This window comes from Pinus tabuliformis, chromosome X (assembly GCF_031772625.1).
Source record: "Pinus tabuliformis cultivar Carrire ecotype Pingquan chromosome X, CPIR1, whole genome shotgun sequence".
Taxonomy (NCBI): domain Eukaryota; kingdom Viridiplantae; phylum Streptophyta; class Pinopsida; order Pinales; family Pinaceae; genus Pinus; species Pinus tabuliformis.
Window position 1 is genome coordinate 790,814,628 of NC_142308.1, and position 72,089 is coordinate 790,886,716.

General features: G+C 38.1%; 1 long non-coding RNA gene across 1 annotated transcript; it reads right to left on the reverse strand.

Moving 5' to 3' along the window:
* Nucleotides 1–19,379: 19,379 nt before the first annotated feature.
* LOC149142203 (uncharacterized) lies at nt 19,380–20,585 on the reverse strand. Its single transcript, XR_016264221.1, has 2 exons — nt 19,753–20,585; nt 19,380–19,513 (listed from the first exon to the last, which is right to left on the reverse strand). It is a non-coding gene; the product is annotated as an uncharacterized LOC149142203 (long non-coding RNA).
* Nucleotides 20,586–72,089: the final 51,504 nt, after the last annotated feature.

The following is a 72,089-nucleotide window of genomic DNA, read 5'->3' on the forward strand; positions in this document are numbered from 1 at the left end:
AACAAAGCCATCGATACCATACAAACTGATTTGGTTCCACATATAAAATTGCAATACTTACCTTTTGTGTGTTCTGCACATTATGGAAATCGAACAATTGCTCCATTTGTAGTATCCATGTTGTGGGATCCTTGCCATCAAACTTCCTCATATTGATTTTTGGAATATGGTGATTCTTCGATCCAACGTTAGAGTCTATGAGATCATGATTAACCTTTATTTTGTTCTCATCATGAGTTTCCTTCACTACCATTTCACCATTAGTAAGCATTTTTTATAGAAACTTTTTCAAATCTGTCTTCAAATCTTCCATTCCTGTCTTCAAATCTATCTTCAAATCGTCCATCTTAGCTTCCACGTCATTCATATTATACGTCTTTCTTTAAACCATCCATCTTAGATTCTGTTACTTTTTGTGCGAGTGACATTTGTTGCACTTGGTCTTGTAATTTTGATATATCATGTTGCATTTCTTCCTCTTTTTCATGAGTCATGCTAGAGATTTCAGGTTGCTTACTAGGTGTTTGCATTTTCTTTCCTTGGGGCATCAGTTACCGATAATAGTGCTTTACTATGCCCTTTGAATTTCTTCAAACTAATTTTTCAAACCAAGCTTATGCAAAAGTTAAAAAATCTACACACCTTTTTTCACTTTGTGGGGGCTTGATATTGCATCTGATGTATCTCTGTAATTGTGAATCTTCCAGTTCTAAAATTGCGACTTGCAGTAGCCCTCTGCGTCCTCTTTCTAATGCCGCCAGTCTGATCGAATTTAAATTCTCCAAGAAAGAATTATGCACAATCTCTCAAGATTACCTGATTATATACCTTTTCAGAAGAGCGAACTTGTATGAAGTGCCACGTCACTGTTTTGACCTTAGGATCTAAAAAATATACACAAGAAACTACAGTCCGTCCTCTTTCTGTAACTTATGAAATTTCAATCTGATGCTCAAAACAAAAGTTATGACTATTTTCCCCAGGTCACCTGTTTGGAATTTAATTCGAGACTCTGCAAAAAGGTCAACTTCCTCAGATCATATCTCCACAAATATAGCGTGAAAAGCTTTGAATTTCAGACCCGAGGTTCAAAACGATTTCAACCCAAATGGGTTTTTGTTTTAGCATCTGAAACGTCGTAGAAAAAAAGGTATAGCGCAAATGAAATGATGACCTATTTGGAGCAGCAAAACCCTAGAATCCAAACCTCTAATACAAAATGTTATGAAACCAACTCACAAAAAGATAGAAAAGATAGATGAATGCCTTAGAATCCAGCCTCTTCAAGGGGGCAACATCCTTTACATTACATAAATGAACAATTATTTGTGATATAAATGACAAAACCTCATTTCTATATATAGGAGTATAAGGGGTCACAATATAACCAAGCCAACCTAACAATAATAATATAAAGGCACAAAAAAAATAATAGAGAGATTCTATGGGGCATAGTGATAACAATTTGGGGACAATAAGGGCACAACAATATTAATAAGGGGTGCAAATATAATAGTAATGGGATAATCACTAGTATTATAGGGACCTAACAAGTGGCAACATGTTTGAAAATAAAACGAGTTCAAGTTAATCTTCTCCAAACTCAAATTCAACTTTTTCAAGATGAACTTCAACAAAAGAATTTTGAAGGAATAATGGTTCATAACAACCCTCTTTTTAAAGAGGAAAATGATCATAAAGATGATGAAGATCATGATTCAACACCACTCAGTGATATAAGTCTAGAAGATGAAGTTTTACATAATCAAGTTTAGCCTCCTATTTCCAATCCAATTATTAAACAGTGGGAAGAAATCTAGTGCAACAAAATTTGACATGGGTTAGGATATGACAAAGATGACAAAAGCCTGTATATCCCAAATTATTCAAAACCAATCAAGTTTGTCAGTGCAAGTTTTTTGGATAAAAAAATGTCAACCAATAGTGAAGAGAAAGAAAGGTGCAAACATTGCAATTGCACTAGTCACATGGAAGATAATTGCTTTGATCTTCATTCTTGTCACCATTGTAACAAGAAGAATCATCCATCAGAGAAATGATCCAAAGCAATAAATGTGCAAGATTGAAAATTAACTATGAATAGATTGATATTTGGGAGTGGTCACCAACAATCAATATGGAGTAAAAATACATATTGCACCCATATAGCATGAATAAAATGGTACTCTCGTGCTAACAGGGGGAGTACATTGGAAAAACTCTCCTACACCTTGAATGCAAAGTTCAAAAATCAAATTCAAATGGCTAGTGGTCAAACAAAAACCATTTATTATATCTCCTTTCAATGGATAAAGGGGGGAATCGATGATAAAATTGAAGTTAGTTGTTAGACTAAAAGTTTCAAAATTTTCCAAATGAGCAAGCTTTGGAGGAAATATGATTCAATGTTTTGCAGCAAAATCATACACAAGATATAAGATTGAGATGTGTTATTTGAGAACAAAACTGTGGACATTTTTTATCACTTGCATGGTCTTTCGACCTAGCAAGAGATAGATGGATCCTTTTGAATTGTAGCTTGGCATTAGATTGAACTTTCAAGCTTTTTCAGTTATGTGTTAAGACTAGCAATTGATTGGCTTCTCTTGGTTCACTTTCTTAAAATTGGAGTCTTCCGCATCCGATTTTATCAATTTTTCAATTAGGGCTTCATTGAAGCCCAAAACAAAAAATTTAGCATAAATACTTGGAGATAGTACTAACATATGTTGCATTTCTAGTAATATTGCTCAAAGTTATGATGAAGGGGGGAATGTTAGCCTCTTTCTCATATACAATCATAAAGTCCTAATATACCACATTTATGCATTTCACATGTTGGGATATAATTTTTCTTCTGTGTGTGTTTCTAGATCCCATTTTGTCTCGTCCTACCTTATCTCTTTGTTAGATGTCAAGGTGAAAACAATTAAAATGATTTAATAATTATATTAATTATTCCATATCATTAAAGAGTGAATGTATAATGTGAAAATAAAGATTATAGCTTGAAGCCTTTGTGCCAAATATCATTATCTTTTGTATTATATTTTTTTCTATATTTTATCATTTAAATCATCTAAAGCAATGAAAAGTTTATTGTTACCATCATATTTATAAAAATAGAAATATAAAATACCTTTCAAACACATTAAATTTAATTTAATTAATTAAAAAAAACACCCGCCAACCCTTCAACCATCCAACATTTCAATCTCGCTCCACCCATCCTCCCTATACTAAACATCGTCACCAATAAAACCACTATCTATCCATCATTATAAGAATAAACAAAGTTTAATTAGAGTGTAGTTACATACAAGGTAAATAAACTGAATTACAATATATATATATATATATATAATTTTTTTTTGTAAACTACGGTAGTTCCTTTTTTTTCTATTTATAGAAGCAAGTTGTTCCATAAACAAAATTTTGGTGGCCTCAACTTGCCCACACGGGAAACCAAGTCTGTTGGCCACCTTAATCTGTTATAAGCTTTCCAGTAGCAAAATTTTATCAGTCTTTCAACCCAAGCTAAATACACTTCACATCTAGAAACATTGTTCAAGATCCGAACTAACATAAAAACACAGGAAAAGTAAATGCTATCCGCTAAAAACCCAATAAAAACTGGAAGGTAAAAAACTATTCCTTTCTATCATCTTTATCAGATTCCACGATAGCCGGTGCAGTAGCAGAGTCACCTGGCGCTAGAGACAGCTTCATCATTCATTGTTGGATCTCATCCAGCTTGTTATCTTGCATAAACATCATAATTTGCAGATTTTTCATGTCCTTTTTGAGGTTGGGCATGCCTTGTGCTATTTCCGCCATCTCCCCCGCCACCTGTTCCAGGGCTCTGGCCAACAAGCACTTCATGACCCATTATACGTGCAAGGTTTGTTTGAATAGTGTCATCCTGCCCCTGGTGTGCCCTGGGTCGGGCACTATATCCCCCCATTCTTCCATTTCTAGCTCAGATTCTTCTTCCATGATGTTGTCCTCCATCTCCTGGATCAGCAGACGAATGTTGGCATCCGTCCCTTCTCTATATGCGCGAGCTGCATCATTGACCGCCACCTTAATGGATTTCCTACCTCTTCTCGAACCTGCCAGTTTCGAATTTGTAGGATCTTTTTTAAACGTTTGGCTCTGGCACCATCTACCCCCACAACCCCGGCCTCTGCTAAGGCAAGCCATCACTTCTTTTACTGACTCGTGCTTATAATTATCAACAGAAAACATTAGCTTTCTAGGATCTTCGACCTTCCCGTCTTCTGGCATATCCTTGTTTCTAAGCATTCCCTCCCTCCTCCAGCCCTCCCCGTCTCTCTGGAGAGTCGTAGCTCTCTCCCCACCTGGGTGGCAGCCAAGTCGTCTACCATCCTATCCTTCTTAAGATTTTCATCCTTAGTTTCCCAGGGCCAACCCTTTGCCCTGAGAATACACTCCCCGGGCATGCCTATGCTCTGGCTACTGTTAATCAGCTGATCAGGGCCCTCTCTCCGCCTCTCATCTCTGTCCTTAGGCCTACCCTGACACAGCCCCTTCCCAACGTACCCCAGCTTACCCCCCTCCTTCAACATACTATTCTTATCAGAGCAAATTGTAGACATAGCCGAAATTGAGCTCGGCCACAGAAGACCCCGACGCTTGCGCTGCCCTGTTCCTGTCTTCCCTTCGCTGCATTCTAGCTCTCTCCCTGATCTTGCCACCCTCATGTATCCCTTCCCACCTACCCTACGTCCCATCCTACTACCGCTGCCGTTCCTGCCAACCTCTCTCCTCATACTCATGCCACTTTGCTCCCTTGAAATTCCCGCAATCATGCAGGACGCCACCACGTCCAGTTGTTCCAGCTTAAGGACAGTAGGCAGTCGTCCTGACCATCCTCTCACCTGCTCTATCTCCATGCTCTTACTCTCCCACTTCGTCACCCCGATCGGGTGCCACCTGTGTCTGCTATGTTGAGTTCGTGTCTTTATGGTAGTCATGGACAAGGATTGCTTTGAGGGGCTCCAATCTGGGCTCCTCAATTTGAGGTGCCCAGATACTGTCCAGGTTGCCTCCTTGCTCATTCCTTCCTCAATTAGCTATAAAAGCTGCTGCTCTATTGCCTTCCCTTCTTACATGATTTATGATCATATATTCAAACCGCTTTGTAAGGGCTTCCAGTTCTTGGACCAGGGTAGCCGTCCTCCAGCTTTTCGCGAATTTGTCCCAAGTCTTACCGTTATTAAGTTTCCTCATCATATCTATAACAAGTTGGGAGTCTCCTTCTACCTCCAAGGGGTTATATCCTATTCTTATCGTTGTTCTTAATCCTTGACAAACTGTCGTAAGCTCTGCTTCGTTGTTGCTCATGACACCACCATGGGCTAAGAATACCCATCTTGTTCTGCCCTGCTCGTCCTGGAAGATGCCTCCCAGCGCCGCTGGCCCCGAGTTGCCTTTGGAGGCTCCATCGAAATTTAGTTTTATGAAACCTCCAGTAGGGCGTGAAAAATGGAGAGGGCTTGTTCTGTTTGAGCCAGACGGTTTCCACATCTGGGGTGCTACCATTCATTGATCTAAATTTAGCTTGGCCAAGATCCGTTCTTCCTCGAGTGTTGTCTTCTAGTCCTCTTGGCTCCATGCTTCCACTAGAATGGTTTCTCTGATATGACTCAGGGTTCTTTTCCAAACCTGCTCTTGAGTCAGCGCTTTATTTTGGAAGATTTTACGGTTTCTTTCTTTCCATATCATCCACATGTTCAGACCGACAGCTAGACTCCAAGCTCTTCTCACCACTGGGCTCGTGAATTGACCTCACCCCCATTGTTTGATTATTTCTTTGATGTTTTGGGGGTCTCTGTTTATCCTTCCAAAGATCCCCCGAATGTCTTCCCATTGTCGCTGGGCAAAATAACAAGAATTCATACGGTGTTCAGACATTCCCTGGCCTTGTTTACAAAGACTACATCTGGGTGGACCCTGAATTCCGTGCTTTTGTAATTGATCCCATGTCAGAATTCGGCCCTTGCACATTGGCCAGAGGAAGTGGGTCACTTTTGGCCACCAATTTCCTTGCCAAATTTGTTTCCATAGGGGTTTCAGGTCGTCTTGTTCCTGCTCCATGATGAGATTGTAGGCTTCTTTGATTGTGAAAGTTCCTTTCGTTGAATGACCCCATCTCAGTATATCTGGACCTGCTCTGATAACTATTTTCCTTGTCTTCATTTCTTTTATATATAGCTCTCTTTGTTCCACATCTATAGTTCTATCCCATTCTTCCGGGTTTTTCCAAGTTCTATAGTACTCCTCTGTGTGTTCTTCTTTCCAGAACTCACTAACATAATTTAAACCATCCTCTTTAGCCATCTGGAAGGTATTTCCTAGCCCTTGTATATCGTTCAGCGTCTCTCTCTGTTGCCAAGCTTCTTCCCAAAATTTCGCTGATTTTCCATCCCTGATTTCCCAGAAGGCATGCTTGGATATTATGTCTCTATTCTGACTAGCCAGGTTCCAAATTGTAGAGCCTCTTGGGATTTTCCTGTGTCTTAATATTTCTTTTGTTTTAACTGACATGTTGTATTTTTTCGTCCAAATTCTTTTCCATAGGTCTCCTCCTCCCGCCATCCATCTCCACCAGAGCTTAGCCCCCATTACTTGGTTCAAAGTGTAGGTATCTCTTAATTGTAATCCCCCTTCGTCCCTACTCTTGATCAAGGCTTTCCAGGATATCAATGCCCATTTCCTCTATTGCTTTGATCCTCTCCAGAGGAATTTTTTGAAAATCTTCACCATTTTGGCACATGCTCGTTTAGGTGTTGCCGTTGCCGAGAGTTGGTAGATTGGAATTGCTTGTAAGACCGCCTTGACCAAGACTACTCTTCCCACTAGATTAAGGGTTCTAAAGGACCAATTTGCCAGTCTGCCAGTGGTTTTCTCAATGTTTTGTTGCCCATTTTCCATCTTTAGAGGATTCAGAGCTAGCGGGGTGCCAAGATTTTTGGTGGGGAAGTCGCCCGAGCGGAATCCCAAAATTCTTGTCAAATAAGTTTTGACATTTCTGGTTGTGTTGAAGTATGTACAAGATTTCTCCTTGTTGATTTGAGTACCGGATGCTTCCATGAAGAGGTCCAGGATACCTTTCATTCTTTTTACTTCCCTGAGTGATACTGCGCATAACAGCGTAATGTCGTCAACAAATTGCTAATGTGTGATCCGCAAGTCATTCCCCCAAATCCGGAGCCCTTTGATTTTCCTTTCCTGCAATTCTTTTTTAATATATCTCCCTAGCCCTTCCGTCACAATGATGAAAAGGAAGGGAGATAAAGGGTCCCCCTGCCTTAATCCTCTAGAGGCGTTGCAGGTGGTGATTGACAAACCGTTTAAGAGAATGGAAAAATTTGGGGTGGAGATCATATCCAAGACCCAAGCAATCCATCTGTTGCAAAAACCAAAGGCGGTGAGCACCGATGTAAGGTATGTCCAATTCAGACGATCATAAGCCTTAGAAAGGTCCAAATAAAAAAAATATAATTATAGTGAGTTAAATATTGTAAATAATCATAAAATAATTATAATGAATATTAATAAAAATAGTATATAATATAAAATTTATATTATTATTTTAAATCAATTTTAAATTCAAATTCACTGCAAACTTCAAGCATTAAATTTATAATTATTTATTTAGTTTATATAATTATTTTATTATCAATTTAAATCTATCTTAACTTCAAATTTACTAAATGCTTAAATTATAAAGAGATTTTATTTCTCTTGATGTTTGGTGCTTGCGCGCGCATACACGTGACTTTTTCCATAAAAATAATATAGATAAAATTATGGGTTAACAATAAATTAATTATGGCCCGCAGAGGTTTGGTCTCGTGGCCAACGGACAATCTGTTAAGTCGTTCGTGCCGCTGTGCAGGTCACGAGTTCAAGTCTCGTCTTACCCGAGGGCCATTCTTGCGGGTTGGGTGGTTCCTCCTAGAGGTTATAGTGGCAGCTGGTGGGATTCGACACCGTGTAACGCGAGTACGATACCACCCCGTTGCCGATTCCGCTAGTCAACAAAATAATAAAACAATAAATTAATTATGAGTCTCCTGGAGGCAATCGATGGTGGTGTGATGGAAACTCGATGCAGTAGAGTTTCATGGTGGTAATTGTGGAGGTTTGGTATGTTATGAGGAGTGCCCATCCCGCTAATAGTCAAGGCGTATTTGAGGCTTCACTGCATAATACATTTTTAAGGGGTGGCTGACACATTTGACAGGGGTTACAGTTTCATGTGATTGGTCCAAGCATTTTCTTGGTTGTGGCATTTCTTTGGTGTTTTACTTGAGGTTCGCGAATTATCTAAGATTTTGTGGTCATTTTCGTTGGTGGATTGTTGCACTGAAAGGCGTGGTGTGGATAAACATGGTTTACATGGATGCGGTCGATTATGATTTGATGAGCCCCAACAAGGGCTCCATATTTGTCTCATCTAGTGAAGGCATTACCTCTGGTGGTTTTTTCTCACAAAGTTCAGGGTTTCCTAATGGGGGTTTGAACCCCATTGGTGCGTTTTCTTTGAACCCTTCCCGTAGGGTTCTGGGGAATCTTTCTTCCTCTACCATCTATCTAAGTTTCACGTTGATGGCTCCTCATACAAGCATTTTCCCCTCGGTGGATTTTTCACAGCCAATAGGTTTTTTTATGGGGGGTTTGAACCCGACTGGTGGGTTTTCTTAAAACCCTTCTCGTGGGGTTTTGGGGAATCTTTCTTCCTCTGCCATATATATGAGTTTCACTTCGATGGCTTCCTCGTACAAGTGTTTTCCCCTCTATGGATTTTTCACAGCCAACATCGATGGGTGGGTTTCCTCCTATAGTCCCTTCCTTTTCAGACGAGGGTTTTTTTAATTTTTATAGTCTGGGGGTTTTTTCTAGTGTTGGTTTTCATTTAGTTCTCAACTTTCCTAGTTTCCCAACGTGTGAATCGTTCGCCTCAAGGTGCAAGGCCTATTCCTATAGTGCCCACTATTCCTGTAATAAATCCTCCAGTTGTGGGTTCGAGTCCTCAAGTTTTGTTTAATCAAGTGGCGCATATGTCAAGTCCGCATAAAGGTTATAGTCCAGAGGATTCGGTGAATGATGCTTCAAATCAAGGGTTACACAAGGAGGGGGTTGGTTTTCCTTCTCATATCAATGAGAAGAAGCTGCGGATTCTAAAAGGTGATGTCTCTCCTGCAACATATAGCTTATGCCTAGGGGATGATGTGGAGATGGCGAATGCGATTGATTTGGTTGAGAAATCCTTGGTAAGAAGATCTAGAGAGCAAAAATTTGTATTAGCGACCATTTTGGCTTGGTGGACCAATATATCTTCCCTGTGGTCTTGAATGTTCCTGAGGTCTTTCTTTTGGCTAAGGGGTGGATTTAGCACTCCTTTAAATCAAAGGAAGATGTGGCTAGAATTGTAAAGTAATTTTGGGCTGTCGACTCCACCATTGTCATCTTTAAATTCTGGACACCCTGGAAGGAGCGTATGGATGAAATCCTTATATGGGTTTGGTTTCGTAGACATCCCTCAAATATATGGAATCCCCAAAACTTTACAAATATGGGGAATAGTTTGGGGTGTTTCTTGGAAGCGGATTACTCTTTCCACGAGACGTGTGACAAATCAATAGAAAAGGTGTTGGTTTCCCTGGACCTCAAAAAAAACTACTTGCTACCATGAACACTAGCAAGGGTATTATGAATCTTAAGGACTTGGACTATGAGAGGCTCCCTTTTCACTACAAAAGATGCCATAAATATGGACTCTTGGTGAGAAATTGCAACCTTCCTTTTAAGGTCTTTTAAAATGATGGGAAATCTTCCAAAGACGCAAAATACGAGGGGGAGGAGGTTTCATGGGACGGTCCATAGGATATGGCAAAAACACTGGTTAGGCGATGAACCTAATGATATCTATTTCAATAATTCCAAGTTCAATGATGGTTTCTTAAATGGGGTTGCTTCATCGGCTCCAACACAACGAGTGATTGGTCTCTTGAGGATACATCGGTTCCCGATAATTCGGATACCCTCTATTTTGCAAATTTACATATTGGTCCATGTTCTAATTCTCTAAATATTCGGTTCCATATATGTTCGAGTGTGAGTGCTAGGAAACCTCCTGTGCCATATATTTTTCCTCCCTCTATGAACGCTCCTTGTCCCATGCCATCTAAGTCTTCTAATTACTCTTCCCTAAGGGCCTCTGCTCTGTCAGGAAGCTCTAGTGATTTGGAGGAAAGTGACGTACTACATAATTTGAGGTCTCGTTTAGTGATTTCAGGTGATTAGTACTTGTGGAACATGCATATGTAGTTTTTCTACAAGAAACCCTTGAGTAGGGAGATAACATGACAAAGCTTTTAGAATCCACTCTCTTCTTGGCGATTTATCATTATTGATGTTTGTGGTCAATTCAAAGGATGGCAATTAGTTGGGATGTTCGTAATATTCAAGTTCAAAACTTTTGGAGTTTTACACTGGCTTGGCTATGGTGGGTTTCTCGTCAGAGTTGCACCAAATTATTACATTCAATATATATGGGCCTCATGAAGATATAGTTTCCTTCTGGCATTTTTTCTTTGAGAAATCTTATCTGAGGTTTGAGAACCTATTAATCAATGATTCCTTGGGCGCCATAGAAGCTTGGGGATCTCATGCAAGGGTCAAAGCACTTACATATTTTTTATGCACAAATTTTCTAGTAACCACTTGATAGGCATTACCATAATGCTCCTGAAACCTATTTTGGAGCGACCAAAGGGTGGGGGATGATCATGTGGCAAAGATGCTTGATCGTTTCCTTGTCAATTCTATGATGCAAAATTTTCCCTTCTTCACCAATGCGTTGGCTCTGGTGGGATCTCGAATCATTCTCCTATTTTCATGGAGATAAGAGGAAAGTTTCATAACCCTGCATGCCCCTTCAAAATGAATGCAAGTTGGATTAAAGAAGAAGGCTTTACTGTCTTCGTTAGGGACAACTAGCACCTCTTTGATGCAAGTCTCAAGAGATCTATGGCTAGTCAATTTGAACAAGTTCTCAAACATATCAAATCTTTGGTCAAAGAATGGGCTAGTGAAGTGCGCAAAAGGGAGGAGTTGGTGGTAGTGGAACAAATGATCAAAGATTTCATTGATTTTGGGTTTGATGGATTTTGATCTCAAGAGTCTCGGGAGAAAATACATAGACTTGTTGCCATGGGGAAAGAGATCTTGCAAAAAATGAAGATTCATGGAAACTACAAGGCAAGGCACCATGGTTGGATAGTGAGGATGAGAATACAAAAAATTTCCATGCCTATGCAAACGAAAAGAAAATAAATAACACTTTATGGAACATGGCAAATGAAGAGGAGCGCACGAGGTTTCAAATTTTGATGGATTTGCTTATGTTGGTCAAGAACATTTCCAAAATATCTTTAAGGAACCTCTAAAAGTCAATGTAGCTAAGATCAATCGAGCATGCTCAAATCTTCCCATATTTTGTGGAGAATATTGAGAATTATAAGCTAATGGAGGATGTTTATGAAGGGGATTTAAAAGAAGCTCTCTCCAATTTTCAAAAAGACAAGTCCAAACCCTAATGGTTGGGCTGTTGAATTCTTCATTGGTTTTTTTGATCATATTGGCAACACTTTGTTACAAATTATGAATGATTCTCGTAGAGAAGATCAGATTATTTGTGCTTTCAACTCAACATTCATTTCCCTCATTTCTCAGATTGATAATCCTACCTCATTTTAGGACTTTCTTCCTCTCCCTCTATGCAATTGTGTTTATAAGGTCATATCAAAGGTTATTACCTATAGAATCAAACCTATTCTTTCAAAGTGAATCTCGCAAGAACTATGTGGGTTTCTTGTCGAGAGACAAACACATGAGGCCATCCAAGTGGCTTAAGAAATGGTTCAACTTCACATTTCTTCCAAACTCAATGGGGGTTACGACAAGGTTTCCCCTTGAGCCCACTCTTTTTCCTCCTCGTTGTCAAAAGCATTAGTCTCTTGTTAAAAGATGATAGAAGATGAGGTTTTCATTATGTTGTGTTTACAAAGACATTGTCAATCACACATTTGTTATTTGTGGATTATATACTTATATTCCGCAATTGGCTTGGCAAGAGATTTTTGGGTAAATTCTCAGAGATTCTAGGCTTATTTGAGTCAACAAGAAGGATGGTGATCATCTGGCTCGGCAAGAGAATTTTGGGTAAATTCTCAGAGATTCTAGGCTTATTTGAGTCAATGACAAGGATGGTGATCAACGAAAATAAATCTTCCCTCATTCTCGACAATTTGAAACAACTAGAGATCAAATATATTGGTATTATTTTTCCCTTCCAGACTTCAAAGTTGGATTCAAGACTTAAATATTCAGATTTTTTGCTATAAAAACAATAACTAGATGTAGATGTTGTTGTTGATTAAACTGGAAAAAGGAATAATACTATTTTTCCCTTGGATTCAAGTCTTTATTTGGGTTTTCACTTGAAACCAAATTTGCTATACGAAAAAACCTGACTAGATGTGGTTGTTGACTAAAACAGGAAAAAAGACCATCGCGTTAGAGCTTCAAGTTGTTATGTTAATAGACAAGTACTAGTTAAATCTGTCCTTGAAGCCAATAAACATTTATGTGGTTTGGCACACAATTTTAAACTCTTTTGATTTGGTGGCATCAAGCTTATAGCATGGAAGATCAAGGATGGGTCTAATTTTCGTCTTGGATATGATCCATGGCCACGAATCAAGATCAATGATTGTCTTCCCCAAGAACTTAATGATTATCTGCATGATAAGGGCATCATTTGGTTGGCCCATATAACTTTTCCTACTCGTCCATCCGTCTAGCAACAAGGTTAGATGAATGCACCTGATTTTAACGTCCTAGTTATCTTCAAGGTGGAGTGGTCTCATTTCCTTAATTCTTTGTGTTTTGCGCACATCAAATTGATAGATAGAGAAGACGATCTGGTATGGGCATTCACTCTACATGGATGCTACACTCTTAAGATGGGTTATCTCCACCTCAATGTTGGTGTTCAAAATGTGAATATGGATTGTTGGATGCTACACTCCTAAAGATGGGTCATCTCCATCTCAATGTTGGTGTTCAAAATGTGAATATGGATTGTTGGTGGTGGGAATCTAAAGTGGTAGGTTGCATCATGACAATAAAAAAACCCTCATGGGACATTATTTATGTGGCGTAGATTTAAAATTGGGCTAAGATGTTGTTCATTGTGCAAGCATAGTAGGAATCTATAGATCACTTATTTGTTCTCTTAGTATCCTTTCACTAAGCTGATTCAGAACATATGTTTTTCTTTGGGATGGTATTTCTTTTGAAAACATCTGGAAACAAAGGATTGAGAAAAAGTCAACAAAATCATTTCTTGCTCATTTTGCTTTGGGTATTTGGCTTGAATAAAATATAGAAATTTTCTTAAATTCTCCATCCTATACAGAAAAGGTGGGGCTACCAAAGGATTAGCAATTCTATGTTCATCAAATTTTCAGATTTCTCCAATCCTTGGGCTTATTTCTATGGGTATTCACATTCCTATTTGCCCGGTGGCTTTGTTTTGTAGAGAATAATTTATCTCATGTTAAAATGGGTTCAAGTAAGGAACAAATAATTAGGTTGACGTTAATGATTGTGGATCTTTTATTTCTTTTGCTGATGAAAAAATATGTGTTTATCTTCATTGATTTGGTAATTTTGTTACTAGTCAATTAAGTTAACATGGCTCAAAGTTACAGAAATATCATGCTTGTTTATATTGAGGAAGACATTTAAAGAATAAAACACTCCCCTCTTTTACATGTTGCCAAATATGTTTGGGGAGGACATTCAAAGAATAAAAAACTTACCTCTTAAATAGGCTGCCATGTATACAAGGAGAGGAACAACGCTGATAATAGTCTTTTTCTAAGAAAAGTCCACTCTTGGATCTGGGATTATGGGTGGTCACTAAGTATCCAAGTGCAACATTTCTAGGTTTTTCACAAACATATATGGATTGGTCTCCTTTTGCTGATATTTTTAAATGTGTCTTTATCTTTTCCTTGTAACATTGTTCTGCTACAAATTTTGTATGTTTTAAATATATACACCTGAATTTTGTAAGAACATTATTGTTATAATGTTTTGAACATAGACTATGTTTCATGGATATTTTTTGATCAAATAACTCAAAATTAAAGGTCATCTATACAATTAGCAGATTTTTTTGTAGTTTTTGCCACAAATTCTAGCAAATCAAATCTTTGACAGATACACCTATAATATGTGTATATACACAAAGAAACAAAAAATATATATAGCGGATGAAAAAAAAAATCAAAAATTCTATAAAATAAAAATACATGTTTCTTAAGTTTTTTTCTCAAAAATTAAAAACAGACAAAACCCCAAAACATAAAAATAAAAACTTAACAAACAAAAAAATACAAACAGTAAATTATCTACTATAACTCAATTTTATTTTAATTTATTAATTTTTTTTTTAAGTTAGATGTATTAGTACATGACATTACAACCTCTCCTCCTCTATACTAACTCTTTACTAGCTCTTTTACACCTCTCCATACTAGGCTCTTTTAATACAAGACATCACATAACATACTAGTCTTTTTATAGGGCCTAAAAACCTATCATAACTCGATTGTCAATTAATAGCTCTTTTACACCTCTCTCTATACTAGGCTCTTTTAATACAAGACATCACATAACATACTAGGTTTTTGTTTATAGGGTGGGAAAACCTATCATAACTTAGTGGTCAAACTCTAGTTGCTATCAAAGAATGACACCATATAAATACACAACTTTATTTTAATTACTAATTTTATTTAATTTTTTCAGGGTGTAGAAGGACATGACACAAAATACACATATAATACGTGTAAGTACAAAATATATTTTCCTTTATATCTATAAAATGAAAATAATGAAAATACAAGTTTCTTAAGATTCTTTTTTCAAGAGCTAAAAACAAACAAACTCACAAAAATAAAAAATAAAAACCTAAAACAAACTAAAAAATTACTAGCTCTTTTACACCTTTCCATACTAGGCTCTTTTAATACAAGACATCACATAACATATTAGGTTTTAGGTAAACCCATCATAACTCAATGGAAAGATAGCTAATCAGAGAATGACACCATATAAATACACAATTTTATTTTAATTAATAATTTTATTTTAATTTGATAATTTTATTTAATTTTTTCAAGGTGTAGAAAGACATAACACGAAATACACATAAGTGTATGTACAAAATATATTTTCTTTTATATCTATAAAATGAAAATAATGAAAATACAAGTTTCTTGATATTCTTTTTTCAAGAATTAAAAACAAACAACTTTAAGCAAACCAAAAAATCAAAACATTAAATTATTTATATAATTCAATTTTGTTTTAATTTATTTTATTTTTTTCAAACAAACCCAGGAAAAATAAAAAATAAAAATAAAAACTTATAACAAACAAAATAACTTTATTTTAATTTATTAATTTTATTTAACTTTTCTAAAAATAATAAATAAAAATGATAAATATTAAAAGAAAAAGAGAAAAAAAAGCTTACAATAAACCCAAAAAATAAAACAACTATAAATTATCTTATTTCAATTAATAAATTTACTTTAATTTATTCATTTTATTTTGTTTTAATTAATAATTTCATATTAATTTATTAATTTTATTTAATTTTTTTTGGACAAAAGTGAAATATCTACTCTAATTCAATTTAATTTCAATTAATAATATTATTTTAATTTATTAATTTTATTTTATTTTAATTAATAATTTAATTTTAATTTATTTAATTTTTTTATCAAATATAAAAAGACATGACATTCCAACCTCTCCTCCATACTAACTAACTTTTTACTGTAAGAGGTGACATGACATCACAACCTCTCCATATTAGACTCTTTTTCCTCCCTACTAACTTTTTACTAACTCTTATATTATGAGAGGCAACATGACATTACAACCTCCCCATATTAGACTCCATACTAACTCTTTTACTATGAGAGGCAACATGACATTACAACCTCTCCATATTAGGCTCTTTCTCCTCCATACTAACTCTTTTAGTATGAGAGGCTACATGACATTACAACCTCTAACCTCTCCATATTAGGCTCGCTCTTCTCCATACTAACTTTTTACTAACTCTACTAACTCTTTTACTATGAGAGGGGACATGACATTACAACCTCTCCATATTAGGCTCTTCTCCTCCATACTAACTCTTTTACTATGAAAGGAGACATGACATTACAACCTCTCCATATTAGACTCTTTTAACATAAGACATCACACATAACATCCCTAAGTTTGTTCTTTTCAAGACTAGACATGACATGAAGATACAACCTCTCCATATTAGACTCTTTTAGTATAAGACATCACACATAACATCTCCAAGTTTGTTCTTTTTAAGACGAGACATGACATGAAGATATGAAGATATGACACAACATCTTTTCCAATTAGAAGACATAGTGGACACTCAAGGATATCAAATAAGAGGATAAAATTTAACAGGCAATTTGCCCCCTCAAATGTTTAAAATTTTAGCCTTCTTTACAATTCTTAACACACAAGGACGAAATCAATGGAATCAAAGTTTAAAATTTATAAAACCATCTTTGAAACTGTAAAATATAATTTAAAATTTTATAAAACAATGAAGAAATTTCTTTGAAACTAATGTTAACCGTGAAGAAACTTCTTTGAAACTATAATGTTCAAAACTGTGAAGATCTTTGAAACTATAATGTTCAAAACTGTGAAGAAGACGAGTTGGGGCTACGAAATTAATGTTCAAAACTGTGAAGATCTTTGAAACTATAATGTTCAAAACTGTGAAGAAGACGAGTTGGGGCTACGAAATTATGATGTTCAAAACTGTTGAGGTGTAAAACCCAATAAATTTGATTACATAAACGTGTGAAACCCATGAAATTGGATTATATTTCAAATATAATTTAATTAATTTATCAATAATTTAAAATAAATTTATATTTTATATTTCAGAAATTTGTTATTTTATTATTTTGTTACTAATTATAAATAAATCTTAAATTTATATTCTATATAATCTATCCTAGAGTCATTTTACCAATTTATAACCTTAACCTAATTGTAATATAACCTTAACCTAATTGTCATTTCCATCGTTTCTTTCCTTCAAGATTCCTTCTCCATCAAGAAGGATTTTGTTACAGGCTGTTTTCCCAACAAAATCCAAGATTCCTTCTCCATCAAGAAGAACAAAATCCAAGATTCCTTCTCCATCAAGAAGAAAATTACAAGCTGTTTTCCCAACAAAATCCACTTACTTTCGTTTCTGAATCATGTGTACTTTTTCCTGAAGTATGTGTATGAACAAATTCTCAAGCCACTCGGTTTCACACTTCGTCAACCACTCTGCAGATGAAAACATAAAAGAAATGTCAAGTAGATGATGTGAAAGTCAAAGAAAAGGCTTCAATCTTACGAATATAAGAAATGAGTAGGTGGATTATCTTCTAAGACTTGCTGCATCTACCATGTTAATAAAATGCTTAAACCAGACAAAATAAAATAATAATAAAAATGAACAATTATAATAACGAATAAGGATCACATAAAATAATAATAATAATAAATAAATAAATAATACCAAGTTGGTGAACATGAGGGATTGCCTTTTTTTTGCAATTCACATGACATACGAAACCCATGTTTCAACCAACCCGTCCGAATATCGTTTCACCTTCTTCAGAGGTCCTTTTCTCAACCCATAAAAGACACGCAAAGCCTAGAAATACGAACTCTCGCGAATAATTTTGTCCTTTTCTCAACCCATAAAATACACGCAAAGCCTAGAAATATGAACTCTCGCGAATAATTTTTTTATTGAATCCCTCTACAACCCTGCATATAGAAATTTTTTTTATGAATAGTTCGTTCAGACATTATCATTTTATATGCAAATAAATCACCTATTCTTAAAAGGAAATTTGTAGATTATAAATGGAATACGAACCAAAAGATGAAATCAATTTACGCTTTTAATTAAATATTACTTTTGAATGCCACAAATTTAAAAGTAAGTAAGAGTGAGTGAGATAACTTCCTTGTGTGAAACGTATAATGAAATTTCTTTAGGAAGAACGTTTCTTTATGTGAAACGTATAATGAAATTACTTTAGAAAGAACGTTTACAGGTTAAAAGGCATGTAAGAGTTTCACAGCCCTCTTTTTTACCTGATATGTATTATTTTAACAAATTGCTACTCATATTTACGAATAACCTTGCAAGATTATATAAAATTGTTTGCATTAAGTATTTTCAAGTAGAGCAAAAACAGATGGCCATATCTTCATATCAAGGGTTTCATTAAATATTTTTTCAAGAGAATAATTCCAGGCCTGCCTTAAATTTTAAGGGGGTCGAGGGCTTTGATTTTAGTAATAACATGATTCTGAATTGCAGCCAGTATTTCTTAAAAAACCCAGGGCATCGGAGGCTCTACATATATTCATATAAACCACTGATCACCGAGAATCATGTCGAATATACTCAAATAATAGAGTAGTCCATTGTTTATGATTGAAAGCAATAGCAATGTTAATGATCTGAGGTTTCAAATGCTTTACAGTAATGACCTCAAATGCTTTACAGTAATATTCATTAACAGACGCTTTACAAGCCCATTGACATATAGACTATCCATAGAAGTAACTCAATCCAGGATATAGAGTATACGCCTACAAACAAGAACGCCTATAAATAATAATAACAGTCTCAACATATAACATTATCTTAGCACTTTCTAGTACAAGATAGCATTAGCATTTTGCTTTGGAACCTACAGGCAACCGAACATTAGTACATGCAAAATAGGGTAAAGAATAGCAATACCTGAAACTTTGCAAGCATTTCATGTAATTTGTGGATAAAACCATACTATATTTACACAAAATTGACAAAAAGATTACTACTGCTGTGCTTTGCTGTGCTGCGGAATGGCTTTGCATACTTTTAGGAAGCGGTAGGAGATGAAGGAAAAGGCTGCTATAAAAGTAACATGATGCTGCTTCTCTCCAGAGATTCACTGCGCCTCTACCGTCCTGGAAGTCGTAGCAGCCATTGATGACTGCGCAGCGGGAGGATGGGGATGAGAAGGATTCTGTGGAGGCGGCGGCGGTGGATGGACGTGTGTGGAAGAAAAGGAATCCGAATTTCTATGCAATCGACAACGGAAGGACCCCGCATGGGTTGTTGGAGAGCAAACACAAGTCTTTCCTCCACCTCCGATCGAGTCTGTCGAGGGAGATCTCTTCATTGAAGGCCATGAATTTACATCCTTCTGAGGAGCTAGAGGATGAGACACATGTTCATGCCCTGATGAACAGTTATGAAGATGCGATGAACTCATGGCTTCTCCTGATAAACGATCTGAGACATCACACAATATACAAAATTAGGGGTGACGTTACAATATTTGGGTCAAAGACACAGAAGATGCACCAAGCATGGTCATATACACGCAAAACATAACGCGCAAACAGTGCGTTACAGATCTGGTTAGCCCCGTCAAAGCAAAAGCAGCAGCAGGTTAACAAAACGGATTGTGTTGAGCATTACAACAAAAGAAAGAGAGTGATTCAGGTATAACCGTAAGAACAAATGCTCACCTGACAATCCACAAGAAACGGAACGGTCAACTGAACGGATCTCACAAAAACCGCCGGCAAATTAAAAATACTCCCACAACTACAACTACAACGATTAAGAAGGCTAAGCGAAGAGGAAAAAAGGGAAGGAACCACAGCGCCAAGAAGCTTCCAGACACGGAGCGGCAAACTGCATTACACTGGTAGGCTCTGCTATTTATAGATCGGGATCAAGATGGAGCGGAGGGTTTTGGGGAGGGAGCGGAGGGTTTCGGGGGAGGCGGTGGAGGAGGCGTTGGCATCCTGACCGAACCGGGGGACCTACTGCCCGCCTTAACGGCCGGCAGAAGCCACTTGATTCTCCGTTCCTCACAAACCAAACCAAGTCAATACAATTGTTAGGTGCCCTAAAAATTAACTTAACTTGACGTGACGTGACGCGATGCAGAGGAAATGGTCCTAGTCCTAGGGTTAGGGTTTACAGTCCTTACAAATTGATATTTTCTAAAATGCCGTATATATGTACAGCCCCGTGGTAAAAGCATCGTCCGAGGTGCAATGTTCGAATCCCTTCCCCATTCAGGATATACTTACATACTCAGATTTCCAAAAATATCACATGCAACAGCGCGTGGTAAGAACTTCGTCGGAGGTGCAAGGTTCGAATCCCACCTGACTCGCTGCCAGGCTCAGAGTCTTCTCGAGTTTCATAGGTTAGGATAGAAATGAATGGGGATTAAAAGTGAAATTGGCATCTGTAAAAGGTTACACCCACCAAAAACTATAATTAAGTTGGGAAACGTGCAGGGATGAGAAGCGTGAGGGGACAATGGCTATGGTTTTCATTATTTTATTATTAGTTATTGTGATAATTAATGAGCGAACATGGGTGAATGTGTTAATGCTTTGCAGAAGAAAAGCAGTTTGTCGATGGGGTCATCATCTTCACTGCTCTCTGAAGTCATTATCCAATTAAATGTTTACACCTGTAAGGTGGCACATGGTACGCGCTTTACTAAATTCCTGGAAACGCGTGTAGACCTTCAAAAAAAAATACCATGCTTGACCCGCAAGGTATTTAATAGGTTCATCAATTATTGAACCTAAATAATTCATGTCCATGTCCTTGTCCTTGTCCTCGCACACAAGGAACCTGTAATAGTCGACTCTATTCTTTCTCATCAAGCTTTCCAAGTTTGCTTACTGGCTATGCATTAACTAAATTCATCTTCATCTTTTATCTATAGACTTTCTACATTTATCTAAAGGATTGCAAACTTGTAATTTATAAGAAAAATTCCCAAAAAAAGCATAACCTGTAATTTATAAGAAAATTTCCCTAAAAAAGGCATTACTTGTAATTTATAAGAAAATTGCCCTTAAAAAAGCATTATGAAAATTTTGAAGGTAACTCTTAATTTTATAATAATTATTTAAGATAAACTTAAATATCAAATTAAAAATTATTAATAATTATCATCGAAACTAGATAATGGTTGGTAAAGTAATTTATTATTATTATTTAAATTTTAACTTTAATCTATCAGTTACTTTAGTATTTGATGTTTAAATTTTATTTTATTTTTAATTCGTAAAGAAGTTAAAATTATTGGGAAATGTTTAATCAAATTTTAGATCAAATTAATTGGAAAATATTTAATTTTTTTTAGTAAAATTAATTGGAAATAATGGTGGATAAAGTAATTTGTTATTATTATTTAAATTGTAACTTTAATCTATTTGTTATTTTCATATCTGATGTTTAAATTTTAACTTTTTCTAATATGTAAGGAAGTTAAAATTAATTGGAAATGTTTAATCAAATTTTAGATCAAATTAATCGGAAGACATTTAATCAAATTTTCAACAAAATTTATAAAAAATAAAAATATTCAAATTATTCATGTTTTACACATGATATTTGAAGAGATAAAGATTAAAAAATTTCTACTTATAAATATAATTTACTTTTCATGAAGGATTCAAAAAATCAAATGTTCAGACCATTCATAAAATTTACACATGATATTTGAAGAAATAAAGATTAGAGAGACTATTCATATAATTTACACATGATATTTGAAAAAATAAAGATTAGGGATGTAACACCTTCATTCCACATCTACCTAAGTAACCGGCCAGCCTGGGTAAATATGCGTCGAGAGGCCACTATAATGAGATTCAACCTCCTAAGTGACCTTAAGGAAGTGCAATCGGTAGAAACACGCCACACAGACCTTCCATATCAACAACAAAACTCTCAGGAGTCATCCCAACCACTCAAGTAACTAGCGCCTGAGACCAACTGATCTTTTAGTGCATCAAACCCCTTGACTCTCCCTTGATATGGACAAGGGTGCGTCTGGGAGGCTCCGTACACTCGCACAACAAGGCATGTGTGCGTCTGGGAGGCTCCGTACACTCGCATAGCAAGGCATGCATGCGTCTGGGAGGCTCTAGATGCTCGCACAGCAAGGCATGCGTGCATATGGGGACTTTTCTCCTCAAACCTCTGCCTGCGACCCACTTTTTCATGCCCAAAGCCCAGGTCACTGGCCATAACTCAATGACACCTTCATAAATGAATTTACACAACAAAACAATGATACGTTTGCAAAAACATTGACAAGGACTAGCCTGGACCCCTACTGGCCATGACAGGCATTTCGTCAAGCATATCACAAATATGTAATATACAGGTTTAAACAACATATCTGAGCATAGGGGTCACATACTTATCTGAAAATCATTGAAAAGCATTGTTCCCTTATGTCATTAGTTGTGTTATCATCTATTAGGTTATAGATACGTTGTTCATTCATTTACAAATCAAAACATGAGGAGAGCCATAAATCATCACTGTCATAATACATGCTTATAACCAGCATAATAACAACAGAAATATCAAGGATCATCAGCCATAGGATCCACATATAAATCAGTAAAATTACACATAAGATACCAAGGAAAGAACCTCTTTTTAATGAATGCAAAGGCCAACCCGGGATGGGACTACCACATTCCACCTGACCATAGATTCGCTGAGCCAAATCTCTCTTCAGCTAGTCACCCCCGTGCCATATTCCAAGCATGAATCTGGGACTCAAACCAAAAGAACCAACCAGGGCATCCGAGGCTAAACCACATCATCCTCATCAATAAAAATCAGGCTTTACTGCAATCCATCCTGGAACACTAGGCCATAAAACAAGCATGGATGCCACCGGATTTCCCCACCTACACTATGAGGAATTTTCCTGTTTCCTTGTCTCTCAAGCTTGACCACAATCCACACAGAATCACTAGGCCCTAAACCGAGACTCCACCCTCTAGGCCTTACCATATATCCTGTCATTCACCGCAAGGATTCCTAGGCCTAATCAAGGGAAGCCACCTATAGGCTTTACCGTATATCCCACCATTAACCGGTCAATGATTCTTAGGCCCATCGAGGCACACAATACTTGGCTTTATCGCAACCCACAATCTGATACAGGGGTCACTAGGCTAGTGGATTTACCACAATCTAGAACCTAATTCAATGATCACTAGGTTATGTTCATTCTTTCATAGATCCACCTCACTTAGCTTCGAATCCATCCAAGAATCCAGCTCAACCAAAACATGAGAACCCAATCACACCACGGTTATTCAGAAATTGCAAGGCTAGGCTGAAAACATTGTCACACCTGGTCAAACCCATGCCATGATAGCAAAGAACCACATGCAATACCATGCATGTCAAATCTAGCAAGGAAAACACACATACAAATCAATACCTGCAAAAATTCTTATTGTAATTGCTTGATCCTTCTCTTCCTTGCTTGTTCCTTCCTTCCTCTTGCCTCCTTTGCCTTTCTTGATACAATACCAAAGTGCTCCAAGAAAACTCTAAGTGCCCAAGAGTGAGAGTGAGAGAGAGAGAGAGAGAACAATGAGAGAGCTCCAAAACTGAACTGACAAAAGGTATGAACTAGTCCTCATAAGCCTTTTTATTAATGAGGCCTCTATTTTCTTCATTTTCCACTATTTTCTTTCATTTTCCTCACATGCAACTTGTGACTTTTTACCTTCCTTTTCTCCTAATTTCCATTATTTTCATAAATAAATGTGTCAAAATGTTATTTTGTCTTTTCTAAAGCCTTTGTCATTGTCTTTGCCAATTTTCTTAGCCATAATAAACCAATGAACACTCACGCTAGGATGTGTTCGCAACATTAAGCTTCAATAAATGTCCCATCAACCGTCGTTATTATTTTTCCTTCATTAACTTTTATTACATGGAATTTTCACTAGGGATTTTACAGAACCCTCCCCCTTGGGGGACACCATCCTTGGTGTTCAACTACACCTATACCTAAGCAAAACCGCTGAAAAGAAAACATACTTCACATGGAGCTTTATAACATAGCTCATGATGATATTTACATCCATATACATATGTACATTTACCTAAACATCACACCAAAACATATGCCAAAACATATAACAAACATGATACCAAAATTGCTTTGCCTCAACTAGCAAACAATGAAGGATACATAGCCTGCATCTGATCTGCCATCTCCCATGTAGCTTCATCGGGCCCAAAGTGCTTCCACTGCGCTTTAACCTGCTCGATTGTTCGCATCTGAAGCATGAGCACCTTTCTCTGCAATATAAACTAAGGTTCCAACTGGAATTCTCCATCTAGCTCCACCTGCAATACAGACCAGTCAATCACATGATCATCATCTTTAACATACTTCTTAAGCAATGACACATGGAAAACATCATGGACCTTCACTATCGGAAGCAGTGTAAGTCGATATGATACTGGTCTGATCCTCCCAAGAATCCTAAAAGGTCCACAAAACCGAGGATCAGTTTGGCACGTGATCTAATCTGCAAGGAGCTCTTCTTTAGTTTGATGCGCAAGTACACCTGTTCCAAAAACCATAAAATCCTTAAATAATATGTTCCAATCTGCACAACTTTTCTGCCTATCGTGTGCTACTTTTAAATTCTTCTTGATTACCTGCATTTCCAACTCCATGTCTTCCAACATGTCTGACCCAATCAACACCCTCTTAACTGGATCACTCCAATTAATGGGAGTATTACAACTCTGCTTATACAATGCCTCAAATGGACTCATCCTCAGTGACTCCTAGTACACATTGTTGTAAGTGAACTCTACCAATGGAAGGTGCTATTCCTACTTCCGTTGTTGATGCATCACATACATCCTCAATATGTTCTCCAATATCTTGTTGACCTTCTGTGTCTGTCCATTTTTCTACGAATGATAAGTTGTACTGAAGGCCAACTTTGTGCCCAAACATGCAAATAAGTCCTTCCAAAACTTGAAAGTGAACTTGGCATCCCTGTCTGATACAATCTTCTTCGGAACATTGTGAAACCTAACCACATCTCTAATGAATATTTGTGCTACATTGATAAGAATGTAGACTTCATTGGAATGAAGTGTGCAACCTTTTTCTACCTGTCCACAACAACTAGGATGGAATCATGTTGTCTAGATGTCTTGGGAAAACCTGTGATGAAATCCATGGAAATTACCTCTCATTTCCACTCTGGAATAGCAATCGGTTATAGCAGTCCACCTAGATTCTTACACTCTACCTTCACCTACTGACAATTTAAGCACCTAGCCGCAAAATCTGCTACGTCTATCTTCAAATTCGACCAATAATAGAATTTCTTCACTATTGTCAGCATCTTCTGATAGCTTGAGTGACTTGAATATGTTTTCGCATGAAACTCCTTCAACATCACCTTCTTGAGCTCACTGTTATCTGGCACATATATCTTGTCTCTAAATCTAACCAATCCATCTGTCGTGAGATGATAGTCCACATCTTGTGCATCTGCATCTGTACCTATACCTATACCTATATCACTACTTGTACCTATAGCTATACGTTATTGTAACATGTGCTTAAACTCTCTATATTTTCCATCTTGTTGACCTGCCTATAAGATCGGATCCCGCAAGTCTGTGCCATAGGAGCTCATAACTGTTATATGATTCACCTGTATATGTCTGCTAAGAGCATTTGCAACCCTATTCTCTTTTCCCTTGATGTACCTGACCTCAAAGTCAAACTAATTGCTCGTGGCTAACCATATAGCTTGCTTGACATTTAGATTCGGTTGCTCAAAATAGTATCTCAACCCCCTGTGATCACTCATCAATACAAACCTCTTGCCAAGAAGATAGTGCCTCCACATCTTCAATGCATGAATTATCACTGCCAACTCAAGATCATGTGTCAAATAGTTTTGCTCATGTGCATTTAGTTTTTGTGATTCATAACATACCTGTAACAACCCTGGTTAAAAGTTCATGTAAAAAAATAAAAGGCCATGGTCATGGGACATGTATTCCAAGTTGAATGGTAGGAAAAACATCCTAGTGGGTGTTCATTCTGTTTATTATGGCTAAGGAAATTGGCAAAGGCAATGGCAAAGGCTTTGGAAAGGCAAAATGGCATTTTGACACATTTATTTATGAAAATAATGGAAATTAGGAGAAAATGAAGGTGAAAGGTCATAGGTTGCATGTGAAGAGGAAAATGAGGTAGAATAATGGAAAATGAAGAAAATAGAGGCCTCATTGATAAAAAGGCTTATGAGGATCGGTTGGCAGGCTTGGTTAGTTCAATTTTGGATCTCTCTCATACTCTTAGATACTTAGAGTTTTCTTGGAACACTCTTGGAGGAGTATGCCATATTTGGAGTTTTGGATCAAGAAGGAAAAGGAAGAGCAAGAAAGCGCAAGAGGACATCAGGATCAAGAACTACAATGGGTTTTTCTTGCAGGTACCGAGTTGCATGTATGTTTTCCTCACTAGTTCTAGCATGCATGGCATATGCATATGGATTATTGGTCATGATCTGTCATTGGCATGGAGAATTGCATGGATTGATAGTGAGTTGCCTAGCCTTTCCATTTCCTGGATAGCCATGGTGTTGTGGGCTCATTTCTTGGTTTTTCTTTTTGGTTCTTATGTTTCCTTTAGCTTGGGTTGATTTACTAGTTCCTGGAAGCCCTGGTTGGACAAACACTCTGGAAGCCCTGTAAAATCTTGGGTTGAGTTACTAATCCTGAAAGCCTTGGTTGGAAAAATGCTCTGGAAGCCCTTGGTGGGTTGAGTTACTAGTCCTGGAAGCCCTAGTTGGACAAATGTTCTAGAATCCTGGAGACAATTGTGGGTTATGTTACTAGTCTTGGAAGCCTTGGTTGGAACAAATTCTTTGGAGCCTTGGAAGGCTTGGGTAGAGACCAATCTGATGATGGTTTGTGATGTCTAATCATGAGGTGGAATCATTGTTTGATGGGTTGAGGTGGTTGGCCTCTTGAAGCCCTTGATGGTTTTGGATTAATGTGTTCTATGAGATCCCACATTCATGCTTGGAATATGGCACGGGGGTCAATGGTTGAAGAGAGATTTGGCTCAACCATTCTGTTAGTTTCAGTCTTTCCAGCCTTCCTCTAGTGATCAAATATGCTCTTACAAAGTGGTCTCAGAGTGTCCAGGTCAAATTTTGTCATTTCAAAGAGTTTTCAAGCAAAATTTGGTCACTAGACATTAGGTCTAGGGTTTGCTTTCACTCCTTCTAAAGTTTTCCAAATGTTGGTCCATGTCATCATTTTGCTGAGTCTATCATCATTCATAGGGTTGTCATTATCATGTCAGTGTCTAATGAGTCATTTTACACCTTGTTCATGCTTCAGTTGCACTTAGGCAAGGTTCATTTCCCTCTCCTAGGGTTTTGGATCAACTTCTTGGATAATGAGCTGGAGTCGGCAAGAAGCGATCCGTCAAAGGAGGGCCTTAATGAATCCCACATCAATGACACGGAACGGAGCAAATGATTTTGATGGAGGTGAAAACGATCAGATGATATATGGTTCAGGATGGCGGTCATGAAAGAATGAAGTATAATGTTTGGTAGTGGATGAGACACGGATGACTTCTCTGGATGACTTCTCTTGAACATGTCGGCGACACTTATGTGATGGATGGGTAGCATTTACCCCAAATATGGATGGTATGGCGTGACCATGGCGATGTGACCGGTGAATGAAATAACCCAACCCGACTCAGGCACAGAGTGGAAGTGTCATGTTCAAGAGCGACTTGCTACCAATAAAGATTCTTTGAGTTTCTTCCCAATTTTCCCCAATCATTGCTGACCAGTGCCTCTTTATTTTTGTCAAGCTTGAGGAGGATAACATATGCTTGTTCTATAATTTGCCCTTCGGGCAAACCCATCGTTGTGTTTTAACGAGCCTAGTGATAGTGAAACTCGTTCTTGTCTAAAGACAAGTTTGTCGCTATTAATCTTTTTAACGAGTTTAACGACAAAGATAACTCGATCCTTTTCATTTTTAGAGAGTCTGAAAAGGTACGTAAAGGTAACTCCGAAATTCCTTTTTTGTCATCTAATCCCTTAAGTCCGAAAAAGTATAAAACAATACAGAAGGGATGAATTTTCGATAGTTTTAACGAGCTGAACAAAACAAGCGCTCGATCTTTTTGTGCAATAATCCCTCAGGTCCAAAAAAGATTAAAATCTAGAGGAGGGATAGCACTTCCGGTCGCTTTAATGAGTGGGAAGGCCAAAACTCGGCAATCTTTTCATATTTTACGAGTCAGTTGAAAAGAGCTTAAAGAAGACTCGTCTTTTGAGGAACGAGTGATAAAATGGGTAGCAGCTGATTCCAGGTAAGGGTTGGAATTTTCCAATCACGGTCGTGTCACAAGGATGGCTAGTGAAATCACTCTTCGCAGTTGTTCCTCAAAATGGGTAAACAATCAAATGGAGGTGAATGATCGGCCAATGGAAAAGTGGAGGTGACGGTGCAAACACGACCAAGGCTTTAATGGCTAAAATGCTTCATTCACGGTGGTTATTTACCGAGGAATAGTTCATTTTTTAATGAGCTTAAACGCGGGTGGAAACATTTGCTCATGTCTTATGTTTATTTTTTAACGAGCTTGAACTATGTGCTAAAACTGCTCGATCAATTTGCATGCCCCCAGCATAATAACTCAAATCGAGGTGCATGCCCCCCAAGCTTCATTGTTCAACTCGGTGGTTGGAATGAAGGTTTACCTTTGAGACTTGGAAAGGGGATTTGTTTCATTTTTTAATGAGGTTGACACGGTAAAAGAACTATCCTCATAACTCCTTGTTTCATTTTTTAACGAGGTCGACACGAGATAAGAACCATCCTCGAAGTCCAAATCCATTAGATATAGAAGGTTTCATATTCCACTGTGGCCACTTCTGCTAGATTACTCGGAGGCAGTAGGGCAAAAGTACCCATTAAGGCAGGGTCTTTTAGGAGACCTACTCTGATATTTTGGAGCGAATGATTGCTTCCATGGATCATTGGAATGCTTCCCGTAACTTGTGAACTGTTGGGGAGAAATGTTTGTTGGTCGACGATTGTAATTCCTCCTTGGAAGGGAAATGCAGTCTTCCTGAAGTAGGTCGATATAACTGCGGCCATGGCATATATCCAGGGCCTTCCCAGTAGGATGTTGTAATCAAGGTTTCCGTCGATTACTTCAACATCAATTTCTATTAGTTTCCCTCCTAGTTCAACTTTCAAGTTACTTAGGATACCATATGGGGTATATGTCCTTCCGTCGAATGCTTTTAATGCCGTCGAAGATCGCGACAAGGTTGGAGATCCTAAAGTTTTCCAGCAACTCATCGACATAATGCATGTAGATGCCCCCTCATCAATAATTGTTCGATGAACGGTTTTGTTGAGGGCTTTCACTTGAATAAGGAAAGCTAGTTGAGCTGGTAACTGAGGGTCATATCCTTTATGATCAATGGCCACAAGATTGGAATCCATTGGGTCAATCCCACCTATTGCTGATAATAAAGCTTGCTTTTGGGAGGGGCAATTTTGCGGTACCTCGAGTGTCGACATAGCGGACGGCGATTGGGCCAGGTCCTCTATTATATTATAATTCTGTGCTATTTTTGCACGAGGATTAAATGTCGATTTGTGTACTACTCCCTTTGGCGACTTTATCATTTGTTCAGGAATGATGGGTGGCACAACTTTGGTCAAAGTTGTTGTCGAACTACTAGGTTGTTCATTAGCCTTGTTATTCGACACCTGTGGATTCCCGTAATCTTTATTCCTTGCCAAAGCATCATTTTGCTGCTTTGATATAGACAACATAAGCACTTGGGATCGGGAAGCATTTTGATTAGCAACCAGTTTGGTTCCCGGGTTTGGAAACGGATCAGTTAATACTTCTGAGGGTTTTGAACTCTTAAAAAGTTTCTTAACTTCAGCTTTATGTGGACAATCTCTCGTCCGATGATCCTCATCGCATATATGACACCCCGCAGGGGGTTTCCTTTGCCCAGAAGGGTTTGCAGAAGCTTTATCATGCTTCTTTTTTCTCCCTTTCTTTTTCTTCTTGCCCCCTGGTTGCTTTAGTTGTTTGCCCTTGTCGGTCGACATGGAATTTACTTCCGAGGCAAGAAGTTCCTCATTTGCATTTTGACCGGAAATCTTACTAGCCTTTTTAGATGTAGCCTTTGTCGATTTCGTGTCTGTTGCGCCAATCACGCCATCACCGGCATGAGAGTCATTATTTGATTTAGGAGGGGGAGAACTGAGAATTCTGGTCTAGGGGCGTCAGGTATTTTATCGTAGAGTGTGTCGGACTGAGTGTAAATCAAGTCCAAATATTGCGCACGAGCGATAACTTGCTCTTCTGTGACGACTCCCCCTTTTGCCACATCTTCCGTGATGGAAGGCAGTAATGACTTAATAAACCATTCAGCTAAAAGCTGATCGGGAACATACGTTTTCACCATTCTACGACGACGTCGCCATTCATGTATATGATCAGATATGTGAGTGGTTGTCGTTTGTTTGAAGTTGGTAAGAAGTTCAGTTCCCGTTTCGTACCTTATCGGTAACTGAAAATGGGTTTAAAAGGTTGTGGCTAGGGTACTGAAGTTGTCGAATGAAGCTCTAGGAAATTCGATATACCATTTTGCTGCCGGACCAGTTAACGTCCTCTGAAAAAGGCGAAGCCTAATCGAATCATCATTTAGGGTGTTTGATGAAAACCACAGATGAAATGTCATCACATGATTCAACGGATCTTCACCCGGATTTCCATTAAATTTAGGAATATCTGACGGAAGTTTATGCGGAATCACTGGCCACCAAGGGGCATAAGCAATTGGATCATTCTTCAGCCGGTTTAGATCTGGTAATTCTAGAGTTGCTACAAAGGGAAACTGTTGATTCAGGTTAGGCGAAGCATACCCAGGATAAGATGGAATCGCCTGAGCAGTGGGTCTTTGCATACCAGTATAATGTATTTGATGCTGGCAGCTTTGACAAGGTTGATGGGCATAACCATTATAGTATGGTTGTTGATAACCGCTTTGGAAATGCAGTTGCCCATTACTTACAAAGACTTGTTGCTCAGGTCCTTGATATCATTGTTGGAATTGCGGTTGTTGAGATTGAACCAGCCCTGGTTGTTGGACCATTTTTTGTTGTCCAATACTGGATGATTGACCAAGATGAGGAGTCATAGTACTTTTTTGAGCCTGAGTCGCTCCAGATAAGGAGGCACTAACCTGAGGTTGTGATTGAGTCGTTGAGACAAGAGGCTGTTGTATTGCAACCTGAGAAACTTGGGGTTGACATACAACAGGTAACGCTTGTACTTGCGATGCAGTGACCATAGCAGGTATAGTGGGAATATTGGACACAGGGTGGACTGGTTGCACTGAATATACAACCCTTGGTTGCTGAGGCAGTATTGGTACCCAACCGCTGGATGTAATTCCAGTTTGACCTGAACTTTGTTGTAAACTCCCATATGGTTGTTCTCCGGGAGGGAACAATGAAAAGGCATACTGCCCTCCATATGGTGGAAATCCAGTACTTAAAGGGTAGATTGGCCTTTGAAGACCCATTGGATCAACTTGTTGAGTTTCAACATAAGAAATACCAGATGATAATCCGGATGAAGAAATAGGAACTAACCATGTCGTCGAAGCAGTCCCTGATTGAACTCTGGCTTGTTGTTGATAACTTGCCGGGACAGATGGTATACCGGCGAACATCATTGGAGTAGCAGCAGGAGACTCAGCTGTTGCTGTGTCAGACGACACAGTCCTGGATGTCGATGGCTGTTCAGACATATCTAGTCTATCCAAAAGATTTCCTAGCGATTCTACAAGAACTTGCGATGAAGGGAGACTAACTTATAAGACCAACGAGGGAACAGTGATGTTATTCCGATTAAAATAAATTTTAGACGCTTTGACACAACTTGTTTTTTCAGTTTTTAAGAGTCGAGAAAAAACAAAAGATGACTCTAGTCTCCTTCGATTTTTAATGAGCCTGAAGTGACAAGTGCTCAGATGGACCTTTTCCGTTAAGGAGTCTGAAAAGGAACGAAAGGGACTGCTCTGGAGATCTAGGTAGAGGGAGTACCAAACCAATTGCAAAACTGCAAAATACTTTTTACGGTACGGCAGTCAATCTTCTCGAATGTTGTGTTCGGTGCATTGTGATCAGTAGGGCGGCCGACACGGCTTCTTATGGATAAAAGGTTTTAAGCCTATAGGGGTCTCCCAATATATACTCGACGGTACGTGGGAGCACAAGTCCGTACTGGCACTTATCGTCTCAAAGTGGAGGAATCACCCAACCATCAGTGAGGACAACAGTTACCAAGCTTTACGACGTCGGAATACGTCTCTAACCTAGACCTCTAAATGTTGTGCGTTAAGTTCCAAAGCGTTGTTAGATTCATTCAATTTATTTTAAGTTGATCTTTCTTAGAAGTTTTCCTTTTGGGATCACCACGAGATGTAGATGTAATTCCTAAAATGCAATCTAAAGATGATAAGCAAACTTTTATCTCTTTTCAGCAATGAAAATCTTAGCTACAAGGGGAAAAGAAAGACACAATCTTTTCTCAAAGAGCAAAGAGCACACTGTAGATGCACTTTTCCTAAATCAAGCCAAACAGACTATCAATATGCAAATGCACATATGCATGTATTTGTTTTCACTTTCTTAATATTGATGCCTAAAAAGAAAGTTGATGTACAAATCTGAATTTGCTTTCAAGTGACAAACACAAACAAGCTTCTTTTCGAAATCAAAAGGTAGAGATGATTACGACACTTTATGATTTTGAAATAAACACTCATTTCGACACTAGAAAGTCTCAAATTCAAACCAAAGGCAAAAGTAAAAGCATAATCGACTGCCAACAGCAAATAAAATTTCTCCTAAGATCAAAATCGACACTTACGACAGATCTAAATCAAAGGACGACAGTATAACTATTATAATTTTTCAATGGAAAACTGTAAATGATGTAAAAAACACACAAAGAACATCTACAGTCTTTTTGTACAAAGGAGGCGGAATTAAGGCAAAAGAAAATGGGTTTTTAAACAGACACACACTGATCACAGGCTGCAAAATCAAAGACAAAACTTAAAAAATGAAGCAAAGAACCTTAGCTGCACAGGGCTAGGCTGATCAGCGCACTTGTTACACAGAGAAACTGGATTGCAGTGCAGGTAGCCCTCTCGGGAACTGCGTTGAAATGCAAAATCTCTTCACAGAGCCTGCGCTGGGGCAGAAACGAGAATTCTATCTGGGTTCTGGGTCACGGTTTGCAGTTTAATCTATGGTTTTTGGCCGAGTGAAAGCAATCAGTAATGCACAATCAGAGGGTGGATTTAAAGGAGGTCTAAGAGCTATCACAAAGGGTAATCAGATCATTTGTGAATCAGCTGTTCAAATCATAAACAAATCCAGTGAATGGATTGAAGTAGCAGGTGTCTACTTTGCATTTGATAATGGCAAATGCAGTTCGATTGCTACTTCTGTGTTTATGAAACAAACAAGAAGAGAAACACAAACAAACTAACTAGACACGATCCCCAGCGGAGTCGCCATTTTGTTAACGGGAAAAGTGTCTACTCAGAACGCCCCTATCCCACTAAGGCGTGACAGTACCTTAGAAACAAACAGAGAAAACTACTTTCGTATTCTTCTTTATGAACTATAAACGAAGAGGAATAGGATGAACCAACCTGTGTCTTGCGCTAGTCCTTTGATCCAATCTCTCTCCTCTTTGACAACTTCCAGCTACCTGCTCCCTTACTTGCCCAGCTTCACCAAGTTCCTGCAAGATCACAGAAGAAGAAAACTACACAAAGACATGGATTTATATTCATAAATAGCTTAGGATCAGATTTAAGCTAAACATGCAAATATAACAAACACCATTGATACATAAGCATGTAGGAGAAACTCAAATAGTTTTATTGATATAACAAGAAGGTCCAGGAGGAGTTACAACCGATGATTCCGATCCAGCATCAACCCCCCAACAAAGGAATCCCCTCTTCACCTCCAACAAAGCATAAATCACCCAATACTCTGATCTCTATCTCTATCTCAAAACCAACAGCAATTCTCTGCAATGTACAAAATTCCAGCCTCTGGATCTCTGGGATGAGGGATCCATATATAGATGTATGCAAAGAGGATGAGTCAGCTTATGATTTGACTAGTGGCTTCTCTCTGTCAGTTCTTGCTTCTACTTGGAGACTGAGAGCCTCTTATTCATCCTTGGTCGAACTCAGTGAGGCAAGTGTCATTGGGGAAGATTCTGGAAGCTTCCATTGTCTCTCCACCTCGCGGAATGACACTGACATTTGTCATTTCCCGCTCAGCACACCCTAGTAGTGCATTTAGGTGCGTTGCAACGCACCTAGCTAGTGTACTTGGGTGCTATGCAACGCAGCTAGCTAGTGGAGCAGCTGAAATGATCCTGATTTGACTGATTCTGAGCAGTTTCTGGTGGAGAACTTCTGGGAGAAGCTGTAATTTGTTGACCTTGTTCCTTTAGGGGCCAGAACAACACATTTAGGGACTTAGGATCCCTTGGTTTATGGACATTTCATGCTTAGAGCTGTAAGGCACAAAAATGTCTATAACAATTATGCACATCTCTATTTTTGTTTTATTTTGCTTAAATTGAGGCAGGTTGTTTAAACCTCCTCGGTTTTTTTTGTAATAATCTATTTTTAGTTTCATAAGTTAGCATTTTAACCCCTCTCATGCATTTAGAGAGGGGTCCAAAATTTTTATCAGAAACATTCTTCAGAACATGCATTTTTGTCCCTTTGAGGAAGTTCTAGTGAAATTAATGGAACATGTTTTATTTTCTACTTGAATTTGACATCTTCTACTGAAATTGCACTTTTGTACTCTTAGATGATGTTGGATGATTTGTAAGTAGATCAATATTGTTGGAGCACATGAGTAGAACGTATTATAAATGGTACTTTATCTCTTAATTATTTTTACTAATGTGTCAATCAATAAATTATCTTCAAGTTATTTATGTATGAAAGTTTGAATCTTTTATTGCCATTATTGCACTATTGTATGATGATGATTTATAGTTTATGCTAAATACATGAATGATTTTTATGCGATATATCTCTCATATCGTTTCGGCTAACTTTTTATACGAAACGATCATTGTTAAACGGATTCACTTCTTATCGTAATTGAATGATCTTTATTATCAATTGCTTTCAAACATCATTTTAGATCACATATATCATGTTACTCCCGGGATAGTTATAGTTAGATAAATATTTTTTATTAGGGCAAACTGCACATGATTATTAGTTAAATTAGATTAGTTTGAGGATAAGTATTACTCCAAAATCTCAAAACATCATCCTGTTAGCACGAGCATAAAAATAGATTGGGAAACTGGTCCCATCATCCCCAGTCGGAGCCACTATTCCAAACAGAAAAGGAGTTGTCCCAAGGTCCGGACCAGGTGGTTATCCCCCTTGTTGAGGCAACGATTTTTGAGCCTTCAACATATTTGGTGCTAGAAGGAGGGCCATGACTATGAATGGCAAGTAAATCTAAATCTACAGGCCATTCTAAGAGTAAAACTCCCTCACCATCACCTCCAACTTCTCGTTCGCATTTCAAATATCCTATTTCCAAGCGAGAAGTTGAAAAGAAAAATACAAAACCCACTACTGAAATCCTAAACAAGCCAGGTAGTTCTTCTTCTGAACCCCCTGAGGTACAATATTTGATCCACAAATTGCAAGTGATCTCAATATCTCAAGAAGAATCTGAGTTATCCCAAGGCAGTGTCACTTCTCAATATACCCCATCGCAACCACTAACTAGAGCACAGAGTGAAAAACTTGGAATCCCACCATTTGAATTCCCTCTACCAAGTCGTAAAAGGGCTAAGAAGACACCACCAGTATCTCACAGTGAGGTTCTTTCATCATCATCGTCCATTCCATCCATATCATTGCAAGGTCACACACCCGCTTACCAACTCCAGATTTTGATTCACACAAGTACAGGAGTTGCACCATCCTCTACCCAATCACCTTCAACCACTACTTCACCCTCTTCTACTAATATCCCAATAGTGACACAAAATCAACCAAGGCCATGGACCAACCCAGGAGCTATTAGAATGGCTGGACCTTTGTCCCAATTTCCAGCACATCCATAAAAATGGTTACCTAAATTTAACCCTGATAATGGCTTGTTAGCTGAAGAACATATAAATAATTTCATGTTCTCCATTAATTTGAATGGAGTAGTAGAAGGAGACGCAGTGGTAATATTAGTCCCATATACTCTACAAGGAGAAACAAGATCATGGTACTTTTCGTTACCATCAGGCTCTATTAATAGCTCGGATGCTTTTCAAGAGAAATTTTTAACTAAATTTGGATATGATAGGCATACAACAACTTTGATAAATGACCTCTCCAATTTGAAAGTTGAACCAAAAGAACCCATTAAGGACTTCAACACACGTTTTAATAAGTTATTGAATAAAATACCTACCGCGTCCAAGCCTAGCGATGAGGTCCGAAATGAATGGTACATTTATGATCTACCTTCAAACACATCCATCTTTGTTGATAGAGCTGTCAAATCAACATTAGCAGAAAATATGAAAGAAGCAATAGCTGTTGAAAAATGTATCTTGGCTGTAGAAAAGAAAAACGCATTAGAGGAAAGAAAATCCAAGAAAGTAACCTTTAGAGACGATTCTAGAAAAAAACCACCAAAGGATCCTTTTGATCTGGAAGGGTTACAAAAAGTCCTCAAGACCATGTCTAACGAAATGGTTGACATAAAAAAACAAGTAGCAGAATCTTCTTCCAAGAAACCTTTTAGACCATATAAAAGGAATGCCCCAACCGATCCTAAACCTCCAAATGCTATATCGAATGCTAAATCGGATGGAGATGAGGAAGAAACCTCAAGTGAAGAACAAACGGACGATGAAGAAATAGTGGAATTACAAGGAATGTGGGATTTTATCCTTCCAAATGAAGAGGATCAGGAAGCACTACATGTTGCCACTAGAAGCAGAAATCAGCTTGATCCACCTCAATCAAGTTCAAAACAGAAAACTTCAATGCCACCTCCCAGAGATAAATTCGTAGGTAAGAAATCTTCACTGAAATCTACTCAAACAAACCCTACCCAATCAGATTCTTCACCTTCACCCAAAACTTTGATAATTCCCGACAAAATGGAATACAATATTATTGAAGATATGAAGAAAACTAGGGCAAATATCACCTTTCATGAGCTTAGTAGATTAAAACAACAACAAAAGCTACTTTTGAAAGAACTCAAAGCAGTTCCCACTACCCCGCTTCCTGCCGCAGTAATATCACAGAGCACTCAGGAAATGGGAAGACCCCCTAGTATTTTTGCAAACAAAATTGATCTAACCGACATCGCTCTACTTGGCGGAAGATCTAAATCTCACACTCCACCATTTCTCCTTACTTTTGAAGTTTTTAATAAAAACTTGCACAACTGTTTAGTTGGTTCTGGTGCTTCATCTAACATTTGGCCTAGAACAGTCTGCGTTAAGTTAAATGTCCAGCCTCATAAATCTGCAGTACAAATAGTACAATTACATCGGTCTCAAGTCGAATTTGTTGAAGAACTTAATCAAGTAACCATTAGACTTTCATCAAACCCAAAATTTTGTCAAGTCATTGATATACTTGTAGCTGATATTCATGAATTCTATGGCTTAATCCTCAGTAGGGGTTGGTTAGAAAATATTCATGGTTACTTTGCAACTGACTGGTCTCACAAGTGGCTTCCCTATAATGGCAAACCAAATCAAATAAGGGTTGATCGAGAGAAACATCAAAAATATATAGTGACAGAACTGGAAGGAGAAAATGAGCTGGTAGCATATAGAAATAATATAATCAGAAACTATTCTGTTGAGTCATTCCTAGGGAATTTCAATGCTCATACTTCACCTTTCTTAGAAAACTCTGTTGTATCTCAAATCGAAAATTATTCCCAAACAGACACCTCTAAATGTGTGAATTTTGTAGATAAACCTGTACATAAATCTTTATTTTGGAAATTATTTTTTGATGGATCTAGATCCAATGATGGAGCAAGGGCAGGATGCATATTAGTTAGCCCAGAAGGGGAAAAGACTATGCTAGCATGTAGACTTGAATTTGATTGCACAAACAATATTGTTGAATATGAAGCATTGGTTCAAGGTTTGTACAAAGCAATTGGTCTTAATATCAAATACCTCCAAGTGTTTGGAGATTCCGAAATTATTGTTAGGCAAGTAAGAAATACTATACAGTATCTGTTAGGACATTTTAAACACTATCAATCATTATTCCAAGACCTGACCTCACATTTTACAGCGTTTAATATTTCCTCTATCCTAAGACTCCAAAATGCTAGTGTCGATCTCCTTGCTAATGTAACTTCCAAGCTTATTCGACTAGAATATTACAGCCTGGATCAATTCTCCATTGAATTAATTTTTAGGCCATCTATTCCTAATAATATCACCAACTGGAGAGTCTTTAACAATGATCCCAATATCATAAGCTTCCTCACTTCAGAAGGCTCTTATGATGACCAAATAGTTGATGAAGACCAACATGACAACCAACTGAAGCAAGAAACCAACAACAACGCTATACCAAAATCTGTATTTAGATTGGAAGATTTATACGACCTCAAAGATAGATTCAAACGATATACTAATTCAAAACTTCAGAGTTCAACTCTAAGGATGAATTGATCAATCTTTGAATTGACATGAAACCACAAAACATCAATCTAGGTCTCGTAATCACATCGGAAGAAAAATCAGCTTTTATACGTCTGTTGAAACAATATAAGAATGTATTTGCTTGGAAGTATGACGATCTTAAAACCTATGGCACTTTTATTATTCAACATACTATTCCTATGACCTCTGATGAAAAACCTGTTCAGCAGAATTTGAGGAAAATTCATCCTAATTTAGAAATCCATATTAAATCTGAGTTAAATAAACCACTAAAAGCCAAAATTGTTTTTCCTGTCAGGCATTCTAGGTGGGTCTCCAATCTCGTCCCATTCAGAAATAAAATCATTGATATTTGGATTTGTATAGACTTTCACAATTTCAATAAAGCTTGCCAAAAGGACAATTTTTCGTTGCCTCCTATGGAACAGATAATGCAATCAGCTGCAGGCTCAGAACTAATGTCCCTTCTAGATGGTTTCTCAAGTTACAATCAAATCTTAGTCCATCCAGATGATCAACTGAAAACTACATTCAGAACAAAATGGGGCACTTACACCTATCAAAAGATGTCTTTCAGACTAATTAATGTTGGTTCCACTTTCCAAAGAGTCATGGTGTTATGAAACCAGCTCAAGAAAAGATAGAAAAGATAGATCAACGCCTTAGAATTCAGCCTCTTCGAGGGGGCAACCTCCTTTACATTACATAAATGAACAATTCTTAGATGATACAAATGACAAAACCTCCTTTCTATATATAGGAGTCTAAGGAGTCACAATATAATCCAGCCGACCTAACAATAATAATATAAAGCCACAAAAATAACAATAGAGGGATTCTATGGGGCACAGTAATAACAATATGGGGGCAATAGGGGCACAACAATATTAATAAGGGGTATAACTACAATAGTAATAGGGCAATCACTAGTATTATAGGGACCCAACATGCCCCTCTCCTTCGAAAAAGTGTTGTCCTCAACGCTTGAGTAGTTCTGGATACTTCTGCATAAAATTCTCATCCTCCCATGCGGAATCTTCAGTGGATAAGCTCTTCCACTTGATAAGATACTCTGAAATTGATCGATTTCGTAGCTATCGAGTTCTTGTTTTTGTGACTGCTTCCGGTTCCAATATAATTTTTCCTTCCTCGTCAAGTTCTGGCAATATTGTTTGAATTGGGAGCTTGTCGCCTATAACCTTCTTTAAACATGAAACATGGAAAACGGGGTGCAATCGTGAAGCTACAGGAAGCTCCAATTTGTATGCCATAGTACCAATCTTTTGCAACACCTTGTACGGACCATAATACTTTGGTGATAATTTATTATCCTTCTTAGCTTGCTTGAGGGACAGTTGCTTATATGGTTGTAGCCGTAGGAATACCCAATCCCCTACATCAAAACTTCTTTCACTGCGATGTTGATCTGCCTGTTGTTTCATTCTATTCTGTGCCAACACAAGGTTATCCTTTAAGAGTTGGAGGACTTGTTGTTGATGTTCGATGTGATGTTCCACTGCCTGAACCTTAGAATTTTCTCTTAAATATGATGTGATGGATGGTGGTTGATACCCATAAAGTGCCATAAATGGGGTCATTTTTGTTGCTGTATGGAAGGAAGTGTTATACCACCATTCAGCCAGAGGCAACCATTTGACCCATTGTGTTTGTTTATCAGATACAAAGCAACGAAGATATCCTTCCAAACATTTGTTTACTATCTCAGTTTGCCCATCAGACTGAGGATGATAAGATGAGCTATGAGCTAACTGAGTACCAAGACAAGAAAATAATTCTGTCCAAAAATTTCCAGTGAAAATGGGATCTTTGTCACTTACATTAATCTTTGGGTTTCCATGTAGCTTTTGAATTGTTTCCATAAATGCAGTAGAAACTGTACTGGCTTTACATGGATGTGATAATGCACAAAAGTGTGCATACTTGGTAAGTCTGTCAACTACCACCATGATGACACTCATTCCCTCAGACTTGGGTAAACCTGTGATAAAATCCATTGAAACCTCCTCCCAACGTTGGCTTGGAATGGATAAAGGTTGTAATAGACCTGGTGTCTTAATTGTTTCAACTTTATTTTGTTGACAAACCAAACATTCCGCCACAAACTTTTGAATATCTGATTTAAGGCCACCCAAAAAAATTCCTTCTTAACCCTGTGGTAAGTTTTTAAAAATCCTGAGTGCCCTCCTAAGGGGGAAGTGTGCAATTCCATAAGAATCTTTTTTTTAGCTGGGAATTCTTACAGAGGTATAAGCGATCTTTGTACCATAATGAATCATTTTGCCAGCTAAATGTATCAGACGTACTGGAATCTTGTTGTAACTTTTGAATAAGTGCCCACACTTCTTCGTCATTCTTCCATTCCTCCCTTGCTTCATTTATCCAATCTGGTTGGATAATAGAAATGGCACACAACAATGCTTCCACATCCTCATCCTTTCTTGAGAGTGCATCTGCCACCACATTTTGCTTCCCTTTTTTGTAGATGATTTCAAAGTCATAACCCAACATCTTTGTGACCCACTTTTGTTGCTCTTCAGAGGATAATCTTTGTTCTAAAAAGTATTTAAGGCTATCATGATCCATTTTTACCTTGAAGTGTCTTCCCATTAGGTAGGGTCGCCATTTCTTAAGTGCATGGAGTATTGCCAACATTTCCTTCTCATAAATAGCTTTGCTTAAAATCTTTCCCTTGATTGGACGACTTTCAAAAGCAATGGGTCTTTCATCTTGCATTAGAACAGCACCAATTCCATTTCCTAAAGCATCACATTCCACAATAAAGGTTTTTGTGAAATCCGGTGTAGCTAAGACCGGTGCTTGGCACATTGCCTCTTTAAGATGTTCAAAGGCCTTTGTTGCTTCTGGAGTCCATGAAAATGCATCTTTCTTCAATAATGTTGTTAGAGGTGCTGCTATTCTCCCATAATTCTTAACAAACTTGCGATAATACCCTGTCAACCCGAGAAATCCTCGCAGATGCCTTATGGATGTGGGGATTTTCCATTCCTTAATGGATTTAATTTTGCTAGGGTCTACCTTAACTCCTTCATGAGATACAATATGACCCAGATATTCCACCTCCTGGACTCCAAAGAAACATTTGGATCTTTTTGCATATAATTGTTTCTCCTCCAATAGTTGTAGCACCCTGTCAACATGTTTAACATGATCCTCCAAGACTTGTTGTAGATTAGTATATCATCAAAAAATACTAACACAAATTTTCTAAGGAATGGTTTGAAAATTGAATTCATCAAACCTTGAAATGTTGAAGGTGCATTGGTAAGGCCAAAAGGCATGACCAAAAATTCATAATGACCCTCATGAGTTCTAAATGTTGTTTTCAGAATGTTTTCAGTCTTCATTCTGATTTGATGATATCCTGAACGAAGATCCAACTTGGTGAAGTAAATTGATCCATGCAATTCATCTAGTAATTCATCAATGACAAGAATGGGGAACTTATCTTTAATAGTGAGCTTGTTGAGCTCCCTATAATCTGGACACATGCGCCATGATCCATCCTTCTTGTTCACCAATACTACTCGAGCAGAGAAAGAACTTTGACTCGGTTGAATTATACCAGCCTCTAGCATTTCTTCAACCATACGTTCAATTTCACTCTTTTGGACATAAGGATATCAGTACGACCTGATGTTTGGAGGAACACTTCCTGGAATCAGATGAATAGCATGATCATGATCACGCATAGGTGGGAGACCTTTAGGAGTCTCAAATACCTTGGAATGATTGTCCAAGACTTTTTGGAGATCTGGAAAAATAGATGATTCCGATGTGGAAACATCTAGTGAACATAATTGTGCAATTACACCTCTTTGCTCCTTTTTTAGAAGCTTTGTCATACCATTAGAGCTGATTATCTTTCCTGGTTTCCCTGCAATACCCCTTAATTCAACTTCCTTTCCTTCCGTAGAAAATTTGATGAAAAGTTCTTGAAAATTAAAAGCTATTGTACCCAAGGATTGTAGCCATTGGACTCCTAGTACAACATCAACACCTCCCATTGGAATGGAAACCATTGGGCTAGTCAATACATATTCTCCCATGGATAGCTTGATATTATGGCACTTTCCAGAGCAATTTATTGTTCCTCCATTTGCAATCATCACTTGACACTCTGGTGCTGGATATAGGAAGCAATTCAATTCTTTTGCTACCTTACAATGAATAAAATTGTGGGTGCTCCCTGAATCAATCAACACTATTACCTTTTTCTTCTTGATTTGTCCTTGTATTTTGATGGTTTGAGGAGTGGTAATTTCTGCCAATGCATTACAAGATATGGTTGGATTTATTTGTTCTTCATCTAGGCTTTGTTCTCGGAGTATATCCTCTTCTTTTGACCTTTCTTGCTCCTTTTCTTCTTCCTCTTCACAATCTATGTAGAATAATTTCTTCTCGGCACACTTATGACCTTTAGTGTACTTGCTATCACAACTGTAACAAAGCCCTTTTGTTCTTTTTTCTTCCAATTGTTGTGGTTTCAACCTTATAGGTTTTGGAAGACTAGGGGAAACAACACTTCTGTCTTTATAGTTGTGAGTGGTATGCTTCCTGGTTGCCATAATTTTGCTTTCCATTTTTCTTGCTAACCTGAATGCCTTCTCTAATGAATTGGGTTCCCAAAGGCGAACATCATGTTGGATATTATCCTTTAAAGACCCTATGAACACATCAATCCTATGCTCCTCTGGAATATCTTTTACCCTTATGTTCAATTTTTGGAACTCCTCAATGTGCTCCATTATTGAACCCTTTTGTTTGAGACTTATCAGTTGGCTAAAAAAAGTGTTGCTTTTTGTATCCTCATAATGTGCTATCAATTCTTCCATAAAAATTTCCCAAGTGATAAATTGTTTACGAGAGCAAATCCATTGATACCATACAAACTGATTTGGTTCCAAATATAAAGTTGCCATACGTACCTTTTGTGTGTTTTGCACATTACTGAGATCGAAGAATTGCTCCATCTGTAATATCCATGTGGCGGGATCCTTGCCATCAAACTTCCTCATATCGATTTTTGGAACATGGTGAGTCTTTGATCCAACATTAGAGTCTATGGAATCATGATTAACATTTCTTTTGTTCTCATCATGAGTTTCCTTTAGTACCCTTTCACCCTTAGTGACCATTTCTTGTAGCAACTTATTCATATTTATCTTCAATTCTTCCATCTTATCATTCATGCCATCAATTTTAGCGTCCATTCCATTCACCTTAGCTTCCATGCCATCCATCTTAGCTTCTACACCTTTATTTAAACCATCCATCTTAGCTTCTACATCTTTCCTTAAACCATCCATTTTAGATTCTCTTGCTTTTTGTGCAAGTGACACTCGTTGCACTTGTTCTTGTAATTTTGATATATCATATATCATTTCTGCTTCTTCTTCATGAGTCATGCTAGAGCTTTCAGGTTCCTTACTAGGTGTTTGCATTTTCTTTCCTCGGGGCATCAATTACCGAAAATAATGCTCTATTATGCCCTTTGAATTCCTTCAAAATAAATTTTCAAACCAAGCTTAAGCAAAAATTTAATAAAATCTACACACCTTTTTTCACTTTGTAGGAGCTCGACATTGCCTCTGATGTATCTCTGTACTTTTCGATCATCTAGTTCTGAATTTGTGACCTGCAGTAGCCCTCTGTGTCCTCTTACCAATGCCGCAAGTCTGACCGAAATTGGATTCTCCAAGGAAGAGTTATGCGAAATCTCCCACGGTGACTTGATTATAGACTAGTTTAGTAGAGCGAACTTGTACGATGTGCCACGAGTCACTGTCCTTTGGATCTGAACAATGTATACAAGAAACTACAGTCTGTCCTCTTTCTGCACCTTCTTACAAAATTTCAGTCCGATCCCCAGAGAGAAAGTTATGACGAATTTCCCCAGGTCACCTGTTTTGAATGTAATTCAGGAGTCCGCAAAAAGACCAACTTCCTCATATCATATCTCCGCAAATATCACACGAAAAGTTCTGAAATTCGGACCCACGGTTCAGCGCGATTTCTTCTCAAATGGATTTTTTTTGCGACTTCTGAAACGTCACAGAAAAGAGTTATAGCGAAAATGCCACGATGCCCTGTTTGGAGCAGCGAAACCCTAGAATCCAAAGCTCTGATACCAAATGTTATGAAACCAGCTCAAGAAAAGATAGAAAAGATAGATCAACGCCTTAGAATTCAGCCTCTTCGAGGGGGAAACCTCCTTTACATTACATAAATGAACAATTCTTAGATGATACAAATGACAAAACCTCCTTTCTATATATAGGAGTCTAAAGAGTCACAATATAATCCAGCGGACCTAACAATAATAATATAAAGCCACAAAAATAACAATAGAGGGATTCTATGGGGCACAATAATAACAATATGGGGGCAACATGGGGCACAACAATATTAATAGGGGTATAACTACAATAGTAATAGGGTAATCACTAGTATTATAGGGACCCAACACATGGACATTGCTTCCAAGGGTTTAGTAAACAGGTTAGTGGTAACCTACTTAGATGATATAACTGTATATTCAAAAAAATGTAGTAATATTTGAACGTTTTCAAAAGTATGGGATTTTCCTTAACCCCAAGAAGTATTTTTTCGCATTAAGTGAAGGAAAACTCCTTGGATTTATTGTGTCAAAAATAGGGATTCATATTGACCCAGACAGGATTAAAGAAATTTCTGAAATACCTTTACCCCATAACAAAAAATCGATGCAATCTTTCCTTGGTCAAATAAATTTTGTCAAACGATTTGTCCCTGACTTCTCAAGAATTGTATTACCCCTTCAAGCCATGATAAAGAAAAATTCTCTATTTAAATGGGGTCATTTGGAACATGAAGCTTTTAACTTGATAAAACAAGCAATCATAAATGCCCCGTCTTTAGCAATGCCAAATTTTTCCAATCATTTCACTTTGTACACTTTCGCTTCCGAGAAATCATATGCAGCCATATTGACACAAGCAAATCAAGACAAAGTCGAAGCCCCGATTTCTTTCTTTAGCTCAAATTTACAGGGAGCTTAATTGAATTACTCAGATGTTGAAAAACAAGATTACACTATTTCCAAATCAATAAAACCCTTCAGACCTTTTCTTCTCAAACTCCACACCAAGGTGATAGTACCATTCCCAACAGTAAGAAATCTTCTAGTACAAAGGGATGTGGGTGAAAAACGAGAAAATTGGGTTACGACTTTGCAAGAATATGACATTGAAATCAAACCAGCAAACATTGTGAAAGGTCAAAGTTTTTGTAGGATGTTAGCAAGAGCATCGAATATGTCAAAATCACAGCATTCAGGTGACGAGGTATAAATCTATGAGGTAAGCCTTAACGACACTGAATCAACATATGCTGATATAATATTCTATTTAAAAAATGGATATGCACCTCCACACTTGAATTACACAAAGAAAAGAGCCTTGAGGTTGAAGCTAAACAATATCAAATTGTCAACAATGTGTTGTTTAGAATGAATTATGATTTTATTTTGCTTAGATGTCTCGAGAAATCTGAAGTAGAGAAAGTATTGCAGGAAATTCACGATGGACTGGCTAGTGGACACTTTGTAGGAGATGCTACATCACATAAAATCCTACGTGCAGGCTATTACTGGCCAACCCTATTCAAAGATGCACACAATTATGTAAGGAAATGTAAGATATGTCAGACAGTTGTCGGAAGACAGAAGAAACCAACATTACCGTTACAACCAGTCAACATTGATCAGCCATTTGAATAGTGGGGATTGGATATAATACGTGAGATTGTTCCTCATTCTTCTAAGCAGCATAAATATATCCTTAAAACCACTGATTACTTCACCAAATGGGTAGAAGCAATTCCACTCAAGGTAGCCAACTCTGAGAACATTATTGAATTTATAGATAAATTTATCATCACCAGGTTTGGTTTACCTTCTGCATTAATGTTCGATAATGCATCTTACTTTTTAGGCAATGCTATGACAGATTTTTCTCTTAAAAGAGGCTTTAAACTTAAATATTCTGCTAATTATTATCCACAAGGAAATGGGTTAGCCGAATCCACAAATAAGAACCTTATCAGGATTATTAAATGAACTGTTGATCAAATTCAAAAGAATTGGCATAAATATTTAATGTTTTCTCTATGGGAAGATCGAATAACTCAGAAAACCTTCATCGACACTTCTCTTTTTGATCTGGTTTATGGAAAAGAAGTTGTCTTACCAACAAAAATAGCTATTCCCTCGTTTGCCTTAGTTCAATTCATCGAAGAAACTCCTTCCTCGTCTATGCAACTTAGACAATTACAAATCCTTAAACTTGAAGAGGAACGAGAAAAGGCTAGAATTACCCATGCACATCATCAACAGTTAGTCAAAGCATCCTTTGATTCAAATTCTGTATCTTCAAAAAATTTCCAACTCAAAGACTTAGTGTCAAAATGGGATAAAGTCCACGAAGAGAAAGACAAGCATACTAAGTTCCAATGAATGTGGCTTGGCCCATTCCAGATTGTCGAGCTAATAGGCCCATCAACTTTTCTGTTACAAGATTTAGCAGGTAAGAGAGAACCTCTACCTGTTAATGGGCAGGTCCTAAAGAAATATTTTCCATAGAAGATGATCTCTTCTGATCATTCTATAATATACTCTTTAGTTAATTTTCTTTTGAAATAATAATACAAGTTGAAAACATTTACGTTTGGTTTTACTGAAGGATAGTTTCTCTTTTTAATTTTGTAATGTCCAGGCACTAACATAGTGGTGACCATACTAGGGACAAAAAGTTTGTTTGCTTGTTATTGTTGTTTGATTTATGAACTACAGACGGAGCCTGAAGTTAGCCAAGTAGCCTCAAACTTCTCTTTCTTTGCGAGTGCATAAGTACATGAATGTTGCTTCAATCAATCTCCGGTTTAGTTTTATAAACTGAACATCTGACTTGCAAATTGCCCCAGTACATTAAACAATTATAGACTTTTGGATGATGAGTTTAGAATTCAGTAGGCTGACAAGATTGTAATGTCAATTTGATTTTTTGGAATAATTCAACACACTGGCTTCTAGAAGATACACCAGAGCCAATCCTGATCTTGATCCTCCTCCCTTGTATGAAAACCCAAATATCATTCCAAGAATTCTCCATCAAGAAAGTTCTATGATACCTGTGTTTAGATCTCGTTCATGCCCGATTGTTTTTGAATATCTTGAATATCTCCCATTTAATGAAAATTTTGAGCTATCGTTGTTTGAAACTAAGTCTGAAAGTGTAGTTGGTGCTATTATTCTAAATCTAGAGTTTGTTAAATATCTTGAAACTGAAAGAGCAAATAGATCAATTGATGCTTATATTCTAAATCTTCAATCTTCAACTGTGGCTACCAATATTCCCATGTTCTTAGAATCTGCATCTGCTACTCTTGGTTCATCTGCTTGTGTCTGGTTCAGAAATTCCTACAGAGCCTCCTTTTATTCCCACCATTCCCTTGCAGCCCATCATATCTGATCAGAGATCTGCAGTCCCTTCTCCCCCATCAACCCCTTCAACACCTCAAACATCACATATTTCTTCACCTCCTTCGACACCTCATACACCCGTCACATCAACTACTATTGTTTTTCCCACTCCTCCTACATCTCCAAGGCCAATTTTAAATCCACCTCGAGTAATGGTTGCCAGATATGCACCACTTGTTTTGCCACATAACTTGGATGCCATGCCTGCTGATTACCAAAGTAAAATCCATTGTTTTATGCTTCCCAAGGCATCACAACACAGCAGCATGTTGATAGGATGAGTGATTTCTTCGATCTCCAAGAGATAGATGCAGAGAATGTGACTATGAGATTATTTGTGCAAACTTTTGGAGGCGAAGTGCAAAGTGATTCAGAGCATTGCCTGCTGGAACAATCAATTCATTGGAGGTTCTTCATAGACAATTTCTGGATCGTTGGGAGGTAAAGAAAAATCCACTCCAAATTCTTTCCGAGTATGAAAACATAAAGAGGAATGTTGGTGAAAGTGTCCAGGATTATTGTGTTAGATTCAATATTGTTTATGATGGACTATTAGAGGGGATACATGAATGCATTGAAAACATAGCAAAAGCAATACTCGCTTAGGAGTAGGGATGTACCGATCAATCTAATTTAGAAGCGGAAGGAAGCAACACCACCAAAGAATGATTCTCCAAATGTGCAGAAAAAGGGAAAGGAGCCAGCAGATCCTACTTCCAGCAAAGTGCAATCAGCAAATGAAAAGTCAAATCAGCCAAGTGCAACAAAGGAGAAGACTGAAAAGAAGGATGCTCCAGTCAAAGAGGTAGAGAAAACTACAGCCTTTAGCTTAGAAAATGAAATTGCTAAGTTAAAAGTGTCAATACCTTTGACTGAATTAATGAAGAACAACAGTTATAAAGGTCAAGTGGCAAAGATTTTGAATATAGATCCTCTGTCTGATATGGTTAATGTGGAAGATGACCAACCTGAACTTATCTTTGGTCCGGCATTAGAAGGCCAATCTGAGGATAGTGATGTAGCTCCTTTTTACATCAGCCTTAGATTGCATGATTATGTTTTGCACAACGCCATGTTTGATTCAGGAGCGTCTCACAACCTGATGCCAAAGGCAATTATGGAAAAATTGGGTTTGGACATCACTCGCAAGTATCATGATCTTTATTCCTTTGATTCGGGTAGGGTTAGATGTATTGGTCTTATTAAAGCTTTGGTTGTGAATTTGCATCAGATTCCAGCGAAAAATGTTCTTATGGATGTAGTTGTGGTCGACATTCCCCCTAGATTTGGCATGCTTTTATCTAGATCATGGGGTGAAAAACTCAAAGGGACATTGCAGTTAGATTTCTCCTATGCCACTATTCTTATCTTTGGTCAGTTGAGGAAATTATATAGGGAGAAAAAGATGAAGTATATGATCACAAGCAAGGAGAAACCTTTGAATCATCCAATTAATTATGTACATACAGATTTAGAATCTTTTGTTCTTTATTCTGATAGTGGTTTCAATGATGTAAATAGTCAATTAGTTGAAGTTGAAGATATACCAGAGATAACAGAAAATTTCAGAGCTGTACTTGATCAAGAGAGACAAAGGCTTGAAAGTACCGCTGAATAGTCAACATTCTCTCAGTAGTAGAAAATTGATGGACAACAGACAAAGGTAGAAGAGCAGGCAGAATTCCAGCACTTGGAGGAAGAAGCCGGTTTGTGGAGTATGGACTTTGATGGAGCAGTAGGTAAGGAAGGTGTCGGAATTGGTATTTGGATACGTAACCCTTTCTTCTCACCAAATAAAGTCCCCAGTAATGTAAGAGTTTGTTCATATAAGTTGGCTTTTGATTGTTCCAATAATGAAGCAGAATCTGAAGCACTAATTGCAGGCTTGAAAATCCTTAAGAAGTTGAATGCAAAGAGAATTTCAGTTTATGGTGACTCCAAATTAGTAATCAAACAAGTCAAGGGTGAATACCAAGCAAAACATCCTCGAATGAGGGCTTACCGTAATGCGGTTTTAGATATTTTGAGGTTGTTTCCAGATTATACTTTGACATGTGTCCCTCGTGTACAAAATGTTATTGCAGATTCCCTTGCTACAGCTGCAAGTAACTTAAAGATTCTAATGAATTCAAACAATAAGTTTGAAATTCATGTGAAGCATCGCCCAGTTGTCCCTGGTAATCAAATATATTGGCAGGTGTTTCAGGATGACAAAGAGATTGAAGAATTTTTGCGAAATGAAGGCAAATATCAAGACACTTCTATAGATGGCGAGCAAGATAATGGTGAACCAGACTTAGAAGTAAATTAGATGGAAGTTTTGCAGCTGAAGGACAATGTCATCCCTAAAGGCCTTATACCTTTAGAGGAATTATTTGACCAATATGATGTAGCCCAGAAGCCAAGCTTAATGCCGACCGAAAAAATGAGTTGAATATGTGAATATCGGAACAATAGAAAATCCAAAGATGGTGAAGTTGTCAAAGGCATTGCCTCCTTAGGTAAAGGAAAAATACATTAGTTTATTGTCCTCATTTACTGATGTATTTGCATGAGACTATACAGATTTGAAGGAGTACAATAAAATTATAATTCAACACATCATTCCAATCAAGCCAAACCAGAATCCATTTCGCCCAAAGTTGAGAAGGATTAATCCAAAGTTACTGCCATCAATAGAGAAAGAGGTGAATCGATTATACAAGGCTGGTATAAATCGTTCCAATAAGATTTTCAGAATGGATTTCCAATTTGGTGCCCGTGCGGAAGAAGACAGGTGAGATTAGATTATGCATTGATTTCATATATCTAAATAAGGTGTCTTTGAAGGATAATTATCCGTTGCCAAAAATGGACCACATACTCCAAAGAGTGGTTGGGGCATCTCGTATGTCGTTGTTCGATGGGTATTCTGACTACAATCAAATTTTGGTCCATGAGGATGACAGAGACAAAACAGCATTCACCACTCTGTGGGGGACTTTCCATTATGCCAAGATGCCATTTGGATTAAAGAATGCTGGTGCAACTTTTTAGCGGACTATGGATATCGCCTTTGCAAATGAGAAAGATGTATTTTGAGTAGTTTATCTTGATGATTTGATAGTTTTTTCCAATTCATATGAGGAACATCTTTACCATTTGAAGATTGTTTTTCAGCGGTGTAGGAAGAATGGCATATCTCTTAATCCTAAAAAGAGCTTGTTTTCCATGGATGAAGGGAAGCTTCTCGGTCACATCATATCCAAGGAGGGCATCCGCATCGATCCTGCTCGAGTGGAAGCCATTCAGAAAATTGATTTTCCATGTAGTAAAAAGGAGATCCAAGCATTAAACGGTAAGATGAACTTCTTACATCGTTTTGTGCCAAATCTAGCCGAACATTTGAGGAAAATTACAAACATGTTGAAGACAGATAGTGTGGTAAATTGGACTGAAGAAGCTATCAAGTCTTTCAATTTGGTAAAGTTGGCTCTTTTTTGAGCCCAGATTATTCCCAAGATTTCATTTTATTTTCATTCGCCTCAGAACATACTATGGCAGTAGTCCTAATGCAGAAAAGAGACTAGCTTGAGAAACCAATTGCCTTTTTCAGCAGGACAATAAGAGATGCAGCCTTAAAGTATAATATTATTGAAAAGCGAGCTCTTGCCTTGGTGAAAGCTTTGAAATATTTCCGGGTATATATTCTACACTCTCATATTCTTGCTTATGTCCCTAAAGCAGCCGTCAAAGATGTTTTGGTACAGACAAATCCGGAAGGGAGACAAGGCAAATGGATCGTAGCATTGTTAGAATATGACTTGGAGATAAAGCCAACAAAGCTCATCAAAGGGTGGGGTCTAGCAAAATTGATTGCGGAGTCTAATTTGCATGCCTTGGACATAAACTTGATTGTAGCTATGTCCGAAGAACATGAAGACAGCTCACTTGTCCAAGTATCTGAAATTTTTCTTCATTCTCCTTGGTATTCAGATGTTGTATATGTGCTCCAACACCTTTCACCACCACTGGGGATGGCTAGAAATAAAAGTAGAACTCTGAAATTAAGGGCTGCTAAATTTTGTATTATGAATAATGCTTTGTATTGGAAAGATCCCGGAGGTATGTTGCTGAATTGTTTGGTTGAGAAGGAAGCGAAACAAGTCATGGATGATTTTCACAAGGGAGATTGTGGAGGTCACCTATTTTGGAAGACAACGACAAATAAAATTTTGAGAGCAGGGTACTATTGGCCTACCCTCTTTGCTAATGTTTATAAAACTGTTACAAGCTATCACGAATGCCAAATTTTTCAGGGAAGGAGAAAATTACAGCCACTACCTCTCAAGCCAGTTGAAGTAAGTGCTCTGTTTCAGCAGGGGGCCTAGATTTTATTGGAAAGATTCATCCAACATCTTCAGCTCAGCACAAGTGGATCTTAACAGTGAAGGATTATTTTACAAAATGGATTGAGGCAATCAATCCCCACTCGGCAGGCCACAGATGCGGTAATAATCCAGTTTCTCGAAAATAATATTTTGTCTCGTTTTGGTTGTCCTAATAAGTTTATTACAGATAATGCAACAACTTTCAAATCTAGAAAGATGATTGATTTTTGTAACAAATATCAAATTACCTTGGGGCATTCTACTGCATACTATCTGCAAGGTAATGGATTGGTGGAATCTTCGAACAAATCATTGGTTAACATTATCAAAAAGTTGCTGGAAACAAACAAAAAGAGTTGGCACAAGAAGCTAGTCAATGCACTATGGGCAGATAGAGTAAGTTAGAAGAAGTCAATTGGCATGTCTCCGTTCGAACTAGTATATGGTGTTGACACAGTGTTCCCGACATCTCTCGTAGTCCCAGTTGTAAAACTTCTGCAGGAAGTTGGCAGCGAGGAGGATCATTTTCAGTGAAGAATAAACCAAATGATCCATTTACAACAGACGAGAGAGGAGGTTTTTCAGAATACCTTCAGGCTGCAAGAGAGAATCAAGAAAATCTATGATCAGAAGGCAAAGGCAGATAAGTTTCAGATTGAAGACATAGTGCTAAAATGGGATGCTAGAAACGAGGACAAAGGCAAGCACGAAAAGTTTGAGAATCTGTGGAAGGGACCATATAGAATTGCTGCATATCGAGGTCAAAATGCTTTTCTCCTCAAAGAAATGAATGGGGAAGATTGTCCAGGAGGGTCGGTCAATGGTCGGTTGCTGAAACAATATTATCTTTGAGAAATTTTCTGCTATCATAATTTGTCACTGTACATACCATTTTATTTCCTTCATTGCAAAGTGTGTACTGTCGTCATTCATTCAGTTTGGGGCTCGAGGTGAAGGCTATGAAATTGAAGGTCTGATGTCAGTTTTTGGTTATTTAGTGTGGGTTGTTTGAGTCAGTTTTAAATCAGTTTTCAGTCTTCTAATTGAGTCAGTTTTGAGTCAAGATATTGGTTTTAGCTTGTTGAAGTTATTGACTCCATTTAGCCTAATGGAAGAGGCACTTTCTGCTTTCCAAAGATATGTAGTTCTTGGCAACTCCCAGGAGCTACCATCCCCATTGGAGCCAATGTTAGTGTTGGTATCTTCGTCCCTCCATCAGTGATCAAATTCTCTTTTTGCATGCTTTTTGGGTGTCCCATCCGATTAGCTACATTCCATTAGGTCATGGATCAACTGATTGGTGAGCTCCAGTATTGTAGCAATAATGCTACAACTCCTGGGGCTTCCTGTCTCTTAATTTTATCAACCCGGTAGTTCGTACAAACTTGGAAGCGACGGTGCTATATGCACAAGTACTAGCTCTTGTCGCAGCTGTTACTTGGTCAGCTGGCACAAGTCCGTTAGGGCTCAAGCCAACTTCTATAGGCTCTCAGAAGAAGCTTGCTAAATGATGGACGAAAGCTAGCTCAGAGAAAACTAATCTACTTGGCGAAAATGAATTGAAAGTAAACCAAAGCATGGAAACCCTAGGAAACCCTAATTTAACTAGTCTAACCTCTATGATGCAAAGAATGTGAAGGAAACTTCTACCAATGATGCCATTACTTCTAATAAGTGAAAATGCATGAATCTAATCTACTTGCATCTGAAAAGGCATGTTTTTATATTTTTTCTTTAAGTGGATGAAGTGAGTGTGATTGTGTGCTTATTAGGGTTTGGTTGTGCAGATGTGATGCGGAAGGAAGGAAAGCTTGGGAAAGGTTGGGGAGGCTAGGAGAGGTCCCCAGAGATCCTTAGCATCAGTCCACAGAGGTTCCTCACGTTCAGAAGCTCAACAACCGAGTGAGTGGCCTCCTACAGGATGTCTGCAGGGGATTCTACAGGAAACTCAGGGATTTCTACAGGATGTGCTGTAAGTGGAAGTTTTGGGTGATGGTGAAGGGATGGAATGGTTTGGGTGGATAGGTAGGGTGGAGATGAGACTTGTGATGACTCAAGGGCAGAGAAATAGGACAGAGAATGAGTGCACGAAGTGGTTGGTGGATAGAAGGATGGGATCAACAAAAGGACAAAAGGATGAAGCTACGTGGTAATGAATGAGTTGGAAGGTGAACAGCAATGTAAAACCTATGAACAACAATGTAAAACCGAGAAAAAGGAATGTGCATGAAGTTGTGATGAAGGTGTATGGTGCAAGAGTGAAGTGCATGGAAAGATCTATCATAAACGAGACTATGTTGCAGCATGTATAAAGTGAAGAACTGCGTATTTTTGTGGTTGGTATAGGCTGCACTCCAATCTCCAAACAGAGATGGCAGTGGAGACTTCCTCAACCTCTTTCCTTGGAGCTCCAATGTATTATCAACCTGCTAGTCTAACTAAACAACCGAAAGCAATTCAACCATAAGCTAAACTCATTCAATCTCATAAAAACTAACTCAGCAAACCTGTAATTTCGAATTTCATGGTAAAGCAATGAACTAAAGTGCTGAAACAAAAAGAAATTAACATTACAACACAGAGGAGGTCTGTTGCTCTCTTAAAAACTCAGAATTGGATCAAAAGCTGCCTGTCTTTATTGAATAATCATGAATCTAATGACATGCCAAAACTGGCTTACAAGGAGCAAAAACCGAGCTACAACATGACTAACCAAATTGACTAACTAGTTAACCCCAAATTGACTAACTAGATACACAAAATGACTACCCACTAGCTAACCAAAATGAGGCCCCAAGCCTTCTTATTTATACAATTTGAGGGCCCAACAGTCCTCCTAAAAGTTAGGGACTTGGCTGCCCAAGACTTGTAGTTAACAGCAGTCCAACTTGACTTGCTTGGCTGCCCTTGTGCTCATTGATTTGGTGGCCTTTGAACTCCGAGCTGATGGTGGAGAATTTGAGGTAAGGGCCCATAAATGAGGGGGACACCTTCCTACAAATCCTCTAGCTTGTTCTCCCACGAATTTGGCTGCCAAGTGCTCATTAAGACCTTCAATTTTGTCTCCAAGTTGACCAACAAGACTACACAAAGCACCCATTAGACTTGTTGGCATAATGACTAACCAAATTCACTCCATTAACATAAAAATAATCAAAAACATGCAATAAACAAATGAGAATGGTGGATTAAGTCAAATTAGGAGGTTGAATGAGCCCAAATAATTGTACATTTTTGGGGCTCATCATCACCCCCCTACTGAAAGTGTTGCTCATCCTCTGAGCAACCAATCTCTCTCCTTGTCTTTGATGGCCCTGATGGCCTCCTTGTCATGCCAAGCTTCTGAAGTAATGTCCTCTTCTCTGTCATGAAACCATGCTTCTTTGCTTCTTCCCACTACTTGCTCCTTTTCCTAAAGAATTCTCAGCTTGGGTATGATTGTGCAAGTGTATTCAATCTGATGGCGGAAATGGTGGTGAAAGGAGATGAAACCAGTGGAGGATGGAAGAAAAGAGTGGTTGCATGCCTCCTCAATAGACTTCAAGCTTCAAATCCCTCTCCATAATTGATTCTGGCCTGCCAAAAGGCTTCTACAGGATGTTTTTGGTAAAAATACAGAACTTCCTGTAGAAAGTCCTGTAGCTTCCTGTAGAAGGTTGAACCGTGACTAAATTGTGCCCAAACTTTGAAATAAATGAGTGTTCATGGAGGGGATGGATGTGCTTAGGGTGGCCAACACAGGTGCTGCCTCCTTAGCTAAAATCCCGGCTGATTTCTCCTTTTGCTGCCCTTTTTCCAAACTTCCTGTAGAAACTGTTCGCTGGCTTCCTGTAGAAACAGTCCTGTAGTGGCTTTTTCTGTCTTCCTGTAGAAACAGTTCGCTGTTTTGGCCTGCTTGGCTGAGGGTGCCTTCTCCTCGACCTGTGCTGTGGTTGCCTTGGGTGTGTCTCTACTTGTTTTGACAGTTTTAGTCCTCTCTGCCCGTGTTTGAAACCATTTCTCCCTTGGTGTTGGCGTTTTTTCTCCACCCACAGCTTTGGCCTCAGCAGCTTGTCGTTTTTCTTGCTTTTCCTCTAGATTTTCTTGTTCTTTTACCTGTGGCTTTTCCTTTGGTGGTCTGTCTGGTTATATTGCTGCTGCTGCCCCAAAACTTGACGGTTAAACTGAAATATGGCTCTCACAAACAGAGTGCAGAGCTAATTTTCATACTAACCATATAGCAGTCACAAAAGAAAAACATGTATATGTGCACAGGTGAGCCTTACAGCGGTTTCAATTTTTCTACATGAGAGATTTTAATTCAAGACCCTGGAGAAAATCTCACATGCAGACCATGAAGACAATTCCAGGCAGCGATAATAAAAACAACTTTTGAATTCGTAGACAGACTCCCATTCACATTTTCCTTACCCCCTCAACACATCGAATTCACCACCTTTTGAATTATTTGCATGGGAAAGTTATGTTCAGGCCTACCTTACTGAGAATTTCCACCTTTACCAAGAACACTTGAACCAGGCCTATGTGATTTCAACTCTGTCAAATGCTGGTTAGACATATTTCCATTACCCTTAGAAACTCCATTCCTTTTATCGCCAATCACATTAGATTGGCCTGCAGTTGAATCACGTACTTCAGACTGATGTTTGTGGTCATCATATGCTTCACCATCTGTCTCAGTACTGTCTTGAACAATTGCTTTCTCTTCTGCTTGTTTTCTTTTTGCAGGGCAGTTTTCTGCGTTTCCTGTAGAAGACTTCCTGTAGAAACGCCTGTAGGGTGTCTCTGCGTCTTTGAATGATCTTGGCATGCGGGAGAATTTTTAACAAGCTGAAAAACTTGGTGAAGGACGTCAGTTTAACAAAATTCAGAGGCAGAGGATTCGGCTGAAGAGGGGTGCAAGTGTAAGTGAATCAGCAGTTAACGCGAGTCTTCAGCCGAGCCGTCATTAATTGCTGCATGATTTGCATGAGAGAGTGAAGTGTCCAAGTGTACGTGGCCACATGAAACGGCAGTGCTGTGAAGCTGCATGTCCTCTCCCCGTTAATCAACTGCACTGGAGTTAAACTGTCTGCTTTTTTCCTTAATTTTTTTTTTAATTTTTACGTGAGTCCATTGTCCACGTGCACTGCGTGGCTGCCGGCAGAGTTCTGAAGCAGACAATCAGTTGAGCCTTGCTACATTCATGTCTTAATCCCTCATCCCATTCGTTTATGCAGTTCCCAATTAAATCTATGCAATAGAAGAATGAGATTAGTCACATACCTCGAAGTTGAATGGTTGCCGTGAGCTGTTGTGGCCTGTCATTGCTGCATGCATTTGATTTTATGGTTGCATGATGGCTTGGTTGCTGATTCATGGCTGGTTTCCTTGTGCAGGTGTCCTCTGGCCAGATGCATGCAACAAGAGTTCATTTCCACGTTCAGATCTGCACCCTCAAACTGCTGCCATTGAATTTTCACAGGACCAGAACTTCTTTTTGCCATTTCTCCCAAACGGTAGATCAGTTTGATCTGAAACTTGGTGAGCATGTTACTACCATCATTATGCATCTCCCATATCAAATTCGTGATCAATGGATGCACGGATTTCGAGAAAAATGGAAAATGACTGAAGATTTCAGAGGTCGATTTCTCGGAAACCGTGCATCGGAATCGGCTGAAACTGCTTGGGTAGGCTACTATCACCCATGTGCATCTCCCCATGAAACAAGTTTTGAAACAGATGCACGGTTATGGAGAAAATGCAAAAATGGTTGATGGTGATGGAGGCTGATTTCTTGGAAACCGTGCATCAGAATTGCATGAAACTGCTCAGGCATGTTGTCATCAATCTTGTACAATCCCCCATAAAACGGTTTGTCAAATGGATACATAGTTTTCAAGTTATGGCAAAAAAAAATTCTGCTGTATGTGTTTTTGCTTCAAGGCACTTTACATTTTGGTTGCATGGTATGACAAAATGAATTTTGGCTGTGATGCAGGTATGGAGATGATGGAGGATGAGTTGGAAGACTGCATGAGGACTTCTGAACCCTTGAGGAAGCTAGCATGTTCGCCAAACCACTTTTTTAAATGCATGCCTAGTTTCCCACAATTTCTACAGGAAGTTCCTATAGAAGCACAATGAGAAGCACAAGGAGGTGAAAAAAATGATGGATGAAGGCAAGGGATGGACAAAAAAGTGCTTGCAGGCCTAACCAATAGACTCCCACCATCAGATTCACTTTTGAAATTGGATTTGGCTCGTCCAAAGGTTCTACAGGATGTTTCCTGTAGAAATACAGATCTTCCTGTAGAAGACACATTTTTGAGGAAAGAAGCATAATGACATGAAAAAAATGATGGGAAAGGGGTGAGGAATGGAAACATGGATGCAGGTAGGCCTCATGGACATATTCCAAGCCTTCAGGTCCTCCTCGGAGATCAATTTGGCTTTTTTGTAAGCTTCCTGTAGAAGATACGAAACTTCCTGTAGAAGGCACAAAAACTCCTTTGTCTTTGATTTGAGTGCTCCTCCTGTCATGAAACGTCCTCCTTTAACCTGCAATGTCATTGCTGCAACATGAAATAGAGATTAGCTTTATTTTTCTTTTTCTTTTTCTCTTTTTTTTTTGAAAAACAACTAGGGCGCCTCATGGAGGTTTTCACCCTAATTGCCTGCCTTGGGCGCCTCCAAGGGAGGTTTTCACCCAAAGATCTTTTTCTCTTTTATTTTCTTTTCTTTCCAACCCATTGACCGCCTCATGGAGGTTTTCAATCAATGAGCCAACCTAAGGCGCCTCCGAGGAGGTTTTCACCTTAGATTTCTATTTTCCTTTTTTCCTTTTTTCTTTTTTTCTTTTTTCTTTTTTTTTTTCTTTTTCTTTTTTCTACCCTACCCTACTTGAAAAACAAAATCATTTTCAAGTATAAGAATACTTCCAATGGAGCCATGTGCACATCGAGATTAGAGAAAAAATGATGTGAAGGCTCGAAATGCATGCTTGGACAACTATCCAAATTTTAGAGACAAAATGATCTGACTTTGAAAGTACAAAACATAGCTGAGGAAGAGAGTATTGCTGCAACTTAGTGACTGTCTGGAACCATGTCTCAATATAGCTTTGATATCCTTGGTTCTTTTGCTGATCTGAATCATTCTTCATGTCACCTTCTAACATGACCTTCTCATCTTCCTCTTTTTGCTAATCTTTCTCTTGAGTACATGGAGGATTTGATGATAACCATGAGGGAACTCTCTCGGTCTCTGATTTAGATCTCTTCTCTTCATCAAGTGCAGACCATGGTTCTTTGATCTCCTCTTTTGAATCTTCTTTTACTGGATGTGATCCTTCAATGCTTTCAAGATGATCTCTTTTTTGCAATGCTTTTCCTGAGCTATGGTGAAGATCATTGAGCTCAAGAGGAGTCATCTGCACATGTTGTGCCTCAGCTTTGCAATTGGGTTGAGCTACTCCATTGCATGGTTTTGGAAATGGAGGTACGGGTAGCTGAGTGGAGGTGTGAAATTGAGATGGAGATGGATGGCATTGTGGTTGGGTAGGCATTTGGGGTTGCCTTGGTGGAGGAGGAGGCGATGGTTGTGGATGAGTAGGTGGTGGAGGAAAATGAGCGGGATGAGAGTTGTACTGGGGCCTCCACTCCTGATAAGGTGAATTCCACTGAGGCTGTGGCTGAGCATAAGAGTGAAATGAATGAGCAACTGGTTGGGCATAATATGGATCTGTGAAGGAACAAGGAGGATATGACCAAGGAGGAGGTGTAGACCAGAAAGGATGAGCAGGGGGATCCCAAGAAGGCATGAAAGTGGCTTGATAAGGGTCATAATAGGTCTCGGGTATCCCTTGCATCTCCTGCTGGTAAGATCTAGGTCCATGTGGCCCCATTTGGTTCATATAATAGAGTGATTCAGTGGCTCCCTTGGCTCTTTGATATGCAGCTTTGATTCTGGGCAAGGAAGGGCACTGATCTGTAGGATGGTATTCTTCACATACAAAACACACTTCTAGGGAGTGCATTGGACATTCGTTCCTAGGATGCTTTTTAAGGCACCTAGGACAAAAAATGACCAAAGCCCTCTTGGCTTCTTCTTGCTTCTTTTGGATCCGCAAGGTATCCAGTTGCATGGCAAGAAACTGCCTCATGTCACTCTTGAAATCTTCGATCTGATTTGCAAATTCATCTTTGGACAAGGGACTGCTCCCAACATTTCTGCTTGTAGCCATTTGCTTCAGAGGAATGTTTCTTCTTCTTCTCCCCGAGAGGTTCTTCAGATATGTCTTGATGTCCACCCAGGGGTTCTTTCATCACAGCCATCGAAGAAGAACGTTGGCTGTGTGAAGCAGTGGGGGCGTTGTGCAATCATTTTTCTAACTTATCTCTACTCCTACAAGGCATGAAATAGATTGAACTACAACTAACTATCTTGAGAAATTGAAATGAAAGAAGGAAAGGACTAATCTATTTTGCTCAAATGAAATTGCAAGAATGAAATGCTAGTCTACGCTTGCGGAATTGAAATGCTAATCTACGCTTGCAGAATTGAAATGCGGAATTGAAAGGCTATTCTAGGAAAGCAGGAAATGCTAATCTATGAAAGCAAGAAATGGTAATCTATGAAAGCAGGAAATGCTAATCTATGAAAGCAGGAAATTCTAATCTACTTTTGCAAAAAGAAATTGCATAATGGAAATGAAATAAAACTTAGTAGAAGGTTGTAGTAGAAAATAGAAGAATAGCAACAATCACCAATACTCTGCCGCTTCCCCGGCAACGGCGCCAAAAAATATGGTGAGCTCTAGTATTGTAGCAATAATGCTACAACTCCTGGGGCTTCCTGTCTCTTAATTTTATCAACCCGGTAGTTCGTACAAACTTGGAAGCGACGGTGCTATATGCACAAGTACTAGCTCTTGTCGCAGCTGTCACTTGGTCAGCTGGCACAAGTCCGCTAGGGCTCAAGCCAACTTCTATAGGCTCTCAGAAGAAGCTTGCTAAATGATGGACGAAAGCTAGCTCAGAGAAAACTAATCTACTTGGCGAAAATGAACTGAAAGCAAACCAAAGCATGGAAACCCTAGGAAACCCTAATTTAACTAGTCTAACCTCTATGATGCAAAGAATGTGAAGGAAACTTCTACCAATGATGCCATTACTTCTAATAAGTGAAAATGCATGAATCTAATCTACTTGCATCTTAAAAGGCATGTTTTTATATTTTTTCTTTAAGTGGATGAAGTGAGTGTGATTGTGTGCTTATTAGGGTTTGGTTGTGCAGATGTGATGCGGAAGGAAGGAAAGCTTGGGAAAGGTTGGGGAGGCTAGGAGAGGTCCCCAGAGATCCTTAGCATCAGTCCACAAAGGTTCCTCACGTTCAGAAGCTTAGCAACCGAGTGAGTGGCCTCCTACAGGATGTCTGCAGGGGATTCTACAGGAAACTCAGGGATTTCTACAGGATGTGCTGTAAGTGGAAGTTTTGGGTGATGGTGAAGGGATGGAATGGTTTGGGTGGATAGGTAGGGTGGAGATGAGACTTGTGATGACTCAAGGGCAGAGAGATAGGACAGAGAATGAGTGCACGAAGTGGTTGGTGGATAGAAGGATGGGATCAACAAAAGGACAAAAGGATGAAGCTACGTGGTAATGAATGAGTTGGAAGGTGAACAGCAATGTAAAACCTATGAACAGCAATGTAAAACCGAGAAAAAGGAATGTGCATGAAGCTGTGATGAAGGTGTATGGTGCAAGAGTGAAGTGCATGGAAAGATCTATCATAAACGAGACTATGTTGCAGCATGTATAAAGTGAAGAACTGCGTATTTTTGTGGTTGGTATAGGCTGCACTCCAATCTCCAAACAGAGATGGCAGTGGAGACTTCCTCAACCTCTTTCCTTGGAGCTCCAATGTATTATCAACCTGCTAGTCTAACTAAACAACCGAAAGCAATTCAACCATAAGCTAAACTCATTCAATCTCATAAAAACTAACTCAGCAAACCTGTAATTTCGAATTTCATGGTAAAGCAATGAACTAAAGTGCTGAAACAAAAAGAAATTAACATTACAACACAGAGGAGGTCTGTTGCTCTCTTAAAAACTCAGAATTGGATCAAAATCTGCCTGTCTTTATTGAATAATCATGAATCTAATGACATGCCAAAACTGGCTTACAAGGAGCAAAAACCGAGCTACAACATGACTAACCAAATTGACTAACTGGCTAACCCCAAATTGACTAACTAGCTACACAAAATGACTACCCAATAGCTAACCAAAATGAGGCCCCAAGCCTTCTTATTTATACAATTTGAGGGCCCAACAGTCCTCCTAAAAGTTAGGGACTTGGCTGCCCAAGACTTGTAGTTAACAGCAGTCCAACTTGACTTGCTTGGCTGCCCTTGTGCTCATTGATTTGGTGGCCTTTGAACTCCGAGCTGATGGTGGAGAATTTGAGGTAAGGGCCCATAAATGAGGGGGACACCTTCCTACAAATCCTTTAGCTTGTTCTCCCACGAATTTGGCTGCCAAGTGCTCATTAAGACCTTCAATTTTGTCTCCAAGTTGACCAACAAGACTACACAAAGCACCCATTAGACTTGTTGGCATAATGACTAACCAAATTCACTCTATTAACATAAAAATAATCAAAAACATGCAATAAACAAATGAGAATGGTGGATTAAGTCAAATTAGGAGGTTGAATGAGCCGAAATAATTGTACATTTTTGGGGCTCATCACTGATGGAAGTGGTTCATTATCAAATTTCCCTCACGGACTTTACCTGTTGGCCTATTTTCACATATTCAAGTCATTTACAGTCATTTTTTGTCATTACATTTGCAAAAAGTCATTTTAGGGTTTTTAAGTCTCACTAGGTCTAGGGTTCGCCACCATGGTCTTCAAAAACTCAATAAGAGATCAGCAGGCATATGAGGATGTCTAATAAGTTCATAAAATTACAAAATTCACTGATGATATGCTTCATAAAGGGTTTTTACCTCAAAACTCTGTTTTGAGGTGAAAACAGGGTTTTTTCTATTTCATGTACAAATTTTATGTAATTTTAATGTTTTCATATGTAATAAGCTTCAACTATAGCCCTTGGTCACCTTGCCATCTCCAGCACTCCAGCCACTGCAAGAAACAAAAAACATCAAAGCATCAGTTCATCAAATGATAAAAAAGAGCCAAACTGCAAAAAATAGAGTTTTTTTTAAAGCAAAGTGAAAAGGAACTTTAGAAAAATGGGTTTCTAAATGAAAAATTAAAGTCAAGATGGATATAAAGTTTTCCTTGGGGTTTGAAAACTTCATTTTTTGCAAAAGAGAAAGCAAGAGGGAGAAAATTTCATTTTGAGGAGAAAGAGTGAAATTTGCAACAAAATTTCAAATTGTCACCGGCACGACGCACCTAGGCACTGGCGCTACGCACCGGGCGCAGGTTTTACAAAGGAAATTGAACGAGCACTACGCACAGAAAGTGCGCTACGCACCTGGGCGTTGGCACGGCACATCTGTTGGCTGAGCTCCAAACCGCATTGCATTGATTTTACAAGCCTCCAAATTTGCAAATAATCTCTCAACAAGTAGTACACCTTCCCCATCTAATCCAGCAACCAACCATTAAAATCAATCAAATTCCTCTGAGCAATCATACCTAGCCTAAAATTAGTTTTTATATCAGTCATTTCAATCCTTCCTTGATAGCTTTTCATTGAGATTGATAAGGAAAGAGCTCTTTCCCTACTTGGTAGGGCTAGCTACCAGGTTAAGCATGGTTTGATGTTACCCTAGACCTGCCTTTCTCAGCCTGAGGTAGATTTAGGCCCTAACAGGCCCATTCCAGATTGTCGAGCTAATAGGCCCATCAACTTTTCTGTTATAAGATTTAGCAGGTAAGAGAGAACCTCTACCTGTTAATGGGCAGGTCCTAAAGAAATATTTTCCATAGAAGATGATCTCTTCTGATCACTGTATAATATACTCTTTAGTTAATTTTCTTTTGAAATAATAATACAAGTTGAAAACATTTACGTTTGGTTTTACTGAAGGATAGTTTCTCTTTTTAATTTTGTTTTTCGCTTGTATAAGTAGAAATGGTTATGAAAATTAATCTTTATTCATGAAATAAATAGTTGAGTGCTACAGCTCCAAAACTGCCTATTTTTTTGCTAAATTATCCAATCTTTGATAAAACTTAACTTCATAAACAAATTTTATTTACATAAGTCAGGAAAAGTATCACTAACAAAGCAAATTTTCTCTGCGGAAAAGCATCTTTAAACTCTACGATTGTCGTCCAGAAACCCTTAAGGAGCCAATGATTCCCCCCACTTGAGCAGCTTTCAATTTTAGTGTAATTAAAAGATATATTTTAAACTTAAAGGATAAGAGGTCTCATCAAGAGTCGGCTTACCATGATCATAAAATTATAACTAACTGAAATTACCAATACTGAATATCAAAACAGGGTAATGGCTTGAGATTAATCAATCAAAAGACAAGGGGTCTCATCAAGAGCCAGCTTGTTCAGTTCAGTTTCAAATCAAGTGAATGGCATTGTCAATTTTGGCCACCAAACCAAGACATTGTCCTTTAAGAAATAAAATAAGAATGAATTACTTCAATAAATAAATAATGCATCAAGTATACAGAAGAATTTATCTTTAAAATTGCATTCTTACTTAAGTGGGATACTGAATCATTGTTGGGTAACAGGTAACCCTGTCGAAGCTATGAACGCCTGTTGGCAGCAAAGGCTCTACCTACGACGAATGAGTATACAAAAACTAATCTAATGAGATTCTTTTGCTTTTCTCTATATAACCAAGTACTGATTGATGTAGGTAAAATGACTATCTGTGAGAAAAGGGCAATCAAAAGAAATATAGTTAGAGTAGATGTTGTTTATTGATAAACGAGCAACACTACTTACCTTGTATTCCATGCAATTTAGTTTTATTTTCAAAACTATCTTTATTTTAGAAGTTTTAGAAATTTCAAAAAACTCTCAAAGATAACTGGTTTTTCCAAGTGAATCCCCAATTGTTGTGCTTATCAACAACCCCCCCATTTATTAACATTAGTAGTAAAATATTACTTTAATAAATGGGGACCCTTTCAAAAAATATATATACCCAAAAAATCAATCCTAGCATGTAGGTATTTCTTTTATTTTTAGAATAAATCAAGATATCAAACAAAACCTATAAAACCATTAAAATGCTACTTTTTCATATTTAGCATGAAATGCATCACAAACGATACCTTTCTAACCCACCACGATCTACGATGAAACAATCAAAAAAGCAAATCTATATTCGAAAAACGGTCATAATGTTAGAAAGTCCTTAAAGCTTCTTTAAAAAGCTAAAGTCTCGCATCGCAACATCATTGTTTATAAAAGACTTCTCTTAAGAGGCTACCCCGAAGGATTGCGATCTGCGAAATTGCGATGGTATAATAGCCTTCTCACATCGCATTTCAGTCATACAACACAAGCCTCAACCTATTATATGCCGATATTGTGAAATGCGATCTCAACTTGGACCCACCTCTTAATCTTTCCACCAACACATGCGGAGGTCCATTATTCGTTAAAAAGAAGCTCGACAAGTGATGACACTTGTTTCTTGCACTCGCATTTCGCACAAACTCAAAAAAGTGGTAAGTTAAACAAAAATGAATTATGCGATTATGTGATCTGTGATATTGCTTTGCAAATCAAAATCGCTATTATCGCAGTTTAAAGGCTCACCACCCTAGGAGATTGTTTCCCGATTTACAATGTGGATCGTTAGTGGGCATTTATGAAGAATTAATTGCATTTTTGTGTGAAAGGTCATTTAGCATGATTTGATATCTTCTTACGTGATCTCAAATAAAACACCTTTATCACCTTTACTAGTTTTCATCGATTCATTCCTACGTTCAGTATCATTTTTATCCGATAAATTGTTCCTCTTGAAACTTTCAGTAAAAAGCTGCAGAACAGGATGTCGAAAGCAATGGTGAAGAAAGGGAAAGCAGTCGCCTCTAAGAAGTCAGAAATGACTCCTTGTTCACGGATACTGCATGTAATAAGGAAGCATGGATGTCTACATGGGAGGTTATGTATCAGTTAGTGGAAGAAGAAGAACCAAGGATTCTTGAGAAAGCGATTACAGTTGATGGACGTGATTTCTCTGATGCTTCCATAACTGAGCTTGCATGCTAATTTCTGCACCAAATAGCCGCACGACCAAAAATAATCCCCTATACGGACATGGTTAAGTAGATCATTGACAACGTTGATATATCTGATAGAGAATTCAAAATAGGAGGCCAGGAAGTTATAGGATCTTTCACTCCAGATAACCTAAGGCTTATGTACCACCTACCAAAGCCACAGGTTACCTACAACAAGCAATTTGTTGAGAAATTCGTCAAAGAAAATGAGGACCCGACGGACTGCACAAAGAATTGGTCAATTCATGATGAAAGAATCAAGAAAGACAAAAACAGTATGTACGCCACCGCATCTATTTGTACCCCTTTTTGTTTTTCTAAGGCTATGCTATGTAGATTATTTGGCAAACACGACAGTAACAAATTCTCCTAAGAATGGTTGCCCTTAATAGATGCAGTCGTTAATGCAACAATAATAGATTGGGCACAAATCATGTCCGATAATTTAGCTAAAGCAATTATAGAGTATAGAAGGAAAAGAAGTATTGCTTCGAGGGTTTACCTTTCGTTTTGCATGAGTGCTTATGTAATGTACGCTATTTGTTTTAGTTATAAATTCCCTCTTATGGGATGGAAGTGGACTACTCAAGATCCACTTCCTATTCACATCCACCACAAAGACACATGGGAATCCAATTTTGAACCACGTTTTTTCAAGATTTGTCACGGGGTTATGCTTCCTATCCATAAACGAATTTATAGCCGAGATGCCCCCAGAGTCTCCTAAGAAGCCGAGGTAGACATCCTCCCAGTAGCCCGATGGATCGGGGAAGAGAAATTTACATATATCAGAGTTTGGCAGCATCACCTCTCCCCATGTTATCCCTTTCTATGTCCCATATAAATTAATGGTTCGAGAGATATTCTAATAGACATGCGGTGAAGGAGGGATGAGAAAAACATTGAAGGAGTCAAAGAAGGCCATTCAGCCTCAATTTCCTGTATCATGTGGAGTGTTTGCCTTACATGACCTTGGACATGCGTTCAAGGAAGTAGATAATATGTTTTCTCTACGATTACTTAAGTTCCCCGAAAGACAATACCACCCATTTGGTATTGTCAAGGATTTTACCACTATGGTAAAAATAAAGATATTCAGCAATGAGAAGGACCCATTCAATGATGTTTTCTTACAGAACAATACCTTCAAAGAAGTGAAGCATATGACACAGATACTTTTTTAGCAAGAGGTCTTGAAGCATTTTATAGCTACAGAGAAAAGAGATTATCAAAGGTCCCATTGGACCAATTGTTAATTGAACTAATAAGGGGGCCCACTCCCAATATAAGCATAGATGGTGACTCTAAGGAAAAATCTAAAACTAATTTTGGAGAGGAATCCCGAGAGAAATCTGCAAAAGGATCTGAGAATTCATCAGAAAATAGGAAAAGCAGGAGCAAGGAGTCAATCAAGGATACAACCCAGTCTGCAACAAAGACAGATGAACAGACTTCGACCGTCAAGCGGACTGAAACCCATACTCCCTCTATACAGCTAATAAAGCCTCGGGAAATTAATTTGGAAGAGGAGTGGGATAATATCAACAAAAAATTCAACACAGAGGAACAAGCACCGAAGACGCAAATGACAACTCCGAAATTATAACAGGGGGAACTGTGAATACTCAAGAAATAGAACACATTCCTGTTACCCCCACCTCTGATATTGTTTTGAGAATAGAAGAAATTCCCCCTCTTGATGTATTTTACAACCCATAGCACAAGGTCATTGTTAAGAGATAGAGAAAGAAAATAAAATTGGAATCCACAACTGCTACCACTCTAGACAATGAGTCGATGGATCTCATCTGGAAAGATTCATCCACTGAACCATCGGCCAACCTTACCAAGCTCTCGCAGTTCGTAGGTGCATATGCTACGGCAACCATTGATAAAGCAACAGAGGTACAATTGTTGCTTAAAGGAAAAGAAGACAAAATTTTGTCACTTGAACAATATTTACAGTAAGCCAAAACCAACCAACAAGTAGAAATACAATTGGCTAAGCTACAGTAGGAGTTCCAACAAATGCAAATAGAACATCAGAGTAACTTGGCAGGTAAGGAGGCACAGATACAGAGCATAAAATATCTGCATAAGGACGACCCAAATATTGATCAGTTTGTCATTGAAGCACTCAGCTTCAACTCCCAGCTCACACACCAAAAAGAATTGCTATGCCAAAAAATCTCGCAGTGGAACTCTCACTGCGAAACATGCGACAAATTAACAAGCCAAGTTGTGGAAATGTGACCTGAATATGATGAAATTCTTAAAAAGGTTTCAGATTTCATAACTTGGCAAAATTCTGAAAGTGGGAGAAGAGCTGACATGCCCAAGCTGGATGAATCACATAAGGAGATCTTATTTGCAAGATGGGATTCTCGGCTCAAAGAGGTAGAACAGGCAACTGAGGGTGCAACAACGGTGGCAAACAACACCATTGAAAGTGTAAAAGAAAATTTTCATAGTGCTAATCTTGTGGCAGAGACCACCCCTAGTTTCCTTCCAAATGCGAAACAACTTGAATGACTATGGAAACAGTCAGCAGAAGAGAGAGCAAAAGCAATTAGGAAAGTGACCAGGTTAAACTGGGAGGCATACTGGCAATATCTGGTAAAACCACACAGCCAGTGGATGACTCTGAGATGCCTAATTGTTTCTATGGAGAAAATGGTGCCAACGCTCATCAATGTCATGTTTACAGGACAACTAAAAGTCGAAGTCAGCCAACCTACACTCCTCAAGACCATGCTAGATATTTGCAATCTGAAAGATTGAATGTAGGATTAGTCATTATGCACATCTCTATTTTTATTTTATTTTGCTTAAATTGAGGCAGGTTGTTTAAACCTCCTCAACTTTTTTTGTAATAATCTATTTTTAGTTTCATAAGTTAGTATTTAAACCCCTCTCATGCATTTAGAGAGTGGTCCAAAATTTTTATTATAAACATTCTTCAGAACATGCACTTTTGTCCCTTTGAGGAAGTTCTAGTGAAATTAATGGAACATGATTTATTTTCTACTTGAATTTGACATCTTCTATTGAAATTGTACTTTTGTACTCTTAGATGATGTTGGATGATTTGAAAGTATATCAATATTGCTGGAGCACATGAGTAGAACGTATTATAAATGGTACTTTTATCTCTTAATTCTTTTTACTTATGCGTCAAGCAATAAATTATCTTCAAGTTATTTATGTATGAAAGTTTGAATTTTTTATTGCCATTATTGCACTATCGTATGATGATGATTTATATTTTATGCTAAATACATGAATGATTTTTATGTGATATATCTCTCATATCGTTTCAGTTAAGTTTTTATACGAAACAATCATTGTTAAACGGATTCACTTCTTATCATAATTAAATGATCTTTATTATCAATTGCTTTCAGACATCATTTTAGATCGCATATATCATGTTACTCCCGTGATAGTTATAATTAGATAAATATTTTTGATTAGGGCAAAATGCACATGATTATTAGTTAAATTAGATTAGTTTGAGGATAAGTATTACTCCAAAATATCAAAACATCATCTTGTTAACACAAGCATAAAAATAGATTGGGAAATTGGTCCCATCATTCCCAGTCGGAGCCACTATTCCAAATGGAAAAGGAGTTGTCCCAAGGTCCAGACTGGGTGGTTATCCCTCTTGTTGAGGCAACGATTTTCAAGCCTTCAACGCCACCCTATATATAACATTGCATAAAAACACATGTACACACACTATATATACACAACACCGCATGCGAACAACATCATAGATGCAACATGTACAACATATACAACATATGCACAATAGTAGTACCACGCATCCAAACCACACTGTCTCTACCAAGAAACCTTGCTTTCAGTGCCTTATCCATGCTTGTCCCAACATGTCGCGGACCACACTACTTTCATGTCATTGATGTATCCCTCGGTATAGCTTGTCAATAACATAAACATAATATAATCACATAATATCAACTCATAACCACATGATACTAACCACATATATTTGTCATAACTACTCTTCCACTTGATTCTTCATAAACTAGGAACCTCTTCATGTCATTCACCTACGTAAGTAATCATTCCTCCACAAGAATGATTCCTAATGACCCTGTTAGACAACAACGTACATACATACATACATACATACATACATACATATATATATATATATATATATATATATATATATATATATATATATATATATATATATATATATAGATATAGATATATATATATATATATATAGCTAGCATTAGTAATCATGATCCATGATTACCTTGTCAGAAATGACATACATACATGTATACACATATAGACATCAACATAATCATGAACACAACATAATTACCATATAGCATAAGGTCAAGGTTAAGAGAACTCCCTTTATGTGTGCAACACATGCGCAACATCGAGAACAATATTTCCCAACATAGTCAATGCATATGACGCCTCAAATCCATTCACCCTACCTTTCTTGATTACCTTTTCCATGACTATCCTGCCATCATCCATTTACACCAATGGACCCAACTAGTCCAACTAGTTCTCATACTCTTACCTTCAACTACATTTATACATGCATCGAGCTTCATCCAAGTTTTACCTTACTCGTTGGGTTCCACACAAATCTCCCCGAGCTCCATTAACTTCCTCATTCCCCAACCAATTCCCAAGACTCTCAAAATAATAAAGGAAAGACCGAGAAGAAAACAAGAAGAAAACCATGGAAAACCAACAACAATACCACAAACAAAGTGGCAAGGCCTTGCACTAGACATAAACAAGTTACAATGAAACGCAACGAATCACAAAATACCAGAAGCACAAGACTAACAACAAACACCATGACTCAATCCCCATGGTTCCTAGTGCTTCCAAGGGAAAGCTGAACTTGAGCCTTCTTCAGAATCTCATGGCAGTTTCTTTGCCATGAAATCCCTTGCATCATATTTCCATAAACACATAAGTGTCAATACATAAATAAACATAACAACATACT